Source organism: Channa argus, chromosome 1, assembly GCF_033026475.1.
Source record: "Channa argus isolate prfri chromosome 1, Channa argus male v1.0, whole genome shotgun sequence".
In the NCBI taxonomy this organism is placed as follows: domain Eukaryota; kingdom Metazoa; phylum Chordata; class Actinopteri; order Anabantiformes; family Channidae; genus Channa; species Channa argus.
The window spans coordinates 1557011-1628088 of NC_090197.1; the positions used below are offsets into that span (position 1 = coordinate 1557011).

The 71078-nt window shown below is 41.2% G+C and overlaps 5 protein-coding genes and 1 gene segment (V, D, J or C); 3 read left to right on the forward strand and 3 right to left on the reverse strand.

Moving 5' to 3' along the window:
- Positions 1-5888: 5888 nt before the first annotated feature.
- On the forward strand, positions 5889-13079 carry LOC137101353 (NLR family CARD domain-containing protein 3-like). Its single transcript, XM_067479709.1, has 6 exons — positions 5889-6058; positions 6139-7989; positions 8092-8265; positions 8883-9056; positions 9188-9234; positions 10896-13079. The coding sequence occupies exons 1-6, from the start codon at positions 5889-5891 to the stop codon at positions 11420-11422; spliced, it is 2943 nt and encodes a 980-aa protein (XP_067335810.1). The 3' UTR covers positions 11423-13079.
- A 5919-nt stretch (positions 13080-18998) lies between these two features.
- Positions 18999-23062, reverse strand: LOC137101358 (major histocompatibility complex class I-related gene protein-like). The gene is made up of 5 exons (XM_067479724.1): positions 23051-23062; positions 22604-22774; positions 21575-21578; positions 20927-21205; positions 18999-19568 (listed from the first exon to the last, which is right to left on the reverse strand). The coding sequence occupies exons 1-5, from the start codon at positions 23060-23062 to the stop codon at positions 19474-19476; spliced, it is 561 nt and encodes a 186-aa protein (XP_067335825.1). The 3' UTR covers positions 18999-19473.
- A 2573-nt stretch (positions 23063-25635) lies between these two features.
- LOC137099415 (NLR family CARD domain-containing protein 3-like) lies at positions 25636-47742 on the forward strand. Of its 2 annotated transcripts, XM_067476241.1 has the most exons (12): positions 25636-25776; positions 27487-27698; positions 28064-28174; positions 28735-28845; positions 32821-32899; positions 33046-33259; positions 40853-42650; positions 42753-42926; positions 43023-43196; positions 43820-43993; positions 44135-44181; positions 46038-47742. In XM_067476241.1, the coding sequence occupies exons 2-12, from the start codon at positions 27610-27612 to the stop codon at positions 46565-46567; spliced, it is 3501 nt and encodes a 1166-aa protein (XP_067332342.1). In that variant the 5' UTR covers positions 25636-25776; positions 27487-27609; the 3' UTR covers positions 46568-47742. The 2 variants fall into 2 exon arrangements, with proteins under 2 accessions (XP_067332342.1, XP_067332333.1); XM_067476232.1 differs by lacking the exons at positions 25636-25776; positions 27487-27698; positions 28064-28174; ... (1 more) ...; positions 32821-32899; positions 33046-33259 and adding an exon at positions 35071-40719.
- Positions 47743-49549: 1807 nt separating this feature from the next.
- On the reverse strand, positions 49550-52422 carry LOC137099467 (zinc finger protein 771-like). The gene is made up of 2 exons (XM_067476336.1): positions 51842-52422; positions 49550-51058 (listed from the first exon to the last, which is right to left on the reverse strand). The coding sequence occupies exons 1-2, from the start codon at positions 52011-52013 to the stop codon at positions 50142-50144; spliced, it is 1089 nt and encodes a 362-aa protein (XP_067332437.1). The 5' UTR covers positions 52014-52422; the 3' UTR covers positions 49550-50141.
- A 383-nt stretch (positions 52423-52805) lies between these two features.
- Positions 52806-59794, forward strand: LOC137099446 (oocyte zinc finger protein XlCOF6-like). Its single transcript, XM_067476300.1, has 2 exons — positions 52806-53788; positions 55750-59794. The coding sequence occupies exons 1-2, from the start codon at positions 53608-53610 to the stop codon at positions 56691-56693; spliced, it is 1125 nt and encodes a 374-aa protein (XP_067332401.1). The 5' UTR covers positions 52806-53607; the 3' UTR covers positions 56694-59794.
- A 2562-nt stretch (positions 59795-62356) lies between these two features.
- LOC137102127 (Ig kappa-b4 chain C region-like) lies at positions 62357-63875 on the reverse strand. The segment is given in 3 exon segments: positions 62357-62808; positions 63508-63544; positions 63867-63875. Coding segments are annotated over 3 exon segments (375 nt in total).
- Positions 63876-71078: the final 7203 nt, after the last annotated feature.

Here is a 71078-nt window from a genome sequence, read left to right on the forward strand (position 1 = left end):
GTAGCTCGTTCCACCATCGTGGGATCATTGCGCTAAACAGTTTTGCTTGGTGTCTTCTGTGCGGTGCTGGGACCACCAGATGTTGTTCGTTGGCAGAAAGGATTGTAGACTTGAATGAGTGAGTTGAGGTAAGCGGGAGCTGTCGAGTTAACCACCCTGTGAGCAAGAGACAGAGCTTTGAACCTGATGTGAGTAGCTACATGAAGCCAGTGTAGAGATCTAAAAAGTGGTGTGACATGGTTCTTTTTTGGCTGGTTAAAAATGAGGCGAGTTGCTGCATTTTGGATCATCTGCAAGGGTTTGATTGTGGATATCGTAACCCCATCAACAAAGCGTTGCAGTAATCAAGACGAGATGTGATTAGCGCCTGCACAATGAGTTGGGTTGTATATTCCGTGATGTAGGGTCTGATCTTCCTGATGTTGTAGAGAGCAAATCTGCTAACCTAGAGCTCAGTTGGTCGTCGATGATGACCCCCAGATTTTTGGCAGATTTAGTGGGGACAATCACTGTAGATCCAATGTTGATGCTTATGTTGTGTTGCATCAAAGGTCTGGCTGGGAAGACAAGGACTTCAGTCTTAGAGAGGTTGAGTTGAAGGTGTCTCTCACTCATCCAGGCTGAGATGTCTGAGAGACAGGCAGAAATACGCGATGAGACAGTGGAGTCGTCCGGTGGAAAGGACAGGAAGAGCTGTGTGTCATCAGCGTAGCAGTGATAGGAAAGACCATGTGAGTGAATGATGGCACCTAGGGATGAAGTATAGATAGAAAAGAGGAGAGGACCAAGAACTGAGCCCTGCGGCACACCGGTAGAGAGGCTATGAGAGTTAGAAAGATGCCCCCTCCAAGATACCTTGAAGCTTCGTCCTGATAGGTAAGAACAAAGCCAGTCTAGAGCTGATCCAGAGATGCCCAAGTCAGAGAGTGTGGACAAGAGTATCTGATGGTTCACAGTGTCAAAGGCTGATGATAGATCAAGTAGAATTAAGACATATGATTGACCTGTGGCTTTTGCAGTTCGAAGATATTCCACAACAGTCAGGAGTGTTGTTTCTGTGGAATGACCCCTCTTGAAGCCAGACTGGTTGACATCGAGGAGGTACTTCTTGGAAAGTCTGAGAGTTGGTTGAAGACTGCTCGTTCCATTGTCTTGGCCAGAAAAGGAAGTAGGGAGACAGGTCTGTAGTTCTCCACTACAGAGGGATCAAGAGAAGGCTTCTTGAGCAGTGGGGTAATCAAGGCCTGCTTGAAAGAGGTTGGAAAAGTCCCTGTTTTGAGAGATGTGTTGATGGCTTGTCATTAGTGCAGGTGCAACTGCTTGAAGAAGAGTGGAAGGGATTGGATCCAGAGTGCAGGTGGTCGGATGATTAGATATGAGGAGGGTGGATACGTCATCCTCAGTCAGAATTGCAAATGAGGAGAGCAATGCAGTGTTGGAAGAGATTAGATGGATGTCATCATCTGGAGGAGAGAACTGTGAGCTGATGGCTGCCACCTTGTTGGTAAAAAAGTCGGCAAAGTCATCAGCAGTGAGAGAGGTAGATGGAGGAGGTGACGGTGGGTAGATGAGTGATTTGAAAGTGGAGAACAGCTTTCTGGTGTCCGTGGTGTTGCTGAGCTTCTCCTGGTAGTAATTAATCTTTGCCCTGGTGACACTGTGAGGAAAAAGGTCCAAGCAGATCCTTATACTCAGCAAGGGCAGCTGGAGTCTTGGATTTGTGCCACTTCCTCTCAGCACTCCTGAGCGTGGTGCGTTGTTCACGGATCCCGTCAGTGAGCCACGGATTAGAAGGTGAGAAACGAGCTGGTCTCGTAGACATGGGACAGAGACAATTCAGACATGATGAAAGTGTATTGCAAAGGCTGTCTGTGGCTGCATCTGCATCGTGGATGGAGAGGTCCTGTGTTGGGGGCAGAGTTGCGGAGACCAGCGAGGAGAATCGATCCAGGTTGAGAGATCTGAGGTTGCACCGGAATGTTACAAGTGTGGGGGGAGATTGCGAAGGTCTAGGGATAAAGACTGTGAGTTGAATGAAGAAACTATCCGATACATGCAGAGGAGTGACCAAGATGTTGTCTGTGGTGCAGTTCCGGGTGAGGATGAGGTCGAGGTTGTTGCCAGCTTTGTGGGTCAGAGGAATGGCGACCAGACTCAGGTCAAATGTGTTTAGAAGAGCAAACACATCAGCTGCATGTGGTTTGTCCAGGTGGATGTTCAGGTCTCCCATGACGATGAGAGGAGTGCCATCTTCTGGGAAGTGGGACAGCAACATGTCCAGTTCATCGCAGAAGTTCCCCAGCTGGCCCGGTGGTCGATATATCACAATCACTTGGACTGCAATCGGTGCTGTGATCCTAACGGCATGATATTCCAGAGAAGACAGATTGCTGAGTGGTGCTGTCGAGGAAAACTTCCAGGTGTCATTGATGAGAAGTCCAGTCCCACCCCCCGACCTGATGAGCGAGGAGTGTGAGAGAATGAAAAATTGGTAGAGAGTGCAGCTGGGGTGGCCGTGTTCTGTGGCATGATCCAGGTTTCTGTAAGTGCAAGCAGGTGAACAGCTGAGTGTGTAGCAAAAGCTGGAATGAAGTCGGCCTTGTTCACTGCAGACTGGCAGTTCCACAGGGCAGGAGAAAAAGAGGCTGATGACAAAGTGCCCTGGGTGAGAGTTCGCAGGTGAGAAACATGTCGCCCCTTAGTAGGACGCCATGTCCTACGTCTGCGGAGGAGAACAGGGATCTGCTGAAAACACATAATATAACAAAGAAAAGGCTTTATGGAGTAGAAGGGGTTAATGTGAAGCAAAGTAGAGAAATAGAAGTAGAAGAAGTTTGAAATAAACTACCTAGTGTCCTCGCTTGGTGGGTTCGCGCAGGTAGACTCGCTTGTCTTTACACCGTCGGTCTTTTCGTGCAGGTAGACTCGCTTGTCTTTACACCGTTGGTCTTCACACAAGGAGGGCTGATGCTCCAGCCCAACAGGTGCCTTAAATATGGTCTTAATTGGCTACAGCTGAAACCGCCCCCTCGTTGAAACCAACCTAACTTATGCCTTTGTTAGGTCAAAGGTGTGAACACTCTGTGATTACTAAGCTGAAACTAACACCAACAACAGTCCAAATATCCACTTCACCAGAAGAGCAAAACTTTCTACCTACAGTTCTTAACTATTACAAACAACCAGAGTTAAGAGAAAACTAGGTTCAACAGAACTATGGCTCTTAGTCAGCCTGGATACAGTGCTGAACAGAAACCGGGGGTTGTTCTTGTTTTCTTCTATTAATGATGAATAATATGCTATTATGGCATCACGGAGCTTTTTTGAACAGTTTTTCTAGGCTAAATGAGATTCTTCTAAATTTCTGGAACGCCACTTAACATCACTAAAAGCATCTAACAAATGACTAATTGTAGTTTCCTTTAAAAGGCGACTTCATTTTTCAACTTCCTTTCTATGGCTTTAGTTTAGTAAATGTACATTAATACTTTTTAAACTTCCCTCTGACTTTATATTAACCCTCCTGTCACCTTCAAATTTACTAAAATATTTTATCCTTGGGGTCAATTTGAACCCAGCAATTTAAACCTGCACAAAATAAATATAATTGAAATTGTTATCCAAGTTTATTTGTGAGGTACTTTGTTTGTTGACCACCTTAATATTCCTTTAAATATTAAAAAGAAATAGTTTTTACTATCTCACACAAACATACATTCAGATACAACGTTGACAGAATATGAACTGTATATTATTTTTCCTTCAGGACACCAGCAGGTACATTCCAGGCTTTTGTCTGCACTACTTTAAACATGATGTGCAGAGACTGCATGCATGTTCCTTGCAGACTCGTTTCTATCGTGTGTTGCAGGTCTTGGACTCAAGGCCAACGGGGAATCCAGCATTAGCAGCTGAATGTGGCTGTGACTATGTCCAGGTTATCAACCCTCCCTTTGTCTCATTGTAGTCCAAGACCATTGGTGGTTTTCTGTCTTCTCTGGTGCTTAGGATGTCTTAGTGCTTGGTGCTCATAAGCAGGACATTTTTCCCTTTCTTAGGCCAATAGGTGACAACAGTGGCTCTGTCAGTGAAGGCAAACATTGAAGATGCTACCTTCCTGTTCTTCATCATAAGCACCTTAAGGGAAGCTCCAACTTTTTCTCACTGTACCTAACATAGTGACCTTCTTTTCAGCAGTTCTTCATTCAGAGCGTGCAGAGTTTTCCCCTCCCCCATGTTGTGCAAACTATCAGTGGTTCTTACACTGCTACAGTTGCTGTAATGTTCCTTTAGGGCCCTAAATCTTTATGAAGATCATAAAATTGCATGTTCTAGTGAGCTCAATATCATCCAAAACAACCAAAACCAATGTGTGTAAAATGTTGATATGTCTTATGTTTTATACAGCTGAAACAGCCTGGGGTCAAATTGACCCCAAAGACCCCCTTCATTAAATAAGAAGCAAAAAAAGTGATGTCAATCATATATTTAGAGACGTAAAACATTGAATGGGTTCAAATTGATCCCAAAGGTAATAGGTGGGTTAAAGTATTTCTCTGCTTCGAGCTGAAGAACACCTCCAGATGACATCACCTGCAGAAATTCTTCATTATTAGGCGTTCAGATGATGTTATCTCGGGAAATTCTGGAGAAGCAGGTCGACCGTGATTACAAATTCCATAATTTGACCAACAAAATGACATAATCTGCTCCTCCAAGTGATGTCATCTAGAGGCGCCTTTCAGCTTCAAGTACAGAAATATTGTGATATAGGGAAGTCAGTGGGAAGTTTAATGGCATTTATGTGCATGTTCTACACAAAGTAGAAGCAAAAGAAGCCAGTTCAAAATCAGTGAAGTCGTCCTTTAAAGTTTCTTTTTTCTCTCCAGAGTTCAGCAACAGAGCTCAGAGGTTCACAGTGATCAGCCTGATCTAGTCTGACCAGCTGCTCATCTCCCTTTCTATCACCTTCACAGTTGTTGGTGGCAACACGACTTTAGTCATAATCCTGACAGGACAATGTCCATGTGAGCTTTAGTGAACTGAAGACTTAGACTTTATCCAGTGTCGTGTTTGTGTCACATAACATCTGCAGTTTATTAAGGTTGATTCCAAATACTGTTATCACAGTTCAGACGTTTACAGCACAAACACTTTTTATTGAGTCAGCAACAAACCAAAAACAGGAAAACAGCAAATGAGATTCAGTCAAAAATCATTTTTTAGCTTTCAAATACTTTGTCACTTGTTTATATCAGGATGAAACACAGCTCAGTCTCCATGAAGACTGACAGGTTTAAGATTCATTCTGTTGACTTGAAAGATGAACAAGCTGCTGATGGAAGGTAAGAATTTCAAACTGAATCCTGACATTCAGAAGTTCATGCAACTGACCTGTAAAGCAAACAAGACCTTTTTGTCCTTCAATTACCACCTTCAGGCTTAAAAGACAAGAAACATCTTTTAATATGTGCAGGATATACAGGTTTACACCCTGTCCACATTCAGCCACTGTACTGCAACTTTTACTCAGTGTTTCCCATTTGTCCTGAAGTGAAGGTGTCCACCAAGTGTCCACATGAACACTTACTTTTTACTCACTTTGTTTACGAGTCATTACATTTCCTTAAAGATTCTATTTTCTCCCCAGAGTTGAGCAGCAGAGCTCAGAGGTTCACAGTGATCAGTTTGCCCAGCAGCATCAACCAGACCTGGACTCCATATTTATGGTCTGTACATGTCTAATCACACTTTGACTATGAACTACATAAAACCCAGACTGAATGTTCAACAACCATTCAGGTCCTAACAGAGTCCATGCTGCTGTGTTCAGACCAGCAGGTCTTCAGACTGACAGATGAATCACATGTTGTCTTCTACCAGTTTAAATGAAATTTTCACTTCTCATTCTGTTCCAGCTGCTGGAGAACAACATTGTCACTTTTGTGAAGAACCAGCTGAAGGAGATCCAGAGCGTCCTGAGACCAGATTTCCCAGAATGCTCAGAGAGTCAGAGGGAGGATGAGGAGGATGAAGAGCAGAGGAGGAGCAGCAGAGAGTCATTTGTGAAGATCACAATGAACTTCCTGAGGAGAATGAAGCAGGAGGAGCTGGCTGACTGTCTGCAGAGCAGTAAGAGGATTTGAACAGATTTAACAGATTAGATGAGGTCAGACAGATTGAAACAGCATCCAGGAAACCAGACAGACCAGAAACAACCATCAGACAAGAAGACATCTTTAAAGCCTCACCTGGAAGAGATGAACCAATCAGAAGAGTGATGACAAAGGGAGTGGCTGGCATTGGGAAAACACTCTTAACACAGAAGTTCACTCTGGACTGGGCTGAAGACAAAGCCAACCAGGACATACAGTTCACATTTCCATTGACTTTCAGAGAGCTGAATGTGCTGAAAGAGAAAAAGTTCAGCTTGGTGGAACTTGTTCATCACTTCTTTCCTGAAACCAAAGAAGCAGGAATCAGCAGGTTTGAAGAGTTCCAGGTTGTGTTCATCTTTGACGGTCTGGATGAGTGTCGACTTCCTCTGGACTTCCACAACAATGAGATCCTGACTGATGTTACAGGGTCCACCTCAGTGGATGTGCTGCTGACAAACCTCATCAGGGGGAACCTGCTTCCCTCTGCTCGCCTCTGGATAACCACACGACCTGCAGCAGCCAATCAGATCCCTCCTGAGTGTGTTGACATGGTGACAGAGGTCAGAGGGTTCACTGACCCACAGAAGGAGGAGTACTTCAGGAAGAGATTCAGAGATGAGGAGCAGGCCAGCAGAATCATCTCCCACATCAAGACATCACGAAGCCTCCACATCATGTGCCACATCCCAGTGTTCTGCTGGATCACTGCTACAGTTCTGGAGGATGTGTTGAAAACCAGAGAGGGAGGAGAGCTGCCCAAGACCCTGACTGAGATGTACATCCACTTCCTGGTGGTTCAGTCCAAACTGAAGAACATCAAGTATGATGGAGGAGCTGAAACAGATCCACACTGGAATAAAAAGAGCAGGAAGATGATTAAGTCTCTGGGAAAACTGGCTTTTGAGCAGCTGCAGAGAGGAAACCTGATCTTCTATGAATCAGACCTGACAGAGTGTGGCATCGATATCAGAGCAGCCTCAGTGTACTCAGGAGTGTTCACACAGATCTTTAAAGAGGAGCGAGGACTGTACCAGGACAAGGTGTTCTGCTTCATCCATCTGAGTGTTCAGGAGTTTCTGGCTGCTCTTCATGTCCATCTGAAATTCATCAACTCTGGAGTCAATCTCCTGTCAGAACATCAATCAACATCTCAGTCATGTAAAATATTTAGGGGCAAATCTAAACTAATGCGTCTCTCCCAGACTTCTGTGGACAAGGCCTTACAGAGTCCAAATGTCCGTCAGAAATTCTTTACGTCTGGAGTCAATCTGCTTTCAAATAAAGAATCAACCTCCCAGACATATGAAGCCAATGACTCTGACTATGAATATGACTCAGACTCAGACTATGACTCAGACTATGAATGTTCTCCAGATACTTTCTACCAGACTGCTGTGGACAAGGCCTTACAGAGTCCAAATGGACACCTGGACTTGTTCCTCCGCTTCCTCCTCGGTTTTTCACTGCAGACCAATCAGACTCTCCTACGAGGCCTGCTGACCCAGACAGGAAGTAGATCAAAGACCAATCAGGAAACAGTCCAGTACATCAAGGAGAAGATCAGTGAGAATCTGTCTGCAGAGAAAAGCATCAACCTGTTCCACTGTCTGAATGAACTTAATGATTGTTCTCTAGTGGAGGAGATCCAACAGTCCCTGAGATCAGGAAGTCTCTCCACAGATAAACTGTCTCCTGCTCAGTGGTCAGCTCTGGTCTTCATCTTACTGTCATCAGAAAAAGATCTGGACGTGTTTGACCTGAAGAAATACTCTGCTTCAGAGGAGGCTCTTCTGAGGCTGCTGCCAGTGGTCAAAGCCTCCAACAAAGCTCTGTATGTGCACATAGACTATTTCAGATTAAGTGGATTGTTGTTGACATGACAGAAAACTAATGTTTGTAACTGGTTTATTTTCTTTTATTGGATTATTTTTAGACTGAGTGGCTGTAACCTCTCAGAGAGAAGCTGTGAAGCTCTGTCCTCAGTTCTCAGCTCCCAGTCCTCTAGTCTGAAACAACTAGACCTGGGTAACAATGACCTGCAGGATTCAGGAGTGAAGCTGTTGTCTGCTGGACTGAAGCAACATCACTGCAGACTGGAAACTCTCAGGTCAGGATTCAGATTTTTGTAAACAGTCATTTGACAAGCTATCGTGATGAAGAAGTTTGCTGACTCAGCAGATTGTGAGCTGGGTAATGTTTTTGTTCTAACCACAGAAACTTGACCTGTTTATAAAAACAGAGTAAAGTTGCTCATCTATATTCAGTTGGACTCCAACATGTTTGTTCTGAAGTAAATAATCCCCACAACCAATAAAATATCAATAATTGAAGTGGACACAGATGAACTAATGGAGAGCGTTTACTTCGGACTAACTACAAGGCTCCAATGTCATTGTATTATTGGCAGAAATGAAAGGAACAAATGATGGACATTAGTTACTATAACACACATGAGATTCTGCAGATCATAAGCAGGAAAATATGTTTTCACTTGTGTAGCAAACTCCTCTGACCTCTCCAGTATCCTTGCAAAGGCAAAGAGCAGGTCCACAACCTGACTTGGTTCCATGACCCACCTTAATTCTAGTTTCTACAGTTGGTAAAAAAGGTGGAGCATGAATTTGAATGATGACATTTTATAGCCTAGATTTAGTTTATAGTTATGTCTCTAGCAAATGAATAAAGTCAATGTGTGTGTGTGTGTGTGTGTGTGTGTGTGTTTAGTCTGTCAGGTTGTCTGATCACAGAGGAAGGCTGTGCTTCTCTGGCCTCAGCTCTGAGCTCCAACCCCTCCCATCTGAGAGAGCTGGACCTGAGCTACAATCATCCAGGAGACTCAGGAGTGAAGCTGCTGTCTGCTGTACTGGAGGATCCACACTGGAGACTGGACACTCTCAGGTATGGACAGATGGACAGACAACACACTGTTTCTCTATGTCCCTGACTAACTGAGGAACTTTGGTTCATGTTTAATGGTGGAGATAAGTGAAGGTGGATGAAGCTGATTCTGACTTTGTCTCTTCCTCCAGGGTGGATCATGGTGGACCACAGAGACTGAAACCTGGTGTGAGGAAGTGTGAGTGTGTTTTAAGTTTGAATCCTGAGAACACAGCTGCACATGTTCCACTAGATTTGAAGCTTTTCTTGACTGAAGAACAAAGATGAATTTCTCCAGAGTTTCATTCAGGATTTAGCTTCTGTTTTTTGTCAGTGTGGCTGGAAAGATGTTAGAATTCAATCAATCAATTTCAAATCCACAAACACAACAAAGTGAACACAGTGATCCAACAAAACTAAGAAATACATTTTATTAACAGTGGAGCCAACAGAAAGTGAACTTTGTTTCTTCTGGGTCTTTTGACTGTCACTGTGTCTTTATACAAGAGTTTTGTTACCTTCAGGTGCTGCTCGGTAACTAGTACTTCACAGGTTGGACCAATGGAAGTTGTGTTCAAGGACCCCTCACTTTCTTCTCAATGTGTTTAATGAATCAGTGTTCAGAAACTGAATTTACTGTACAAAACATTCAAATAATGGAAATAGTTTCTTTCTTCATCCAGCTGGAAGCTCGAAGTTAGTCTTAGATTGACAGGTTGGTCCTTCCTAGTTTGGTTGGAAAACTGTGCTCTTAAGCCTGATTGTCTCCCACTCAGGCTCACAGATCACATGTCTTCGAGTCATCTTTTATAGTGACTTGTATCAAACAAAGCTCACTCCCAGGTCTGTCTAGTTTAATGTTCTGCATGATGACATGTCATTTGTACATTTGGCATCTAGTGAGGCTTTGGTGCTCTGACACCCGCGACTCTTCTTTTACCCAACTTGGATGTCTTTGGTCTGGTATGTGTCCTGTTTGTCCACTAATGTAGCAGCTTCACACAGTGAGTGTCTTACAACAGTTAGTCCTAAGACTGATGGCTTGGTTCTTCCCAGTTTGCTTAGAAATGACTACTGCTGTCATGGAAACGGGAAAGCTGGTTTCCAAATCGGGGTCTGGGATTAGGGAAACCTGGTTTCCCAGGTAGATTTCTGTTAGAGAAAGCAGATTTGGCTGCAGAACATGTAACACAGTGTCTCATAGAGGTCAAGTTGCTTCCCACCACAGATTAGTTTTATTCAGATAGTGAAAGAGAGGGGGCAGGGCTGTCAGAGAGAGGAGGGGGAGTGCAGCTGCTACCAGCTTATTGATACTGGAGAACATGGACACTCACTGGCCACTTTATTAGGTACCTGTACAATCCAACACGGCAGCTCGGACACAAATTCCAAACATATATACAACATATACCAGTGTGTGGATATTGAAACTTTTTCAAATATTCAGTATAGACATGTATTGATAAATCAATACTATTGACAACACTAATACAGACACCAGGAAAAAGTTTGCAACAGCTTTAAAACACATTGAAACACCTGTGTTTAAAGATGAAGCTTCACTAAACACCAGGAGGAGAAAAATACACTTCAAGTGGAAAAAAAACACAGGTGTTCCAGAGTTGACTTGTGTCTAATGTGTGTATGATGTGGATTTCATTGATCCATTTCATAAAATGCTCAAGTGGATTGTTGTTCTAACTGGATTGTTGAATTTCACTTGAAATGGAGTCAAACATTCTTCACAGTTGAAGATGAAATGGAAGTTGGAATGATTTACTTTCAGTCATTGTCAGTAAAGTTTCTGATAAATCAACAGATGATAAACTGCAGCTGTTTGTGTCTTGTTCTCTCCATCAGATGCCTGTGAACTGGAACTGGACCCAAACACGGTAAACAGAAACCTACAACTGTCTGACAACAACAGGAAGGTGACACATGTGGAGGAGGATCAGTCCTATCCTGATCATCCAGACAGATTTGACTTCTGGCCTCAGCTGCTGTGTAGAAATGTTCTGACTGGTCGCTGTTACTGGGAGGTCGAGTGGAGAAGAGGAGTTTTTATATCAGTGAGTTACAGAGGAATCAGAAGGAAAAGAAACAGTGATGACTCTTTGTTTGGATGGAACGATCAGTCCTGGAGTCTGTTCTGCTCTGATAAAGGTTTCTCTGTCAGCCACAATAAAAGAAAAACATCCATCTCCTCGTCCTCTGTCTCTAACAGAGTAGCAGTGTATGTGGACTGTCCTGCTGGCTCTCTGTCCTTCTACAGTGTCTCCTCTGACAAACTGATCCACCTCCACACCTTCAACACTACATTCACTGAACCTCTGTATCCTGGGTTCAGGATCTATCGTCGTTCCTCGTTGTCTCTGTGCAGTGTGTAGGTGTGAGAGTGTCTCCTGTGGACAGAAACTCTGCTGACTGAAGATCAGCTGCTGAAATCAAAGTTCCCTCTGTTCACCATCACACACACTCTGCACCATTGATACTTGGACTTAAGAGAAACATTTGGATGGTTCTTTCATTACTGCCAATCATTTAGGTTGGTGTCAGGTTTGTGTTGATGATGAAGAAAATGTGTTCACTCTTGCACCAAGTCATCCATACTGTCCACCCTGAGTGTTTGTGTTTTCCTAATTAGAACTTCAGCACTAACAGCAATGAAAGAGAAAAAGAATGGGCAGGATGCACAGACTGTGATCCTGCCTCCGGTAGAAGTAGGAGAATAATGACCACTCTGATGTGGACGCTCGACTAGCAGAGTTCATGTTTCTGTCTCAAAAACTGTAAATGTCAGATTTGAAATAGTGCTCGAATTGTTTCATTACTTTTTAAAAACATCCTTCCATCATATGAACTGCTTTTCTTGTCACAGGGATGTTGGAGGAAGTGATCTCTTTAATTAAATCAGATAAAAAACAGAAACAGCTGATATTCCTGACAATTTTACTGGAATACACACTGTGTTAATAAACTTTTGACAAACTGTTAACATTGATAACATTTGTAGCAATATGCATTTTATTTTCATAATCTTTGTTCAGTAAATTGTACAAATGCTGTGTTGTTGCTGTGGATGCTGCTCTCAGCTGAATTTGGAAAATACAATGTTAGTAAACTAGTTTCTGCACCAAAACGCAGTTTGAGAACATTTCTAGTGAGAAATACATAATTTATTTTTAGAATATTTGTCCAGTGAATTAATAGGATCAAATTTATTAAATATTAGGAAGGTTTGATAGAAGATTGTGATGGTTCTTCTGCCATCTTGGACAGCTATGTATGACACCACCACATGACAAATCACAGCAGAAATGTCCTGCACCCACATTAAGACACTGTTGCATTGAATATTGCAAGACATATGCATATTATTTATATAATCTTTCTTCAGTGAAAGTAAAGGATCTTTAGTTTATTAGTTATTACACATTTAGCAGAGCATTGTATGAAGGTAACTTAGTCAATCTCTGGTTGACTTTGCTGAATACATCAATAATCCACTGAGAGAGAAATAAAGCATGAATCTCTTTATTGAGTTTATCTCCGTCCAACAGGTTTAATAATTTCTACTTTGTTTTTGGGTGTGGTCTTCCACTGCTTCAGCTCCTCACTGGAGGGGGTTTGGGGGAACAGAGTAAATTTATGCATATATTTAGATAATTAGCAAACAGGCAAATAAGATGTTCTTATTGAAGAGGTCAGAGAGGACAAGAAGTCACAGGTTGTGTCATGTTTAGAGGGCTGCTTAAGATCACAGGAGACACTTTGTTGTTATCAGGCCTGAAAGAATCCAAGTTGGAAGATCCAAGTTCAAACCCTCCCAGACCTCTGGTAGAGGACCAGAGCTTGAATGAATGAAAAAGACCATCCTGAAAATGGATTGTGTGATTTTCTTCAATGCTGTGTTATTGTCCTTGTTTGCTTTGTCTGTTCATCAACTTTTCAAGATTCTGTAAAGCACTTTGAAGTTCATTGCCCTGTACAAAAAGTGCTGTATCAATGAAGTTCAAAATCAATAAATGAACCACTATCACAATGTTTACAGATGTGTATGTCAGTCAAGCCAAATGTGGACAATGCTCTGCAGTTAACTGTTTGGTTGATGTCAAACTCTAGCTGTCTAATAAGACAAACTGTAGAATGTTTGGACATTATCACTTTTTGGAAAAAGTGAAATTCCAGTAATTTGGTTACTACAGTCAATATACAGTAAACACTATGGTTTTTAAGAGGATCTTCAGTCAGTACAGTGAACTGCACTTTCCATTTTTCATTATCTGCTACTTGTTATACATTTCTACATTAGGATGTTTCTATTATTACAGTAATACAAATAGTAATGTTAAATACACAATTATACTAATATAATCATTTTTATGAAAATGTCTCTAATTGTTTTTCCATGGCCATACAACAGAGGGACAATTTCTCCATTTCTGTGACAAACAAAAGTGACCAGTGTTTCTCATCCTGTGCTTTGAGACCCCACCAGGTGCCTTTTGATCCACATAGACAAAGCTGTTGGAATGAACCTGAACACTCACTATTGCTGGGATCATGACGATTGGAGAACTTGAATAAGGTCCAGTGAAAGTCGTTGAACCCTGATTGTTTCATCTCTAACAACAGTAAAAACTCTGCTGGTAAAGATTCTGTAAACACTTCCGTATAAGATCTGGTACGTTCACCAACTCAACAGTGGGTTTATGATTTAGACAATGTTTGCAGCTTCAAATTAAAAGTGACACTTCAAAATGCCAATAATGAATGAATGAATGAATAATGACGTTTATCAAAACTTTTAAGTCACACGGAACAAGGCACCATTTAAATTTTCAACAACCACCATAGAACTAAATGAGGAGCATGGATGTCAATATTAACATGACCATGCACAAGTTTCCTTAAGGCCTTAAATATGGAAACTTCGTTTATGAGCATTAATTTATGTAAAGAGAACACATTTTTATTGCAGTTATACAAAGTTAACAAATATTTTGTGGATCAGAAAAATACTACATACACTATAAAACCATACTTGAGTTAAGTTTGGATTGAATGGATTCAACACAACACACAGCTTTTACAAAAATATGAGAGAGTTATATATTTGTTAGCAAATTAATTGTTTGGAACTGCACGTTAGCTTATAAAGAGGCCATATTCAGCTTTTCTGTGTTTTTCATTGTAACTCAACTCTTACAAATAACTAATGCCAAAAGTTCAAAAATGTGAGCTGAACATATGTAGATACAATCACATAAAAAACAAAACCTTGTTTCTGTCAATTCTGGTGCTAGATTTCAGCTACATCCATCAATAATTAAATAACTCAATGATTTTTTCCTTAAATCATGTTTTATACTTCATTTGTAATGTTTGTTTTCAATGGGAAATACAATTAAGACTTTTGATCAAATGCACAAATTATAGCTTATAACACAAAATAAGCTGTTATTACATTATATATCTAACACAAATGTCCTGCTGTAACTTTTGTTGGTAAGGTTGTTCATCTTGTTCACTGTCATATTCCAGATCTGATTCCAGTTGGAACATGTGGCCAAAATTCAAATGTTGACATTTTGAATAAAAAATGAGTAAAGCTGTGTGAAAATGTAGGGAACATGGGCTGGTACTGCAGAGAGGTCTGTTAGGGGAAAAAGCAGGTTTTGAAATCGTAAATTGTCCAAAACTGTTTCAGCAGAAGTCCAGGAACAAAAACTTTAAGTTGCATTATCCATAATATGGCCACTTTAATTTAGTATTTCTAAGAAAAACAAACCCTTGATTCCACACCATCAGGGACACAACACAGTTATTTAGGTCATTTCTTTTGCTTAAGCTTATTTTACATCTAATTTCATAGTTTCCATCATCAAGTGATTCATAAATTACTGTGTAAAAGATTCCTGTCATCATGAAAGCTTCTTTTTGTTTGTCTCATCCAGTTTCACTTTTGACACCTGTATTTTTAACACTGAAACAGCCTGAGTTCTGTTTGTAGATCTAATAAATTTCATTGTGGTTTGATGCAGCAGGTGAAGTTGCAGTAAACATGCACATTTGTCCAGACTAGTCTTCTAATCAGTTCATGAGTCCAAGTGGATGCTTGTGCCAAATGTGAAGAAATTCCATAAAGACAGAAAATTGAGAAATTGTTGTTGATAAGAATGTGAAGGATGTACAGTTCTGCCACAGACCAATAGGGGCGACTGTGGCGCAGGAAGGTAGAGCAGTTGTTGGTTCAATCCCCGGTTCCTCCTCCATGTCGAAGTGTCCTTGAGCAAGACACTGAACCCCAACTTAGTTGCTCCCCCATCGGTGTATGAATGTGTGTGTGATTGTAAGTGTGAATGGGTAAATAAGAAGCAGTGTAAAGCGCTTTGAGTGCCAACAGGTAGAAAAGCACTATATAAGTGCAGACCATTTACCAATGTCTGAAGATTTACAGCAGATTTGCTCAGTAAAACATTGGTCTTTAATGTTTGATGAGTGATAACTAATCAATATTAACAAACTTTTTTGAAATTCTTTGGGGGCAATTTAGAATAGGAGCAATTACCTACATAAGTAACTTACTGGTTGTCAAGAAGTCTGTTTGGAACCATTTGGATTTAGTCTGTCAGAGCTCTCAGTGCTGCAAAGTCAGTAACACACACACTGCACATTTGGTTTTATACCAACTACAGCAGAACTTCTACAAACTACCACTTATGATGTGCTCAGAGTGTAGGTCAGAACATAAAAGAACTGAATACTCACTCTACAAAGGGCTCCTGCCTGAAATAAAAAGAAAGAAAATAATATTCAGTGCATCACATCTCGAGGCATCTTCTTCTCCAGCTTGATTAAACAGCTCAGAAATGGTAACTTCATTAGCTTTGTATACATCTGGTCATAAAGACAAATTAAAACACTGAACTCTTGATGGTGGTAAATGAAAAGTCAGAGGGTGATTTATTTGGTGAACATGAAGGTCTGAACCATCATTTATTACTATCAGTGAAATCTGCTGGATCCAAAAAGATGAGGTCATCAATAAAAAAAATATTTGATTACATCACTGGCAAAAACTGACTAAATCAAAGTGCAGAGAAGAATAGACAATTGAAAATATTGCACAGTTTTTAAACTTTATCACTTCTTATCTTATTGACTTATCATATGATAAAAGAAAATGCAGCTTGAGGTTTGGATAAGGTGAGTGAAAAGGCAACGAGGCAAAATCTGTTGTTATCTTCATGTCACTTTGAATTATTAACACATGGAGCTGACTGAGGGTTTTACAGATGTGATTGAGACAGTTCATCCACAGACAAGTCGTCCTGCATGTTCTGCTTACGTAGCCTAAAGTTTGGTTATGTTTTGAAGTCTAGATAAGCTCAAGGTGAGTGACTTTATAGCCTGTATTGAACTAATTTTAGCCTATGAATGTGGGTCAGGTTGCAGCACTTTGGTTTAGAGATAATTCTGGTTAACAGGCTGCTTCTAGTGCCAGACTCTACAGCCATGACTCTGAAGCCATGCAGGGATCTGCTTCAGATATTTCTCAAACTAAATGTCACCTTATGGTGCAACAAGAAGAAAAGTCTAAGTGTTACCTTCCATCTAGGACATGTCTCCGAACCGTAGTTGGGAAGCTATCTGGCACTGCTTGACTCGTAGCTGGTAACTAGCTTAATAGTGTGGGCTGATTCCGTGGTGAAGAAGGAAGGAGGGAGACAATGGCAACTGTTCTACTCTTTGTCTTTATTTAGTTTTCACCAACAGGTCAATACACGGACTCTGAACCCGACACTTCAACTTTACTGGGCATTTCTCTGGCCTAAGCTCCAGACCTTTGCATCGCAGCCACACACATAAACAACAACATCACTAGTTATATTCTCAGTGCTCCTCTTTGTTCTTCCTCTAGACCTCCTGCCTGGCAGCTCCAACCTCAGCATCCTTCTACCGATATATTCACAGTTTCTCCTCTGAACATGTCCAAACCACCTCAATCTGGCCTCTCTGACTTTATCTCCAAAACATCTAACATGAGCTGTCCCTCTGATGTACTCATTCCTGATCCTGTCAGTCCTCGTCACTCCCAAAGAGAACCTCAACATCTTAAGCTCTGCTACCTCCAGCTCTGCCTCCTGTCTTTTCTTCAGTGCCACTGTCTCTAAGCCGAACAACATCTCTGGTCTCACCACCGTCTTCAACACCTTTCCTTTCATTCTCGCTGATACTCTTTTATCACACAACACACCTGACACTTTTCTCCACCCGTTCCAACCTGCCTGCACTCGCCTCTTCACCTCTTTTCCACACTCTCCGTTGCTCCGAACCGTTGACCCTAAATACTTAAAGTCCTGCACCTTCTTCACCTCTGCTCCCTGTAACCTCACCGTTCCACCTGGGTCCCTCTCATTGACACACATGTATTCTGTCTTACTGCGGCTAAGCTTCATTCCTCTGTTTTCCAGAGCAGATCTCCACCTCTCTAGATTTTCCTCCACCTGCTCCCTGCTCTCACTACAAATAACAATGTCATCTGCAAACATCATAGTCCATGGAGATTCCTGTCTAACCTCATCTGTCAGTCTGTCCATCACCAGAGCAAACAAGAAGGGGCTCAGAGCCGATCCTTGATGCAGAACCACCTCCACCTTGAACTTCTCTGTCACACCTACAGCACCTCACCACGGTCTTACAGCTCTCATACATGTCCTGCACCACTCTAACATACTTCTCTGCCGCTCCACACGTCCTCATACAATACCACAGCTCCTCTCTCTGCACCCTGTCATACGCTTTCTCTAAATCTACGAAGACACAATGCAACTCCCTCTGACCTTCTCTGTACTTCTCCATCAGCATCATCAAAGCAAATACTGCATCTGTTGGACTCTTTCTAGGCATGAAACCATATTGCTGCTCACAAATGCTCACCTCTGCCCTTAGCCGAGCTTCCACTACTCTTTCCCACAACTTCATTGTTTGGCTCATCAGCTTTATTCTTCTGTAGTTGCCACAGCTCTGCACATCTCCCTTGTTCTTAAAAATTGGCACCAGTACACTTCTCCTCCAGTCCTCAGCATCCTCTCACTCTCCAAGATCTTGTTAAAAAAAAACTAGTCAGAAACTCTACTGCCATCTCTCCTAGACACTTCCATACCTCCACAGGTTTGTCATCAGGACCAACTGCCTTTTCACTCTTTGCAAAGTCTACCACCATCTGTCCTTCTGTGTTCCTGTCCTGAAGACCAAACCTGCCCATCACAGTCTCATCACCTCTGTTCCCTTCACCTACATGTCCATTGAAATCTGCACCAATCACCACTCTCTCACCTCTGGTGATGCTCTGCATCACTTCATCTAACTCACTCCAGAATTTCTCCTTTTCTTCTAACTCACATTCTACCTGTGGGGCATAACCACTCACAACATTGAACATCACGCCTTCAATTTCCAGCTTCAGAATCATCAAACTGTCTGATACTTTTTTCACATCTAGAACATTCCTCACAAACTCCTCTTTCAGGATAACTCCTACTCCATTTCTCTTCCCTACTGTCAGTCCTACACTCTTGGCTTTCCTCTTCTCTCTCTGCTTACAAACACGCTTTCCTCCTCACCTCCTTCGACCAACAGCAGCCTGGTGGTTGTTGTTAACCCGGGCCCCAACCGATCCGGTATGGAAGTCAGAGTCGGTGTAAAAGTCATGATTCGCATGTTTAATTTGGCATGTGTTTTACGTCAGATGCCCTTCCTGCCACAACCCTCTGCATTTATCCAGATTTGGGACTGGCACAAGAAGACACTGGCTTGTGCCCCCTTTTGGTTGCATTAAAATTATATATTATATTATATTATTATTATTTATATTATTATTTATTTAATATTATATATTAAGTTCAGAATTTCCGCTTTTATTTGATGGTATTTACACCTCAGTGTGGTAAACTACACAGAAAATAAGATATTTTGTGTCAGATCAATCACAATTTAGGTGAAATACAATCTTAGAACAGGTAGTTTTAAATCAAGTAAATAAAAACATGTTCAGTTGGATTGAGATCTGGTGTTTGACAGCATGTTTTCATTTTACACTTTGGTTTTTGTAGAAATCATATAAAATAAATAAGATACAGAATAACACACATTATTTGAGGCTATGCAAACAGAAAGGGATCAGTTTAACATCAAAGTACATTTAAAAACATATTCTGTTACTTACACAGTTATTCTTGATCAATGCTGGGTCCAATTTAGTAACAATGTCGTCCTCAACAACGGAGAGCTGGAAAACACATCTATACCTGGAACAGCCGTCAGATTTCACCAGCGAAAGATCCAAATCCACACTCATCTTGAAAGTCCCGTCATGGTTGTGGAGCATCTCACCTTGGTTCCCGTCCTCATGAAGCTCTTCTTTATCTCTGTTTCAAAACATTGAGGCTCTGTTGGCATAGAAGCCAGTGGCGTGGCAGCTCACCGGAGAAGAGGGGTTTTTTTCTGCAGAAGGGACACAGGTGGAAACTCTGGAGAGAGAGAACGTGGACGAGAAAGGAAAACAGAAAATGTAATGTGAAATTTATAGAAGATCTGCAGGATGACAAATTGATGACTAACAGCTCTGTTTTTTACACAGGCATCAACATTAACCTGATCTGCAATTTATGCTATTTACTGAATAAGCAAAGTTTTTAGTTAATAGTTGTAAATGTTCTGCTAAATAAATGAAAATGGAGGGGGGCAGCAGCAGCTCAGTTGGTAGACTGGCTGCTGAACTTACTGGATAAGCCGAAAGGAAAAAACTGAATAGACAATGGAGGTCAATGCTTCAGATTTTGACCTGTTGATATTAGCTGTATCATATATTTTTAGGAATGTTTGTGACTCTTCTTGCTGTAATCTCATCTGACACAATCCTTTGCCAACTAAGTACAGCAATTGCTTTCATCAGGATGTTAACACATTGGTTAAAACATTTTAAATCTCACCAGATTTGATCAAGAGATTCAAAAAGATCTGGATTCGATAAACGTGATATTGGATTTAGATTTGATCCACTATTAGAGGTGGGAATTCAAGTCAGTCACAGTTCGGAGCACGTGTGTACCGTCCATTTAAAAGAGGTTGAAACATGCACCCAAAGAAAAAATCTAATTTACTGTGGAGAAAGCCTTGCATGGATAAATCAGCAACTGTACTGTTTGCAAACGCTATGCAACACGGCTTAAATTCAATGAAGCAGTTAAGAAGACATAATACCTGTGTTTGTTGATAGAACAAGGAGGAAAGAACAATTCCTCATCCCTGCAGCATTTGAAAAGCCTCTTCATGTTCAGTTAAGTGAAAAAGTTTGGATTACACTCAAATGGCAAAGAGAATATCCATCCATCCATGATATGAACCACTTATCCTGATCAGGGTTGTAGGGGCCTGGAGTCTATTCCAGCTGTCAATGGGTGAGAGGCAGAGTCCACCTTGGACAGATCTCCAGTCTTTCTCAGAGAGACATACACACTCACATTCATCTACATCTACAGGCAACTTAGAGTCACCAATGAACCTAACATGCATGTCTTTGGACTGAAGGGAGAAACCAGCAGAAACCCACACAAGCAGGGGAGAAGAAGCAAACTCCACACAGAAAGGCTGCATTCGAACCCACAACCATCTGCTCCACCACCGTGCTGCTTAGAGTAAAACAAAGTCCTTAAAGGCAACTGGAATAAAAGTCCACGTCTCCACAGTCAAGCGTAGTCTGGGTTGTGTGGGAGAAAAGCACACAGGAATACACTGCTTACTTTTAGATATAAGGCAGCAAGCTTGGAGTCTGCTAAGGTGCATGTGAACAAACCAAGAGAACTTTACACTGTGTCAACCCAAACCTGTTTTCTGCAGAGAGCTCCTCCCATACTTCAGTGCGCTCTTCAGCCTCTCGGGACAATCTTCAGTCAAACAGTGCTCCATGAATTCCAGCCACCATTTGTCATTATTCCACTTATGTTGGGATTTAAGAAGCTCTGGCTTTGGAAGCATCCATCTTTGTACCTTCATGTCCAATATTAAGATGTCATCACCATCATAACTAATCGAACCAAAACCAGTAATGTCCCCACTATCTTCATCCCATTCCCAGCCATTCAGCACCTGGATAACATGGATGCCTGAGAGAGTGGAAACACAGCAAATCAGTCATAAAAAGGTTTGGTGGACAGTCCGGGGCCATAACAGAGATAAGAGTCATAGCCTAGTAAAACATCACAGAAAAATGAATATGAAGAAATAAAATTCAAGAATACAAAGGAAAATACATCTATGTATGAAAGGTGGCATATATAAAATAAAACAACTTAAAAGCAATATAATAACTGGATAACTGGAAATAATAACTGGAAAAAAGAGTAGGGCAGTGAGGCATGAGGACCACGGTTGAAAACCCCTGGTCTAATGTACAAATACAATATGTAAGACATGTCCAGCAACCCTGATCTGTGCTGGGTGTGTGTGAGAGGGCAGCAGCATGTTCCACTGACCAATCTGAAGCCAGAAAGAAGCTTGAAGTGTAACTTGAGGAACCAGGTTGAATTATATTTTGTCAAAACACTCCGAGTTTAGTAGCATGAGTTAGTTCTAGTGTTTGGATTCGTACCATTTATGGTACTTCTGTACAACAGTGTACAGGTAAAGCTTTTGAAATGACTAGATTTAGATTTATATATATGTGCTGAATAACAGCCCCCAACCTAACGAGACTGTAGAGGAGAGTTAATTTACACTCTGAATCCGTCCTCCCTCTCCCTGCTCTCATACACCTTTACTTTACTAGCAACACTCCAGGATGCTCTGCACAGTCTTTCAGGTAGTTGTAGTTATCAAATTACAATAAATAGTTAACTAATAAACTTGCTACTTAAGCAGAAATTGTTGCTCTTCTCTGATTGGTCAGCAGGATGAGCCTCACTCAAAACCTTTACAAGTGAATATCTCTGCACTGCTGTGTCACAAGAGGCTTTAACAGCACCTCTTGACATTAACACGTGTTGGAACATATTTCTATTTTTTAAAGTGTTAAAAAACATTGCACACTAACTTTTCATGCTATTTAGCTTTTTACATCATGTTACATTTAGTGAATTCTAGCAACTTTTAAAGCAGCTTTTAGCTCTTTTAAACTGAAAACAGCTGTGAACAATGTTTCCACAATCCACAATGTTAGTTTAGCATCATGGTATCATTCTTACATTTGCTGCAACTAAGGGTTGTTGGGAATGTCATTAGATTAACTGGTATTTGATACAAAATCTAGGCTCTGGACAAATGAAAATTTGAGCTGATGGTGCAAGATGATAAGTTAGAGTATTGTCATAGCTAATTAACATGAATGTCTGAACTACATTCATCAGAATCCATCCACTTGTTGCTGCAGTAAGAAGTAAAATATTCAATTAGCAAACCTCCAGTCTGGTTAAAGCCGCTGTCTCAGTGTAAACTGTTCCATATTGTGCTTGAGCTTCCCAGTACAAAGTTTGTTTCTTCCAGTACTCAGGATCATCTGCTCTGACTTGGTCCATCCAGACCTGTGTGGGTACAGTTATCTTGATGTTGCTGTCGTAGTGATCAACAAACACCACAGCCACAAAGTCGAGAAAGTTTGGAACCTCAGAAGATGCAGTGTACACGAGTTTCAGGAAATGCATCACTGTGAGCAAAAGCAGTAGCAGTAAGATTTCAGCCTTTCAACTGGACAGTTTTGGTGCGGTTTCTTTGTAAAGTACAGTTGGGTACTTTTGCATCAATTGTGCCAAAAAGAGTAAAACATTATATTTAACATTAACATAATATTTATTGCACATTTAACAGGTATAAATGTTCATTTGTTAAAAATGTAAGTTCATTTTTAATTCATGTAATTTTTATTTAATTTAAAATGTAATTGATTTATCAAGGGCGTAGCAAACCTTTGTCCTAATTTAATTATTTTGCTATAACTTTTTCATACACAGCTGTACATTGAGGAACATAATCACTCGCTGAATGAGGAAACTTACCCTTAACCTGAACACACACCCACATATATAGATATCGATCTACACATTTTTGTACTCATACTTGTATTGTTTTTTTTTTGTTGTTTTGTTTTTTCCCCTTTCAAACAAACTCAGTTGGTAAGGGCAGTCGTCCATGGACCACAGGGTCAGTGGTTCGATCCCTGGCCCTGGCTATATGTCAAAGTGTCTCTGGGCAAGACACTGAACCCCTAACAGCCCATTCCCCTCCCCAGCTGTGCAGTGCCGGTCCAAGCCCAGTAGAAATTGGGGAGGGTTGCATCAGGAAGGGCATCCAGTGTTAAAACTGAGCCAAATCAACATGCAGACAATGATCTGCTGTGCCGACCCTGAACTCTTGGGATAAGCTGTTTTTTCAAACAGTTGTAAATGGATCACAAACACACAGGGTTTCCTCTGGTCTTTGTTTATGTTGTGTATTGTAAGGTTAATTGGATTAAGAAGTATAGAAGTATAAGAAGTATTTAAGTATAATAGCAAATTGCAAAATAAAAGTAAAGTCAGATTTTTATTTACTTAGTAATGTTTGTCCTTAATCACCTTTGTCAATTTCAAGTTATTTCAGAGAAAATTGGAGATTCTTCTTCTGATGCATCACATGAAATAATTTCTGTGTTGAACTTGCAGGCAAACAATTAGTTTGACTCTAAACAGCATGTTTGGAAAAATTTGGATTTTTAGGAACCAGGAAAATAGTTTCAGACTGTTTTTAAAGTTTAAAAACTTTAAACTGCACATCCTTTACTTTTTCATTAGCTGCTACTTGTTATACAATATTTAAAATATAAAAATGTCGAAATACTTGAATAAAGATTTACCACAGGTATATACACTGTGTGTCACCACGACTGATGCTCATAATGATTTCATACACTCAAAGAAATGATTTGATTCAGTTTTTTTATTTAATGACTTGGAGAAACTGCAAGATTGTTGCAAATATTGTTTGTAGAAGGTCAAACATCTATTCCCAACAGTAACAGCTGTAAGAAACTGAGGAAAGGTCGCTGTGTATAGTTACTTAGATTTCCCTTAACTTTCCTCTTAACTGTGAATCACATTCCAACAACAGGGTCATAATGACAGGACAGATTGGACACAGGTGGATAATTACACCTGTGAAAACGTCTTGTGATCACATATTCTGACCATGAAAAAAGGCTTCTAGCTTGTGCTGTCAGATCATCTTTATTTGGTTGGTTTTAAGTTTTCTTACAGGCACTGACAGCTTGTGACTCCATGCACTGTAATGCTTTTCCATGAAGCAACACTCAAAGTCCAAGAAACACCTTTAACACATAACACCTGGAATGTGATCTCACCTGGAGATGCAAGATGAAGTGTCAACAGCAGAAAAAACAGTTCCATGGCTGCAGTCTGACTAGTTTTAAACATGGAAAAAAGAAAGAAAAAGCAGCAAAGCATCAGCTGGAGCTCGTCACAAGTTGATTTTTAGTCCCAGGGTCTGTTTCATTAGTTAGTGTGAACAGTAACAATCTAAACATTAGGCCTCAGCCAGTACAACAACTGTATGTGACCTCTGTCATTCAGCCTGTTAATAGTGAGTTTCATCAACACTGAGCCCAAAAACTGCCCAGATATCAGAGTTACCATCACGATTCAGCCACTAGACGGAGTCCAAACCAAGAGACTGCTTCATGAATCTGTGTCTGAAATCTTCTTATTTCAGTGAGAGAAGTGAGCTGGTGGTTGGAAGGTCCCTGCTTCAGTCACCAGCCCCAGCAGGATGGGTGGGTAAGTGAAAAAGACCCCTCATCCTCCCCCATCAGCAACACTGTGGTGTCCTCGAGCAAGACCCTTAATCCCAACTGCTCCAGTCCAGAACAGAGTGTAGATCATCCATGTTTCAGAAACACTAAGCCCAGTAATCTGTTTCTATCTCCCACCTTCCAACCCCCAACAGAAGAGGGAGAAAACACAAAGATTACAACAATCATCAATCATTTCACTATATTAACAAACTATATACAAGCTATATGTAAGAGGATTTGTCTGCAATGTTGTTCTGTGATGTTTTGTTGTGTGATGTAATCAACTGCACCAAGTTAATTTTCCATTAGTGTCCGAAGTGACTGAAAACAGAGCTCTTTCGCATCTTCCAATGCACCTAAATTTATTAAAAAAAACTTTGGTTTTGCTCTTTCTTGCACCTCATCAAATATAAACACTTCTTGATTTTTCTCTCATTGATTTAGATTTTTGCCTCACTTCTAAGTCGCTTTGCATGAAAGCATCTGCTAAATGACTAAACGAACGTGTGTTCTGTCAGACAAAAAGACCATATAGTCCACTAAATATTTAATATCCTATATAGTAGGCAGGAAATAGTAAATAGTCGGTTATTTGCTCCGGACAAGCTTCCTGGTTACTTCCTGTTTCCTGTAGTTAGTTCTTACTTTCACTTTGTCCGTGTTGTGGCGCAGATCTTTTCTCCGTGTGAGTCTTTGGTCAGTGACAATTTTAGTGTGTAAAAGATTCTCATCTGCAGTTTGATGGACTGTAAAAAGCACAAGTTGAAGGTTTGTCTGTGTGAAAAGCTGCTGTCAGCTAACAGTTCGCCACCGTGTTCAGGTGAGGAGCCAGTAGCAGAAAGTTGTCAGGAAGTCTGCGGACTCGAACCAGCGGCGTATTGGTGTCTGCAGAAGCAGGTAAACTGTACATTTTTCCCCCGGATTTGATTGAAGTGGCCGTGCAGCAAAGGGAAGAACGAAGCCACATGTAACACTACTCTTCTATATTTAGCACTAGAGTCTAGTGTGAACGAAGGTCGACATTAGCTGCTTAGCTATGTGAGGGTTGTTTAGCTGGGTGAGCTACGGTGAGGCGTCCTCGCACTTTTGGGTTTCTACCAAAGGACTGTTTACTGATTAATTGCAGCTTTTATTGGATTTAAATAACTGATTTTCTCCACACAACAATTAATACTTGAGTCGTGACATACGCTTCTTATTACACAAGCACCTGCTCTTGTAAAACATAACCAGCTAACATGAACTAATTCCACATTTTACCTATATTAGCTTTGTTAGCTTAACATTTATCCGTTAGCAATGGCTTCTCTGTCTCCCTCTGTTTCTCCTTCTCTCACTTGCTCGGTGTGTCTCATGTTCAGTTTTTCCTCTGCCTCCTTTATGGATAATGGTTTATGTAATAAGTGTAAGGTTTTTGCAGCTTTGGAGACGAGGCTCACGGAATTGGAAGCGCGGCTCTGCACCATGGAAAACAACTCAGCTAGTCAGGCCCCGGTAGCTGGTGCGGGCCGACCTAGCGTAGCCCCTGCTAGCTGTCCCCCGGCAGTTCCCGAGCAACCGGAAAGCCAGTCCAGCTGGGTGACGGTTCGTAAGAGATCTAAAGCTAAACAGACGCCCGAGGTTCACCACCAATCGGTTGACGTTTCTAATCGATTTTCCCCACTCAGCGACAAACCCGCTGAGAAACCAACTCTGGTAATTGGCAGCTCTATAGTCAGAAACGTGAAGTTAGAGACTCCAGCGGCCGTAGTCAAATGTCTTCCTGGGGCCAGAGCGGGCGACGTTGAATCATATTTGAAACAGCACATAAAATACAGCACATAAAATAATGCATCCACATTCTCTCTGTAGGTAACATGGTCTTAAACTCAGGCTCAGCAATTCAGTGTCCGGGCTGCACAGTGTCTCTCTTACCGTATGTTGTCAGCACTCCACCTCCTCTAACTTTGCCTGAGTCATCTGTCCGGTCCAAACGAATCAGGGAGAAGCCTTCTACCTCACAAATCTGGAAAAGACTGATTAAGATACATTTCTGTGAAAACCATGATACAAGAATCACAGTATTCATAGCAGAACCTGGCCAGGGTTCAGAGTTCATCCACTTTCCTCTTCAGGAAGTGTATGTGTCTAAGCAAAGTAGAAGGCATCAGTGGTTTATTTCCTCTTCTGAGATGATGTGTAATTCCCCCTCTCTTTCCCCTCCACCAGTTTCTCTGACTCCTCATTGCCTGCTCTCCTCTAACCAAACCTAACCAAAGGCTGGTACATCACTGGTTGGACTGAGCAGGACATCACAGCTGTAGGTCAGCAGCTGGCTCCTGCTGCTAGAAGTTGTCCAAGTTATCGGGAACTGTTCGAGAATAATCAGTTCCAGAAACACACTTGATTAGACCTGCCATTCCCAAAGTGCATACTCAGAAACAAAACTATTAAAAACAATTAAAACAATCAGTCAGTCAGACTAAAATAGATTAGCACAATTAGCAGAAATAACAGGAAAATAGTCCACAAGCCTTGATGAATAATAACAAGGTCTAATTTGCAGTGAAGGATGTTCAATAAAACTTTACATGTTTCATTTCTCTCTGCTCTTCTCTGTGTTTCCAGCTGAAGCTCCAAAGTCTCTGTGACTGGATGTGAATTCAGCAGCTGAGCAGCTTCAAGGGAACATTGTCAGTGTTGTTGCTGTAAAGACTGAGCTCAGCTCTCCCAGCAGGTGTGGACTCTGCTATGAATCAGTGTGAGGACAGAGAGGAGGGAGTCCCTCCCTCTAAAACCACTCTGTGTGGGGGACATGAGAGCCAGACCAAAGACCAGAGGTGAGATGAGGATCTCTAACTGTCCATGACTCTTGTCCATGTCAAATCAGTCCACCATCATTATTCCCACTCACTGTCACATCTGCCACTCAGCTCCTCAATAACAGCTTAGAAGAACTAATCATCAACTACTAACTGTCTTAGTTAACAAAGAGCCAACCACTGATTAGTCAACTAAGCAACTAAGATGAGACAGCGTCTTTCATCAGATTCCATGTTGATGAACAGGAGAACGTTCCTCATCCACTGTCTTCTTACTGACTTTCTATCTGCTTCTAACATTTCAGCTGCTGACAGTCTGCTTACAATTCATCTGCTTTCAGCTTCAAACTACTTTTCATTTGTCTCTTGTTTGTTTGGATCAGGATGAAGAAGCAGAGACCAGACTCTACTGAACCCATCTGTACCTCTATGAAGAGTGACTGGTCTGCAGGTCGCTTTATTGACTTTAAAGTTGCACAACCTGCTCATGGAAGGTAAGAAATAAAAAATGAGCTTTATTTTCTGATTTGCCTGATAAGAGGAATCATTTCTTAGTCCAGAGCTTCACAGTCTGAGTAAGACTGAACTTCTTGCTTTGGGAGCTGCTGATCTCTGTCACTATCAACTCCACAGTTGATGGTGGTAACCTGAGTTTGGACATAACCCTGACAGAACAATGTACATGTTTGCTTCAGTGAACTGAAGATTTACATTTCATACAGTGTCTTTTTCATGCTACATATTTGCAGTGCGTGAAGGTTGAAGAAATTATTAGAATTATTAATAATGACAGTTTAGAATCTAAAATTGCCCGTAGGTGTAAATGTTAGTGCAAATGGTGTGACTGTCTGTGTATGTCTCACTTTGTGGCCCTGAGATAGAATGGAGACCTGGCCAGGGTCTACGTCCCCTCTCCCCCGATGACAGCTGGGATAGGCTCCAGCCCCCCTGCAACCCAAATAAAAAACATTACAAACCAGCAAAACTTAAAATAAGATGAATTCATCTGGTTTCACTGCTACTTTTCTTTAGTCTCTTTATTTGTTTGGATCAGGATGAAGAAGCAGAGACCAGACTCTGCTGACCCCAGCTGGGTCTCTATGAAGAGTGACTGGTCTGCAGGTCGCATTATTGACTTTAAAGATGAACAACCTGCTCATGGAAGGTAAGAAATGTTTTAGTTATTGTCAGACTCAAGACTCTAAGATTAGAAGACTTCTCTTGGTCCTGAGCTTCATAGTTTTTGTTACATTTTGTTAAATAAAGCAGCACATGAAACAGCACATTCTGCTTTTGCCAACCTGAGTCCAAGTCAAAGTCAATACAAGAACACAGGAAATCTGAGAGACATGCAAGCAAAATATCATAAACAGAACCTGTGACATATAAGATAATGAAATAGAAATCTTCTGCTGAGCTAAGGGCGACTGTGGCACAGGAGGTAGAGCAGTTGTCCAACAATCCCAGGGTTGTTGGTTTGATTCCCAGCTCCTCCTGTCACATGTTGAAGTGTCCTTGACACTTAGTTGCTCCTGGTGAGTTCAGGTCAGCTGCATAGCAGCTCCCCCATCAGTGTGTGATTATGAGTGTGAATGGGTGAATAAGCAGCAGTGTAAAGTGCTTTGGGTCCCAGTAGATAGAGAAGCTCTATATAAGTGCAGAGCATCTAATTCACTTTCATTAACTAAAATCAGGATGGAATCAATTGCCAATAGAATCACATCTTTGTGATCTTTGGGACTATTTGCTACAAATAATATTAATGTAACTCAAAAGGAAAGATATGATCAACAAGGACGCTTCCATCACTTTTTCTAAGTTCTCATCAGTGGTCACCTGCCACCTGCACTCGTTTCAAAGACCTTTCCTCACTACTGCATAACCAGCGTACTGGCACAGCCAAATGGAGAGCACCAAGTAAAGCTACACCACTGAGCTGGTAATGAGTTGCTGAATAACTGACTGAGCAGCAGTGTCCATGTCAGTGGTTTGTCTAAGACCCTAATCAGACACAACGGATTTTAGCAGTTGTGTTTCTTTTCAATGAGTGAATCGCTGCTTTTGCACCTCTTGTTTCTCTGCTCTACAGGCCTCGTGATTTTTGCAGGAATGCAAGAATGTGTCCAGCTGAAAAAAGAGTTTTATAGAGCACAAACATATACAGACCAACAGTCATAGATATAGATAATAATGCTATTTTTGACACAAATAATATAATTATGTCAGTATAATGAAGTGAAAATGGAAAACGTAAAATGGAAAAGATCATTGTTGCCGACTTCAGTTTATCCCTGTTTCCCCAGCTTCACTTCCTGTTTCCTTCCTGTTTCCTGTTTTTAACTTAAACCCGACTTTCCCCACAGTTCCCTGCCAGTTGGTCTTTTTATGCTCCTCATGCTCCTGGACATTTTGTCTTCCTGTTTGGACTCCTGACTTCCCTGTTTTGCTGAACTTCTGTCTTTGGACACTGTTTAGCCTATTTTTGGTCTGAGGTTTGATTATTTACTTGTCCGTCAGCGTCGGTTTAACGCTTTGTTTGTTTGTTCCTCCCTGTGCATTTACCTTAGCGCTAGTGCAGGGGTCTCCAACACACCGCTCACCAAAAGCTGAATGAAAGCTACATACATTTAAAAACTTAGTCAGATTTGATTGGTCACTTGTCAAACCAACTCTCATGTATATCAATCAAATTCATAAATGTCCCGCCCCCCTTCTTACCCAAAAGGATTATTTGACAATTAGTTGTCAATCAAATGCTGCTGTCAAGCTTGATGAGCCAGTGATGATCACTGTTGCCAACTTAGTGACTTTGTCACTACATTTACTGAGTTTTCAGACCTTTCTAGCGACTCTTAAAAAAAGAAGTGACTAGCGCCTTTTTTCTGGTTTTACTGGAGACTTTTGGAGACTCTGACATGAAAACCCATATCGTTCTGCCTCTTCTCAACAAGAAGTGGTTGCTGCTGTAGACCCCTCCCACGTCCCAAAGCCCAGGCCCAGTCAGTGAACCGAAGACTTACACATTATCCAGTACTTTCTTTATATTTAGGAGTGGGGAAATGCGTCATAATCGATTACAAAAATACATAGATTTATGAAACATGCATCGACATGTCACATGTTGAGCTACACATTAATGCTACACACAGATTCGGTACCTGGGACTATAAAGAAATGACCTCACAGATTTAGTTGTTAAAGGTGAACTGTGTTCTGAAATCACCGGGTATGAATTCTTCAAGACACCACTGAGATTAGTGAATAAGAAAATAAACTTGTGGAGCAGCTTCTTCTCTCTGAGTCTGAGTGAGGACGGAGCTCAGCCAAGTGTCCCTGTCTGCAGCAGAGAGGGACACAGCTCAGGTAAAGTCAAAGTTACTCCTTAACTCGACTGGACAACATCAGTGCTCGTTTGAGTCTCAGCGTAAAAACGTTCCTTAAATGAACAATCTATAAGAGGAAATGATCAAAACACACATTAAACGATCATAAATGTGCAGAAAAGTGATGATTTCAGCTGTGACCACAGTTCATCATCCACTGTCATGTGTTCACCACAACAAGCTTGTTGGTTAATCACTAACTGCTACAAACACGTTAGTTTCCATCCACTTAAAGCTGGAAGTCATCAAAAGCTGGATGTGCTGCACTTAATGCACTAACTGTTCAACCTAATGTGCCACAGGTTCTGGTGGACACTGAGACAGTCACAGTCCCAAAGCAGACAGGACCCTGTAGCTGTCAGCAGCAGACAGAGGAGGACAGGGATCAGTGATAGGGACTGATTTCATGTTCATTCTTCTATTCTGTTACAGTAACTGAACTGTTTACTGAGGAAATGGAGATGCACCACATTCCTTTAACTTGAATGGAACAAACTCCTGCTTTACGTCCAACTCTTGGCCTATTTTTGGGGGAAGGAATAATGTCCTGCAGTGCATACTTTGAATTATTCTATTGAAATATAAATGATTGATCAATTAAGATGTTTATTTTTAGTAAATTAATTGTTATGTTATATATTAATTGAAAATTTAAAGAGAGCTTAATGGGAAAATAATCAATAGATTAATCGATTAAAAAAATAATCTATACATTGACCAAAGAAAATTATCGTTAGCTGCAGCCCTATTAATGGTACATACGTGCATATGTGTAAATTAATTATTATTAATTAATTTACATTATTTTAATTAATTAAGAAATTTAATTATGATTAAATATTATCATCATGATCATCACAGTTCACAAGTTCCCAGAGTATGTATTGAGTCAGTAACATACAAAACAACAACAACTACAAATTAGATGATAACTGTGGTTTTATGTGACTATACTGAGAATCCCCAAGTTGTCTTTGATGTCTTACTTATTTTTATTGGGGTCTACTGTGCTCTGCCAATGAACAGCGTCTGCTGGTCCCATCACTACACAAAAGATCCCAAGCAGTCGCTTTGGATAAAAGCATCTAACAAATTACTAATTGTAGTTTCTCTTACCGGACGACTTCAATTTTAAATCTGCTCTCTATGGCTTTAAATAGTAAATGTTCTTCACTTATAAAGCACGTTCCTACCCATTAGCACTCAAAGCACTTTACACTGTTACTTATTCACCCATTCATACTTACAATCACACCGATGGGGGAGCTGCTATGCAGCTGTCCAACACTCACCTGGAGCAACTAAGTTGGGGTTCAGTGTTTTGCTCAAGGACACATATGATACTTTGTCACTTGTTTATATCAGGATGATACACAGCTCGGTCTCCATGAAGACTGACAGGTTTAAGATTCATTCTATTGACTTTAAAGATGAACAAGCTGCTGATGGAAGGTAAGAATTTCAAACTGAATCCTGACATTCAGAGGTTCATGCAACTGACCTGTAAAGCAAACAAGACCTTTTTGTCCTTCAACTACCACCTTCAGGCTTAAAAAACAAGAAACATCTTTTAATATGTGCAGGATATACAGGTATACACCCTGTCCACATTCAGCCACTGTACTGCCACTTTTACTCAGTGTTTCCCATTTGTCCTGAAGTGAAGGTGTCCACCAGGTGTCCACATGAACACTTACTTTTTACTCACTTTGTTTATGAGTCATTACATTTCCTTAAAGTGTCTCTTTCCTCCCCAGAGTTGAGCAGCAGAGCTCAGAGGTTCACAGTGATCAGTTTGCCCAGCAGCATCAACCAGACCTGGACTCCATATTTATGGTCTGTACATGTCCAATCACACTTGACTATGAACTACATAAAACCCAGACTGAATGTTCAACAACCATTCAGGTCCTAACAGAGTCCATGCTGCTGTGTTCAGACCAGCAGTTTCAATGAAATGTTCACTTCTCATTCTGTTCCAGCTGCTGGAGGACAACATTGTCACTTTTGTGAAGAACCAGCTGAAGGAGATCCAGAGGGTCCTGAGACCAGATTACCCAGAATGCTCAGAGAGTCAGAGGGAGGATAAGGAGGATGAAGAGCAGAGGAGGAGCAACAGAGAGTCATTTGTGAAGATCACAGTGAACTTCCTGAGGAGAATGAAGCAGGAGGAGCTGGCTGACTGTCTGCAGAGCAGTAAGAGGATTTGAACAGATTTAACATGATGGAAAGAGGAAATGGAAACAGCGGGAGAGAGGTTTCCATTTCCAAACTCTGCTGTAAATATGCTGCACACATCTGTATCAGATCAGAGGCTGTTTGTCCTCCACTGATGATAAAACTGATGGAGGAAGAAAAACTCTACAGACACTTAAATGTTTAGATTCTTTGATTTTCTGAAGGTTCCACTTGTCGTGGCAAAAACTGTAAGGCAAGTTAGGAGGCAAAAAGGCAACTTACAAGTGAATGATAACGGTGAATTTAATCAGCAAATAGAGAAACATGCAGAGCAGAACAGAGCTACACTCTAGAGTGGGCCAATCTGATTGACCAAGATGTGTAGGTTGTTCAGCCTTTTATACATACAACTCAACAGCTGGGTTCACACAAAGAACAAAGGGATGAGTCAATGCAAATCAACCTTCATACAATGTGGTCAGGAGTCTTAATTAACAAGTTCATGTTACTTTTTCCTTTTGTCTTCATAGTCTTTTAAGTTCTTGAGATCGATGATTTGTGCTGGTTCCCGTGGGCTCCCTTCTGGGAAGCAAATGTTCAGGTGTAGGTAGTTTTATAGTTGATATCTACCTAATCACTTCTTTGTGTGGCCAGAGACAGGATGTCTTGCTGGGGAGCAAAAGGTGAGGAGGCACTGGTGTAAGCAGGTTTGATAGTGGGTCTGTGAGAAGTGTGAAAACAGTGAAACAGTGTTACCTAAATTTTGAAATTTCCCTCACACATCCCCCCTTTTATCATTTTATGATAATTACATGATCAGGATTTAATAAGGCTAAGCAACAGTAGGGACAGTTCATCGGAAATGTTAATTCACAAAGATTTTCAAAACATTTCATCATTATGTTCCCAGATTAGGCCAAATCAATTTAACTCAATGCTATCAGTTTCATTATATGGAGGTTCCCAGTTGGGGATGTGGAAGGACTCAAGGGTAGCACTGTCTCTAAGTAAAGGCATACTTTGTATAGTCATTTGGTGTGAGATGGAATGATCAATTGCACGCATTATTAGCCCACGTGCACACGGAATAAGGCAACATCCACACAGGGTTAGGGCAGTGATGCCTATAACGACACCTGTGAAAAGTGACAAGATGAAGGCCTTCCATTTTCCAAACATGACATCAAACCAGCCCCAGGGGCTGGTGTCATCATGGCCAGATTTCTCCATCGTTGGGCACCAGATGTCGCCTTTGTCACCTTCCTGTATTCACCCTTCTTGACGTTTGTTGGAGCTTGAAGTGCGGGCTGAGCCCGATCTGCACTTCTCCCCCCTCACCGGGGTGAACAATTCAGGGGACAAATTTGACTGTCTGTACCTTGCTGGTCGTCTTCCACGGCGGTTGTTTCCTTGTCTAGTCGGTGTTCTCCTGGGTGTAGTTCCTTTTCTGGTTCAGGTGTGAGGATCTTCTTGCAGTGGCTGGCGTGGACCCACGTGGCGCGTCCCTCTACTTTCACTGCTGTACTGGAAGTCAGCAGTACTTGATGTGGTCCTGTGAAACGTCTCTGCCTCCAGTGTTTCCTCCGGTAGTCCTTGATGAGCACCCAGTCACCTGGTTTGAGATCATGCAGGGTGGTGTCTGCGGGGGTGGACAGGGCTGCTTTCACCTGGGGACGAAGAACTGAGAGAGAGGCAGAAAGTTTTGCACAGTAATCCAGCATCATGTCTTCATGACGCCCAGTCATCAGACTTTGTTTGATGGGATTAAGCCCTATACTAGGAGGTTTTCCAAATATGATTTCAAATGGACTTAACCCATGTGTTGTTCTTGCTCTCGTACGCATATAGAACAGTACCAATGGTAATGCTTCAACCCATGTCAAACCTGTTTCTTCACAGCATTTTGTTAGTTTTGTCTTGAGGATGCCATTTTGTCGCTCTATTGCACCTGCACTCTGAGGGTGATAAGAACAGTGATATTTGAATTCAAACCCAAAATAATTTGACAAATTCTTCAACACTTTGTTGGCAAACCCAGGACCATTGTCGCTACTGATCTTTTTTTGGAATACCCCAGCGAACAATGATGTCTTTTATTAGGGCTTTTACCACTGTGGATGCATCCTGTTTGGAAGAAGGGAAAACCTCTACCCACTTGCTAAACATGCAAACCATGGTCAAGCAATATCTTTTGTTTTGGCATGGTGATAATTCAATGAAGTCAATCATCCAATGTTCAAAAGGCCCATCAGGTGGGGGGTGACCTTGCAATGGCATTTTGATGGCACCAGAGGGATTGTTTGCGGCACAGATTAAACATTTTCTACAGTATTCAGCTGCATATGTTGAAAAACCCCTGGTGTACCAGTGAGTGTTGACATATGCACACATCCCCCCCTTGCAAGCATGATCTTTACCATGAGCTAATTTTGCATACAAATGGAAAAAAGCCTTAGGTAAGCAAGGTTTATCATCTGGGCCAAGCCAAACCCCATTTTGTAGTGTTGCACCTGATTTTCTCCATAGAGTTTTTTCAGATATGCTTGCCAATGACTGCATGGTTGACAGGTCAGCCTGTGGGTTGAGTTCCTGTGAAAGAGAAAGCAGAGTTAGGTTAAACATTTGTCCCGTCCTGGCTGCTGCTTTTGCTGCGGCATCTGCTGCTGAATTTCCTGTAGAAATGGGATCTGTTTTGTTAGTATGAGCATCACATTTTATTACTGATATTTGTTTAGGTAACAGGATTGCATTTAAGAGTGCTGCAACCAGAGTGTGGTGTGCAATGGGTGTTCCGGCTGATGTCATAAAACCCCTTTGTCTCCAGAGACAACCAAAATCATGGACGACACCAAATGCATAACGTGAGTCAGTGTAAATATTGACAGTTTTTCCTTCAGCCAATTTACAAGCTTCCGTAAGGGCTATCAGCTCTGCTGCCTGAGCAGACAGGTGAGAGGGTAGTGTACCACTGGAAATGACATTATGTTTGGTGACAACAGCAAATCCAACTAGGTTTCTACCCGTTTTGACATCTCGGGAAGCAGACCCATCAACAAATAACTCTAAGTCAGCATTCAAGATTGGTGTGTCTGTGAGATCAGGTCTGGGAGTACATATGGTTTCCAGAACCTCTGTGCAGTTATGAGGATCTCCATCCTCCACTGTAGGAAGAAGAGTAGCAGGATTCAACACATTACATCTTTTCACAGTGATGTTAGGCATTTCCAGCAATACAGTGTGGTATCTCAACCAACGCTGAGTTGACAGATGTGCAGTTTTCTGTGTGTGTAATATGTGTGTAACGGCGTGCGGAACCATAAGTATCAAATCAGAATAGCCAACCAAATCACGTGACGCCAAAACAGCTTTTTCTGCTGCAGCAACTGCTCTCAGACAGAGGGGAAGACCTGCTGCTACTGGATCCAGTTTTGATGAAAAATAAGCAACAGGCCGCAGTTTACCCCCGTGAGATTGGCATAACACAGAGGTCATGTAACTGTCCTTTTGATCAACAAATTGAGTAAAAGGCATGTTAGGATTGGGCAGACCCAAAGTGGGAGCTGCAGTGAGTGCTGCCTTAAGATCACTAAACGCTTTTTCTCCTTCAATAGTCCATTTAATTTTATCACGCGCTGAAAGTTGTTTACCATGCACCATAGCAGACAGGGAAGCGTCGCGCAAAGAGTAATTTGGGATCCACTGTCTGCAGAATGATGTCATGCCAAGGAAACTCATCATCTGTTTTTTTGTAACAGGCTTAGGAATATTTTGAATTGCAAGAATTCGTTTTGGTGACAGTGTTTTGCCCTCTGGGGTGATCACATGGCCCAGATATGTCACCTTTTGCTGCACAAATTGCATTTTTGTGAGACTTATTTTATGGCCATTATCTGCAAGATGTTTTAAAAGGTGCACCGTATCAATTTTGCATGCGTCTTCAGTTGGACTACAAATCAGCAGATCATCTACGTACTGTAAGATCGCTGAGCCGGCCGGCAAATTAAGATCTTGGAGGTTTCTGTTGAGAGCTTGATGAAAGTAACCTGGACTTTCAGAATAGCCCTGAGGACAACGGGTCCAAGTATAAACCTTCCCTTCAAATGAAAAAGCAAACCAGTACTGGCTGTCCTTGTGTACAGGGACAGAGAAGAAGGCATTGGCCAGATCTACTACTGAGAAGTAAGTTGAATTTGGTGGTACCAGAGACAAAATGGTTTGGGGATTACTTACTTCTGGCGCCCGGGGGTGAACGGCTGCGTTCACCGCCTGCAAATCTTGCACAAAGCGCCACTCAGTTGGTTGACCTTGGTCTCTAATTTGTTTAACAGGGAATATGGGAGTGCGCACTTGGGAATTGTTACATCGAATTATTACACCTGCTTTTAGCAGAGAATTGAACACAGGCCTTATGCCATCGATGGCTTCCTGCTTTAAAGGATATTGCTTCTGACATGGCCTGTACTCTGATTTTGGATGTACTGTCAGAGGTTCTGCATCTCTCATAAGACCTACATCATATTTATGGGCTGCCCAGAGAGATTTTGGAATTTGCTCGAGCTCTGGTGGTAAACTAGTTTCTGTGATGGTATAGGCTGCAGCCTGTGCGGTGTCATGGCCATCAATGAGCTCAACTGTTCTAAAAGCTTGCACAATTGATTTAAATTGTGTACGATGTACATCACCCTTCCTACTGTATTCCGTCCTAGGATCTGATGCTGTTTGTTGGAAATCCTCGAGGAGCAGCCGGCTCTGCAACCATGGGCCCAGTTCTTGCCAACTCCAGTCAGAAGGTTTAGCCAATGGGATATGTGGAGTGTCCCCCTTAAATAGTACTTCCTGTTTAGAGGAGAGTGAGACAGAGGCAACCGCAGCAGTCCTTGTCCAATACACATTTGTCAAACATATCACTTCCGATTCCCCATTTTCAACATACCACTGACTTTCATATTCAACATACCACTGACTTTCATATTCACTTTCTGGTCCTTCATTTACGTGTGCTGTGCAGTGTAGTGTCTTATGATGTTGGAATGTTTCTGCTTATGTGCTGTGTGTGTGTGCAAAATCTGTAAGCTGCTGTACAACAGGCGTGTTGTCAACAAGTTGCCATTTATATGCATATTGTGAATGGATGTTAATCATCTGATTGAGCTGTGATGGATATTCTTCATCTCCCTGTTTTAAGACTTTGATTCCATCAAGCGTTGAACAAAGTACTATTCCAAATTGACACATCAAATCTCTCCCTAATAGATTAACTGGACAGTTTTGTGACACTATGAATGAGTGTTTGATGGTCTGTTTCCCCAAACTGCATTTGAGAGGAACAGAGCAATTTTCTAAAACAGGTTTTCCACTAGCACCTATTGTAAGGCATGATCTACCACTCTACCACTTTCGTCCTGTTTAGAAAAGCATCCTTAAGATGGGCCTCATAGGAACTCATGGGGTTCCTTCCCAGTCCATCTTCTGGTGGAACATGACCACTGTGTATGTCATATGCCTCAGTTAGCCGTGCGAGAAATGCTCCCACAGACTCGTTTGGCTCCTGCTGTATGGCACTGATCACACTCATGTCTTGCTTAAGCGGAAACTTTGCTTGCACACCCTGCACCAGTAGTGTTACAGGGTTCCTGTATAAAGCATTGTCCTCATGTTCCCAGTCTTGCTGCTTCAGACGAAGCCTGAGATTGGAGTTGGTAAACAAGTGTCTGACCTTGTGAAAATCACATCCCAGCTGTCGCTTCAACAGGCGTTCCGGTTCCTGAAATGTTGGTTTGTAGTCCTGCACCATGTTCTGGAAGTCCTCTCCCCACTTGTTTGCATTTCTTTTTGGGTGAGTGACTTTCTCATTTGCTTCCTTAATGTCCAATTCTGTCCAGGGGCGGAAAACAAGTTGGGGGCCATGAACTCCTCCCACCTCAATCATAGGAAAAGTCAGAACATGCATGCCATCTCCTATTTGTTCTTCAAGATTGCGGGGAAAGTTATGTCCTTTTGATCTGGTGTGCATGGAGTGTCCTTTCACACTTCCAGGGTTGGGCTCCAGGAGTGATTCCTCAGAGGTGTTGCCCCTTTGTGCTCTTTGTGTGGCTGCTGCATTTTCTGATGGGGGAGGGCTGGCTTGGATTCCCCCCTGCTGTGCTGCTTGGCTCTGGTATGGTGGGGGAGGCAGTGGAGGAGCAGAGTCCAGATCTGGATCCACCTTGTGAAACTCAGACAATACAGGATACAGAGGTTCAGTGTCAGAACAATATTTTGGTCTATAAACTACATTTTCTGGTTCTTTCTGTTTTGGCCTCTCATGTTCATTTGCATTCTGTCGTCTAAACATTCTACTCTCCCTCACATGACATTCATCTTTCCACATACTAAATGCCTTCCAGTCAGGTTGGAACACCTTATGCTTTCTTTTACTTCGTTTGGACAAGGACTTGTGATTCTCTGCGCTCTCCTTTTCTCTCTTTTCCAGTTTATCTTTTAACTGAGCTAACTGTCTGCTACTCAGACTACCCTCCTTAGGAAACCCCAATTCCCACCATTCAGTCAATTGATTACAACTACCCTTGTATTTTTTTGACATTTCTTCACATAATGGTGACAAATCAGTTGGCAGACTGTGCCCAGGCCAGGCGCTCATTTCTCTAGTACCCAGTACTAGACCCATTCCTCTAGTTGCCGTTCCCTAGCGTTACCTTTCCTCGTGCGACTCAGAGTTTACTGCGCTGCATACAACAGTAGTCAATAGCACAACGGTTCAACTAAGACAACGTCTTGTCAACTACCCAACCAGTAGTGAGTTTTATAGAGCTCTCTTACCAAGTTCTGGTCTGCTCGCGTCTTTCTCCGTTGCTGTTTCACCGCCGTATTACGGTCCGTATCGCTTCTGGATTGGATCGGCGGGTGGGCTCCTCAGGAGAAGAGCTTCTCAACCATAGGGAGGAATCAGCTGTTACTTGTGCACTGCTACTGTTCATCCATCAGAGTCCAGACCACGCGTCCAATCCCACTTTTCTGACACCAATTCTGTCGTGGCAAAAACTGTAAGGCAAGTTAGGAGGCAAAAAGGCAACTTACAAGTGAATGATAACGTTGAATTTAATCAGCAAATAGAGAAACATGCAGAGCAGAACAGAGCTACACTCTAGAGTGGGCCAATCTGATTGACCAAGATGTGTAGGTTGTTCAGCCTTTTATACATACAACTCAACAGCTGGGTTCACACAAAGAACAAAGGGATGAGTCAATGCAAATCAACCTTCATACAATGTGGTCAGGAGTCTTAATTAACAAGTTCATGTTACTTTTTCCTTTTGTCTTCATAGTCTTTTAAGTTCTTGAGATCGATGATTTGTGCTGGTTCCCGTGGGCTCCCTTCTGGGAAGCAAATGTTCAGGTGTAGGTAGTTTTATAGTCGATATCTACCTAATCACTTCTTTGTGTGGCCAGAGACAGGATGTCTTGCTGGGGAGCAAAAGGTGAGGAGGCACTGGTGTAAGCAGGTTTGATAGTGGGTCTGTGAGAAGTGTGAAAACAGTGAAACAGTGTTACCTAAATTTTGAAATTTCACTCACACCACTCACTGATTTCATTTCTTCTTTGTTCATTCAGGAATTGATGCTGCAGTGTGTCGACGTAAACTCAAGTCTAACCTGAAGAAGAAGTTCCAGTGTGTGTTTGAGGGGATCGCTAAAGCAGGAAACCCAACCCTTCTGAATCAGATCTACACAGAGCTCTACATCACAGAGGGAGGGACTGGAGAGGTCAATGATGAACATGAGGTCAGACAGATTGAAACAGCATCCAGGAAACCAGACAGACCAGAAACAACCATCAGACAAGAAGACATCTTTAAATCCTCACCTGGAAGAGATGAACCAATCAGAAGAGTGATGACAAAGGGAGTGGCTGGCATTGGGAAAACAGTCTTAACACAGAAGTTCACTCTGGACTGGGCTGAAGACAAAGCCAACCAGGACATACAGTTCACATTTCCACTGACTTTCAGAGAGATGAATGTGCTGAAAGAGAAAAAGTTCAGCTTGGTGGAACTTGTTCATCACTTCTTTCCTGAAACCAAAGAAGCAGGAATCAACAGGTTTGAAGAGTTCCAGGTTGTGTTCATCTTTGATGGTCTGGATGAGTGTCGACTTCCTCTGGACTTCCACAACAATGAGATCCTGACTGATGTTACAGAGTCCACCTCAGTGGATGTGCTGCTGACAAACCTCATCAGGGGGAACCTGCTTCCCTCTGCTCGCCTCTGGATAACCACACGACCTGCAGCAGCCAATCAGATCCCTCCTGAGTGTGTTGACATGGTGACAGAGGTCAGAGGGTTCACTGACCCACAGAAGGAGGAGTACTTCAGGAAGAGATTCAGAGATGAGGAGCAGGCCAGCAGAATCATCTCCAACATCAAGACATCACGAAGCCTCCACATCATGTGCCACATCCCAGTGTTCTGCTGGATCACTGCTACAGTTCTGGAGGATGTGTTGGAAACCAGAGAGGGAGGAGAGCTGCCCAAGACCCTGACTGAGATGTACATCCACTTCCTGGTGGTTCAGTCCAAACTGAAGAACATCAAGTATGATGGAGGAGCTGAGACAGATCCACACTGGAGTCCAGAGAGCAGGAAGATGATTGAGTCTCTGGGAAAACTGGCTTTTGAGCAGCTGCAGAAAGGAAACCTGATCTTCTATGAATCAGACCTGACAGAGTGTGGCATCGATATCAGAGCAGCCTCAGTGTACTCAGGAGTGTTCACACAGATCTTTAAAGAGGAGAGAGGACTGTACCAGGACAAGGTGTTCTGCTTCGTCCATCTAAGTGTTCAGGAGTTTCTGGCTGCTCTTCATGTCCATCTGACATTTATCAACTCTGGAAACAATCTGCTGTCAGAACAACAATCAACATCTGAGTCGTCTAAACTGTTTAGACCTGATCTAAAACTTCTCTACCAGAGTGCTGTGGACGAGGCCTTACAGAGTCCAAATGGACACCTGGACTTGTTCCTCCGATTCCTCCTCGGTCTTTCCCTGCAGACCAATCAGAATCTCCTACGAGGCCTGCTGACCCAGACAGGAAGTAGATTACAGACCAATCAGGAAACAGTCCAGTACATCAAGGAGAAGATCAGTGAGAATCTGTCTGCAGAGAAAAGCATCAACCTGTTCCACTGTCTGAATGAACTGAATGATGGTTCTCTAGTGGAGGAGATCCAACAGTCTTTGAGATCAGGACGTCTCTCCACAGATAAACTGTCTCCTGCTCAGTGGTCAGCTCTGGTCTTCATCTTACTGTCATCAGAAAAAGATCTGGACGTGTTTGACCTGAAGAAATACTCTGCTTCAGAGGAGGCTCTTCTGAGGCTGCTGCCAGTGGTCAAAGCCTCCAACAAAGCTCTGTATGTGCACATAGACTATTTCAGATTAAGTGGATTGTTGTTGGCATGACAGAAAACTAATGTTTGTAACTGGTTTCATTTGTTTTACTGGATTATTTTCAGACTGAGTAACTGTAACCTCTCAGAGAGAAGCTGTGAAGCTCTGTCCTCAGTTCTCAGCTCCCAGTCCTCTAGTCTGAGAGAACTGGTCCTGAGTAACAATGACCTGCAGGATTCAGGAGTGAAGCTGCTGTTTGCTGGACTGAAGCAACATCACTGCAGACTGGAAACTCTCAGGTCAGTTTATAACTATTTTTTACAAGTTTCCCCATTAAATTAGAATAGTGTTTCTATATCTGAACTTTGTTTTAACTGAGTAAAAATCTACTTCAGGCTGAGTTGCTGTAACCTCTCAGAGAGAAGCTGTGAAGCTCTGTCCTCAGTTCTCAGCTCCCAGTCCTCTAATCTGAGAGAACTGGACCTGAGTAACAATGACCTGCAGAATTCAGGAGTGAAGCTGCTGTGTGCTGGACTGAAGCAACATCACTGCAGACTGGAAACTCTCAGGTCAGGATCCAGATTTTTGTAAACAGTCATTTGACAAGCTATCGTGATGAAGAGGTTTGCTGAATCAGCAGATTGTCAGCTGGATAATGTTTTTGTTCTAACCACAGAAACTTGACTTGTTTATAAAGTAAAGGTGCTCAACTATATTGAGTTGGACTCCAACATGTTTGGTCTGAAGAGAAAAATCCCCACAAACAATAAAATATCAATAATTGAAGTGGACACAGATGAACTAATGGAGAGCGTTTACTTCGGACTAACTACAAGGCTCCAATGTCATTGTATTATTGCCAGAAATGAGAGGAACAAACAATGGACATTAGTTACTATAACACACATGAGATTCTGCAGATCATAAGCAGGAAAATATGTTTTCACTTGTGTAGCAAACTCCTCTGACCTCTCCAGTATCCTTGCAAAGGCAAAGAGCAGGTCCACAACCTGACTTAGTTCCATGACCCACCTTAATTCTAGTTTCTACAGTTGGCTGTTTAGTTGGTAAAAAAGTAAAAATTGGTAAATTTTATAGCCTAGATTTAGTTTGTGGTTATGTCTCCAGCAAATGAATAAAGTCAATGTCTCTCTGTGTGTGTGTGTGTGTGTGTGTGTGTGTGTGTGTTTAGTCTGTCAGGTTGTCTGATCACACAGGAAGGCTGTGCTTCTCTGGCCTCAGCTCTGAGCTCCAACCCCTCCCATCTGAGAGAGCTGGACCTGAGCTACAATCATCCAGGAGACTCAGGAGTGAAGCTGCTGTCTGCTGGACTGGAGGATCCACACTGGAGACTGGACACTCTCAGGTATGGACAGATGGACAGAAAACAGCAGCTGTCACACTGTTTCTCTGTGTCTCTGACTAACTGAGGAACTCTGGTTCATGTTTAATGGTGGAGATGAGTGAAGGTGGATGAAGCTGATTCTGACTTTGTCTCTTCCTCCAGGCTGGATCATGGTGGACTTTGGTGGATGAAACCTGGTCTGAGGAAGTGTGAGTGTGTTTTAAGTTTAATTCCTGAGAACACAGCTGTACATGTTCCACTAGATTTGAAGCTTTTCTTGACTGAAGAACAAAGATGATTTTCTCCAGAGTTTCATTCAGGATTTAGCTTTTGTTTTTTGTCAGTGAGGCTGGAAAGATGTTAGAATTCAATCAATCAATTTAAAAAAATCCACAAATGCAACAAAGTGAACACAGTGATCCAACAAAACTAAGAAATACATTTTATTAACAGTGGAGCCAACAGAAAGTGAACTTTGTTTCTTCTGGGTCTTTTGACTGTCACTGTGTCTTTATACAAGAGTTTTGTTACCTTCAGGTGCTGCTCGGTAACTAGTACTTCACAGGTTTGACCAATGGAAGTTGTGTTCAAGGACCCCTCACTTTCTTCTCAGTGTGTTTAATAAATCAGAGCTAAGGTGGCTTGTAGCAGAGTATGTGGACAGAATCCTCATTAGCCACATTCAGACCAAGTTGATTCAGTCAAAGACTGAAGAGGTGAGTTTTTGGTTGCAGTTCATTTGGTCTATAAAGGAAGGAGGTTTAACTTCAGGCTCTGTGAGGAGGACACATGAATGTTTGGGTCGTCTGTGTGAGAGCACTGGCGCTGACCTGTCATGAAGAGCATTATAAATATGTGATGTGTAGGTGATATATCAGTGTTTTACTAATTGAGGTTTTGTACTTTGACTGAATCTTAGAGCCGATGTTTTGTGAAAGTAACACAAAAGTAACTTCAAAGTAATGATATTGTCTTAGGAGGTAATATTGTAAGTTAATGAACAGTTGGAACTAACGTGTAATATGACTTTGGAGCAGTAAGTGTCTGTGACTCAGTGCTTATTGTTGCCCTGGAACAGTACAAGAATACAGGTGAGCCCTCAAATGAAAGTGGTCTATTCAAAAGTGCCTAAAGTTCATCAGAACAGGTTTGTGTTTAGGCTGAGGTGAAGGAATTCATCCAGCTATTCACTACCTTCATCCCAATGTTTCCCCTGCTGCCTCTTCACCAGCACCTGCATAGGCCTGAAGCTACAGATAGTAATGGAGCCAGTGGTTAACGGGAGCTTCCTCCTTATAGTAACAGTTGTTGTGGTTGCTGGAAATGATTGAAGTTGGAAATACAGCTTTACTGCTTAGGACACATTCATTTCAGGGACATTTCGTCACTTAGGTGTGATGTCACTTTATTAGGTACCTGTACAATCCAACACGGCAGCTCGGCCAGAAATTCGACTTTGACAATGTTAGAATTTCTTCGTTTTTAAGTGGAAACTGTCAGAAAGGGGATAATTCTACTCTGTGTTTCTTATTGAGGTCAAACTGGGTGGTGGAGTCGTACTGCAGTGCATTATAAGAAGAGGTGGTTCTAATGTTTTGTCCCCTCATTCATTTTAAATAGGGTGGTCAAAACATATATACAACATACATCAGTGTGTGGATATTGAAACTTTTCAATACTATTGACAACACTAATACAGACACCAGGAAAAAGTTTGCAACAGCTTTAAAACACATTGAAACACCTGTGTTTAAAGATGAAGCTTCACTAAACACCAGGAGGAGAAAAATACACTTCAAGTGGAAAAAAAACACAGGTGTTCCAGAGTTGACTTGTGTCTAATGTGTGTATGATGTGGATTTCATTGATCCATTTCATAAAATGCTCAAGTGGATTGTTGTTCTAACTGGATTGTTGAATTTCACTTGAAATGGAGTCAAACATTCTTCACAGTTGAAGATGAAATGGAAGTTGGAATGATTTACTTTCAGTCATTGTCAGTAAAGTTGCTGATAAATCAACAGATGATAAACTGCAGCTGTTTGTGTCTTGTTCTCTCCATCAGATGCCTGTGAACTGGAACTGGACCCAAACACAGTAAACAGAAACCTACAACTGTCTGACAACAACAGGAAGGTGACACATGTGGAGGAGGATCAGTCCTATCCTGATCATCCAGACAGATTTGAATACTGGTCTCAGCTGCTGTGTAGAAATGTTCTGACTGGTCGCTGTTACTGGGAGGTCGAGTGGAGAGAAAGAGTTTATATATCAGTGAGTTACAGAGGAATCAGAAGGAGAAGAGTCAGTAATGACTGTGTGTTTGGATGGAACAATCAGTCCTGGAGTCTGATCTGCTGTGATAATGGTTACTATGTCAGCCACAGCAACAGACTAATGTCAGTCTCTTCCACGTCCTCTGTCTCTAACAGAGTAGCAGTGTATGTGGACTGTCCTGCTGGCTCTATGTCCTTCTACAGTGTCTCCTCTGACAAACTGATCCACCTCCACACCTTCAACACCACATTCACTGAACCTCTGTATCCTGGGTTCTGGTTCTGTCCTGGTTCCTCGTTGTCTCTGTGCAGTGTGTAGGTGTGAGAGTGTCTCCTGTGGACAGAAACTCTGCTGACTGAAGATCAGCAGCTGAAATCAAAGTTCCCTCTGTTCACCATCACACACACTCTGCACCATTGATACTTGGACTTAAGAGAAACATTTGGATGGTTCTTTCATTACTGCCAATCATTTAGGTTGGTGTCAGGTTTGTGTTGATGATGAAGAAAATGTGTTCACTCTTGCACCAAGTCATCCATACTGTCCACCCTGAGTGTTTGTGTTTTCCTAATTAGAACATGACCATCAGTGGAGTTCAGACTGAAGATGCAGCAGTTCACTACTGTCAGAGTCTTCACTGGTTGAACAGTCAGTATCTGCTCACACAGTGAAAAAGCATCGTACAAAAACCTCCCTCAGTCAGTCTGAACAGAAACTGAAGTAATGCTGCAGCTGGAAGCTACTGCAGAGACTGATACAGTTCACTGAGGGGACACACACGCACACACTCCAACCCTGTCTCCTAAGAATTATGATCCTATAAAACTAAACTGTAAACATAATTAGATTTTCCAGAGAAATGTATTGACAAGCAGTGAACATAATGTTACGCTGTATTTTAGTCCAACAGAATATCTGAACTAGCAGTGAAATATCATTTTATGGTTGTGTTTAAACATTTCCAGCATCTTAGGGTCAGAGGAAGATCGAGGGAAATATCGAGTGAGCTGCTGTAACAGAAGAACATTTAACAGCCATTTCACACAAAATGTGTTTCATTGCTTTTAAACACATTCACAATCTTTCTATAACCCAAACATCAGTGGTTGTTCTTGCCTGAACCAAACCAGACACAGGACTCTGGAATCCATCTCAGGTCTGTCACTTTGTACATCTTCCACCCTCTTCAACCACCTCCTTGCAGCTCCCTTTCCCTAAAATAAAGCAGTGTTTCACTCATCTACAAAATATGTTGCATCTGAACATAATGAACTCATTACAAAATTAATTGTGTTTGCAGTTTAATTGTATAGGAACATCATTTTTAGGAGACAGGGTTGGAAGATCAGAACCCTGAAGCTCCATATCTGCAACTTAACTCATGTTTCTGTGTCATAAACACGGACATTGTCCCAAATGTCCTGATTGGTCACAAAGACATTCACTTAGTTTTTAGCTCTTTACATTAGAAGAGCTTGAAACTATACAAACATTTTATTTTATGTTTGCTCTCACAATGAAACAGCAGCCAACCTCGACACTTTACTACTGACTTCTCCCATTACTTGTTTTAACTCCTTGATATTTTTCACTGTGTGGAGCTCTGATCTTTGTTATAGTCTGAACAAGCCTAATTTGTTAGTTAAGATCTCACTTTTGCTTGAAATAAAAAAAAAAACAGGGTGGAAACATTTTCTGTCTTAGTTTTCTTTTTCTATAATATATAAATGTAGACATATAAAAATATAAATGATGCCACCATGATGAGGGCTAGAGTTGAATTGTTTGGAGATTAAAAATGGGTTGAAGTGGAAGGAAGAAGCATAATAACAACAACAACAATAATAATAATGTAGATTTTTGATTTGTGTAAAATGTTAAAGCAGCCCTGTCATGTGACCTATGACTAAGCTGAGTTAGTTTTGTTAAAGCACGTTCTGCAAACGTTCTGCACCCAGAGAACAGCTGCTCACTGGATATTTTCTCTGTTTTTAGACTGTTCTCTGTGAATCCCAGAAATGGTTGAGTGTGAAAATCCCCTTGAATCAACAGTTTCTGAAATACTCTTAATACACTTCAAACACCTTTCCTCCCTGTTTGATGCTCACTTTGAACTTTAGCATGAATGCATTGAGTTGCTGGCCTTTGATCGGCTCATTAAACATTGAGGAGCAGTTGAACAGCACCTCACTGCATGAGGCCTGGAAACAGTAATTAAAAACTTTAATAACATCAAAAACAAAGTCATATCAAATCATATGTCAAATTATGAGTAATATGAGTCTTTATGTAGTGTTTGTTAAACTGACGATCAATTAGTTCCCCACAGGTCAATTAGGAATTTCTGGTAAATCTCAATATGATTTTATTATTATAATAGTGTACAACTGTGTCCTCGACTTCTCTGAAACCCTAAAGGACAAATGTACAGAGGTCATCCTGCATGGAGCTGGAGGCTCAGAACTAGCTGACCACTAGTGAGTTTTACTTGAACCTGTGTTTATGTGTCTTTTCATTGCTTGTTTAGTTCTTTGTTTGGCACTGAACTTTTAATGTATGGAATGTGCAATTCTTCTGCACAGCAAGTTATAGATAGAGTATCTGTCCAGCCTGTGGACACGTCAATGTAAATGTTCCGTACATGCCTACACAGGCGTCGAAATCTGATTTACGCATAATAAGTCAATTTACGTAAATTAATTTACGTAGTTTTCAATGAGCTCAACAAAATTACTAATTTACACATTTATTAAAAAGCATGTATAGGATTTATTCAACGGGACTCAAAAACAAAACTCAACAGTGGAAGACTTTTCTCCTAAACATTTTGAAACAACTTTATATAAAGAAAACACTTCACTGGTAAATGTAAAAATCAAACATATGATCTCTGACAATGTATGTGTTTGGAAAATGCATGGATTTTATTATGCAAGTCTCTGAACATTGATTCCTCATATGTGAAGCCTGGATAAGAAAAGGTCTAACTTGATGAAAACTTTTGATACAGTCATGAGTCTTTTTAGTCACTAGCTGAACTCAAACTTGTATATTCTGGCTGTGCATGAAGATTAACACATGTAGAGTGAGATAATGCAAAATACATAGAACAAGTTTATGAAATAAAAAATGTGCTGTGTCTGTCCATCTTTACCTACTTCATACACCCATGTGTATACCCAAAGTACAGTTATGTTTAAGTTCTAGGCTCTGTCAATACACCTTAAAATGAATTCCACACCCTGGGCTAATGTTCACCTAGCGTCCCTAAGAAGAAACCACAGGGAAGATCCTAACGTCTCCAGTGTGGCTTTTCACAATCCTAACAGGCCAAAATTTCTGAATGACATAATTTTGCTGCTACCTTTAGGAGTTGGATTAGGAGCAATTTATCAACAATACTAACTTAGGAAATCACTCATATCCCCACCCAAATGTGGAACAGCTGCCAGGAGATGACATGCTGGTTCTGTGGGTGGAGAGCTGTTCCTGCTGTAACACGTGACTTGCACACTTGACGCTGAGCTCATTAAAAGGCAGTTTGGACAAAAATTTAATTGTTTTTTGTCACAGAGCTGGTGCAGGATGTCACTGCTCCATCAAAATGAACATGTATATCACCAAAGCCATGGTCACACTTTTTTCACAGGCAGGATAAAGCTGATCTGTCAACAACTGCAAAGTTTGGTCACACCAGCAACCAGTGTTTGCAGAACATGTAGCTGCATTCCCTTTGCAGTAAGCGAACTTCGACCACAAAATCTAAATCCAGGCTCCTAGAGCCAAAACCCAGGTTAACTTTGTGAGCTCTTGGAAAAAGGCTCCTGAAATGGCTCCTGTGGTGGAGAAGCAGCTCCACCAGAGTGTGGCTTTCCTCATGATTGAGATGTTCTTATGTGACCCTGGTTCTGTGGTCAACGAGACATTTGTGGTTTTTAATCTGTGAGTGCCAAGTGAACCTTCTGTCACAGAAGCTGCATTTGAACGGCTTCTCCGCATTGTGCAGGGCCATGTGTGTGGTCAAATTGGCCTTTTTAGAAAACCTTTTACTACAAACAGAGCAGCTGAACGGTTTCTCTCCAGTATGGACCCTCATGTGATTCACCAATGTGCATCGTAGACTGAAACTTGTGTTACAAACAGGGCAGGTGAACGGCTTCTCTCCTGTATGAACTCGTAAGTGCGTGGTCAAATTTGAGTTCTTTGTGAATTTCTTACCACAAAATGGACACGCAGATGTTTTTTCTCCAGTGTGGCTTTTCATGTGGCTCTGCAAGTGGGCCTCACTGCTAAAACTTTTACCACACCCAGAGCAGCTGAAGGACTGATTAGCTGCTCTACATCTGTTAACACTCACAGGAACATCTTTGTTTTTCAGAGCACTAAACCCTGATTGTGGTTCCCTGCTGCCATCCTCACTGTCTTCTGTCTCAGAGGACGTCTTATTAGCGGCTGGATCAAATTTCCTGGCTGGTGCTTCTCCCACATGGACTTTGCCATTAGCTTCTGTTTTTAAATGCTGTGCGTCTCTCTCCTCCACAGTTTGCCTCTGATGAAGCTGCAAAGCCTGAGGTTTCTCCTCCTCATCTTGCTCTTCCCTCTTCACAGGGACAGAAGTAAACAGGAACTTTATGTCAGCTTTTTCCAGGTCTTTAAGCTGCTCTCCCTCCTTACCGGTGCATGGTTCCTCCTGTTCCTCTTTAATTGGTGGTGGCTTTGGGTCCTCCTGCTCCACACTGCTGCTACGCTGCTGCTGATACGGTGGAACTTCTTTAATCACTGTAAACGTCTTGACATATGCGGGAAGCACTGTAAAATAAAAACACATTATCTAAATCTACCTCACACAAATGTTTATTTGATATTCTAAGTTGATACTGACTCTCAATTATTGGTTGATTCATCAGCACTTGAAGAAACCAATGAGTGATAGTAGTGGGCCGGTTCTTACTTACTTAGAAAGCTGAAGCTAAACCGTCTGGGTTCTGTTCAAGAAGTATTTTTTTTTTTTTATTGAATCATTTTAATTTATCGTGTAAAAAGAACAGTCTGTTTTCTAAGGGATGTGTTTATTTAACTAAAGAGACACTTATAAACCAGTAAGACTAAATAATTGAGACTAGATACGCATCCTTTATGTGAACTGTCACACTGACTGGGATGTTTAAGCAGGATGTAAAGGGCCAGGATATAATGATTCCTCATTAGAAGGCTGGACTGTTGTTGCCAACATTTGTTCTTGGTTCTGCAGGATAATTTTTCTAGATATACATGAAGTTTGCAACTTTGCTGTTAAGTAACATATTTCAGACTGTGCAGTATGAAAATGTCATAATGCATCATAAAATTGTTACAACTTTTTGTTTGCACTTTTTCAAGTCAGTCAAGGTTATCGTCTCATATTGTCTGTGACCATGTAACTGTTTTTGTGAAGCCCAGGATCGTTTTCTTCAAACGTCTTCATTCTCGTCTTAATGTAAATAATTAAATAATAATTAAAAACATCTTCTTATAACATACCTATTGGTCATGAGCAGAAACACGTTGCAGTACGGTATCGCCCCCTGCAGACTGATCACCATATGATCTCACCTGTTTTATCCGTGTGGGTCTCAGTCCTCCCAGAGTCCTGCAGCAGTCTGCGCTGGCGGTCAATCTCCACTTCGTACTCCGCTATAGTTCTTTCAAACAACCCGAAAATCTCCTCAGCGGCCGCAGTTAGTCTCTGGTTGACAAAAGCTCTCATGCTTTGGACTTTAGACATCTCCACACAAACATCTACGCCAGCGTTTTCTACAGACGAGCCCCGTTAAAACCGCTGTTTGGTATCTGGTAGATGTGTTGCTAAGTAACGTCGATGCCAACGAGCCAAGCTAACGTCCTTCACTGACGGTTTGTTGGCTGTCTGAGATAATTCCGAGGTAAAACAAATAGAAAAACGTCAGCACGCTACAAAGCTTATCCACGCAATTCATGTGTCTTTCAATCGTCTGCTAATGTTTTTAGAGGGACAACATTTGCTCATGACACACAGCTTCTTCCACAGATAGACGCCATATTGTTTATATTGAAACAAGTTGGCACGGTAGCCAAAAGTCCTTCCGGTTAACCTTCAAATTAAAGGTTACGTAGGATTTTTTTTTTTTTTTTGAACATGAACGTTTGCCCGTTTTCTAGTGTTTTCTAATGGCATCTAGGATGCGACTTAAACTCTGGGTTGTTTTCAATGATGACAAAAATCTATTAATGCTAATTTATTGATCTATTAATTTAGCCTTTAGGAAATGATGACGGCCTGTTAATACAGCAAACCATCAGTTCATGATTAAACAGAATAACCAACATCTTTATAATGATGACACTTACAATGTTTCTGGGGTGAAATAATAATACTGCCTTGTGTTGCCTCATGTTTTCTGTATGTTAAGTACTTTATGCACAAGACAGATATTGAAGCAATTTGACAAATCACTTTACTTCGCTTTAACACAAATAACTAAATAAACTAAGATGCTTAGAGTCCCTGTACCAAACCGTGACCACGAGGAGAATTTGCAAGGATCTTGTGGCAAATTGTGGATTTTTTTTTAACCCTTAGCGCTCTTGTAATGTCCGGAAACCGTGTGGAAAACAAATAAATAAATAACGTAATGTCTGTTGCGTTTTCACAGAACATGTGCTAAATATAAAAAGTTGAAATTATTGACAGATTAGTTCGCTAGATCAGTTGGTAAAGGCAGTTGTCCACGGACCACAAGGTGAGTGGTTCGATCCCCAGCCCTGGCTATATGTCGAAGTGTCTCTGGGCAAGACACTGAACCCCTAACAGCCCATTCCCCTCCCCAGCTGTGCAGAGCTGGTCCAAGCCCAGTAGAAATTGGGGAGGTTGTGTCAGGAAGGGCATCCGGCGTAAAAACTGTGCCAAATCAACATGCGGACAATGATCCGCTGTGGCGACACTGAACTCACGGGATAAACTGAAAGGCCAAAAAAAAAAAAAAGGTTTCTAGAGCCTCGTGAGCTTTTATTTTGAAGTTCAAGGACGACGCTACACCGGAAAGTCGCCTATTAAATCACCTTTCTCAAACACAGGTTCGGGTCCTTTTGTGTATCGAGGGGCAGTGAGAAGAACCTCTGGCGAGAAATGAAACTAATGGAACAGAGACACTAGCTACAGCAAGACAGACGATGCTTGAAGGTTCGTTCGTTTCCTATTTGCGTCATCTGGAACTTCAGGTAAACTACGGAGCACCTTGACTGACTGAAGCGGTGGATTCAGCGCTTGTGTGACTGGCTGATGCAGCTGAGACCACGACGTCTGTTTGTCCGGAGCTAGTCTGAAGACAAAGTTGGTGAAAATGTCCAAAGTCCAAATGCTGAGAGCGTTTGTCAACCAGCGACTGTCGGCGGCTGCCGAGGAGATATTCGAGCTGTTTGAGCGGACGATAGCTGAGTACGAGCAGCACCTTTATCGTTCACAGGGGGACAGAGAGCGACTACGTGAGCACCTGGACTCCGCTGTGGACCTTCACGGAGCAGGTTTGTCAAAGTTCGTGTACCGCTGTGTTTACGGCGCTCAAAAGACCACAAACAGCCGTGCGCTCATATTTGCATATTTACGGTAACGTGTTTTCTCTCTCTCTCTATTTAAAACGTCAGTGCAAACAAGCGTTTCAAGTAAGAATTAATACTCTGAGACATGACTGCTTCTTTGGGAGGCGTAGATATCATAACTGTATTTAAAATACATAAACAATAATGAAAATTAAATGTAAAGAAATTAAATGTCTAAATAAATATAAATACTATACTATAATACACTATAATACTAGATACACTATAATAGGGACTTATTGTCAACATGGCTTAGAGAATTTTGTTAAGTTCGTTTTGTTTAAGGCTTCAAAAACTGGAGATTTTAAAAATACACATTTGTATAAAAAATATTTTGCTATTAACAATGAACTTTTTACTCTCGCATGTTTGATTCCTAAAGTAATGTTGCTATCCGGAGATCGTTGTATGACGAATATTGAACATTTATTGTATTTGCTTCTCATCTTAACTGATGACGGACCCCAAACCTTTGCTATGCATTGTTCTCTTGACCCTGTACACAATCTTAAAAGGTAAACTATAAAGGCAACTATCAAAAGCAACAATGAAAGGCAACTATCAAAGGCTTATGATGTCACGAATAACATCATTCGTACTCAATACACAAAGTACACAATACACAACAGAAACAGAGGAAACCCTGATTGTTTTTTTTAACTTTAGTCATCTATGTACATGAGAATCTGCATCTATAGAAGGAAACAGAACAGGCTTTAGTGCACCCAGGATCATTTCAGAGACATGAACTTTTTTGTTAGGGCGCATATCTGACCTCTGTCAGTTCTTTTAATAACCTGAAGGAGGATTTGCTTGATGCGGTTTTCTTACTTTTTTCCAACCCTGTGGACAATATCTAATCCATTTCACATGCCAGACCCAGTGCAATTTTGGACAACAGATCAATTACGATAGCTGTCGTGTTGTCCCTGGCTTCTCTTTCATACCTTTATCCTTACATTCCACCTTTGTTTATTGCTGTTGTGAATGTTCCTTCACTCTTTCTTGCAGATCCTCAACAGATTTTTTCAGGACTAGTAACTCACTTTGATGGGTTTCAGCTTTGGCTTTAAAGTTTTCCATATCTGTTTTTCATCCAGTCAACGACAGCTCCTTTATCTGCCATTTTGTTTGTGAGAGTTTCAAATTGATTTTTTTTCCATCTGTTCGACATAGCTCCGCTTTTTTTGTTCCATGGGTTTAGCATCCATTTCAAGCTTAACTTTGGAGCTTGGAGATTCTATAGAGAGATAGATTTTTTAGGTGTAACAAAAATACATTTTCTGAATAGCCTTATAGTTAGTTTGCTTAGGACTCAGATGGATTTAAATTAAGATACAGAATAAATTTTATTACAGTGTGTTGGAGTAATACAAGGGAGTGGAGAAAAACAAAATGGTTTCACACTAAGTCTTTAAAAATCACATTCTGAATATTTAAATTAATAAATTAGAGGAGCTTAATAATTATCACACAATAAACGTGTAATAGCCTATGTTGCACCATTCTGCAGATATTTATAACCAGGGTCCATTTTCTCACTTTTAAAATCAAAACAATAACAACAAGTAACAAATTAGTTTGAATTTGCATCACTAAGTGCATTTTGTTGTAGCTAATTGTACACAAACCAGTCTCGGCTGAACCACTGACCCATTGGTGTGTTTTCCTAAGAAAAATGTCATGAGATGTGACAAAAAGAACAAGCAAAACTGTTCATTTGTCTACACCAAAAAAAGGGGGTAAAACGTATGCATAATCATAATAATGAACAGTTGGCACATAGAAGAAAACAGCAAAAATAAAACAAAAAAACACAATTGCCTTTGTTTTCTAAACAAAAAATGGTGATATAGTTAGTATTAATTAGTTGTTGTTTCTTGCAGACACCCAGCAGATGTTGGTAGGTGAAGCAGAGGTTTTCTCTCAGCAGCATGACTGGAACACCAACCTGGAACATGTGGACCAACCAGAGATGTCACACATTAAAGAGGAGCAGAAGGAACCGTGGAGCAGTCAGGAAGAAGAACGATCACAAAAGCTGAGAGAAACAACAGGCATCACAGAGTTTTCTTTCTTTCCTGCTACTGTGAAGAGTGAAAATGATGAGAAATCTCAGTCCTCAGAGCTTCATCAATGTCTAACTGCAAAGAAGAGCGAGGCAGAGCTTCCAGAAGCAGGATCTAATGGAGACAGCCACAGAGGATCAGAACTAGCCAAAAACCTGCTTCCATATAGACATTTAGAACCTAATAGAGATCATGACATTTCCCATTATAGTGAACATGTGTCTGCAGAGACTAATGACTGCGCAGAGACCAGGGGATCTTATCTTGCTTCATATTTAAATGTTCTGAGAAATTCTGATGTCAATGTAAGTGACTCAATAAGTAATAGTGTGAAAAAGTCCTTTAGCTGCGCTGATTGTGGTAAAACATTCGCCAGCAAAGGAAATCTTAAGACCCACATGACATGTCATACCGGGGAGAAACCGTTTGTTTGCCCCATGTGTGGGAAAAGATTCAGGCAGAATTCAAATATGGTGACACATGTGAGAATCCACACAGCAGAGAGACCTTTCACCTGCACCATCTGCAAGGCCAGCTTTACTCAGCGAGGGACGTTGCACCAACACATGCGAATTCACACCGGAGAGAAACCGTATAGTTGCTCCATGTGCGGAAAAAGATTTACACAGAAAGGCTCTGTGACTCAACACATGACCGTCCACACAGGCGAGAAACCGTTCAACTGCAGCGTTTGTGGTAAACGATTCGACAGGCCGTCTCTGATCAGGAACCATAGGTGCGTTTATGCCACAGATGCTTAGGATCCACAGAGCCTGCGAGTGCTTGGTCTGTGGTGTGGCGACTGTGTTGGATTGAGATAACGAGTAGAAGGATGCCAGCAGCTACTAAACAACACTTTCACTGCCTTTTCAACATGGACATATGGATTAAATATGAAAAGAGCAGGTAGAGCAGCATCGTTCTTAACATGTGATTCTTCTCAGCACAGCTTGGTTGTTAATATGATCGACTGAAAACTATTTCACTGTTTAAAGTTTTAATTTATTTTATTGTGATGCTAATTGTTTAAGAACTTTAAGAACTCAAAGTCTGGGATTTCTGATTTAAAAAACAATACAGTTTTCTAAATGTTTTCAAATATCCCTAAATGTATTTTGGCCTTGCTGGCAGTGCTGTGGTTATTTATAACTGCAACTGAAGCCAACACCTAATATTGGACTGTTGTATAGACTAAATCCCACTCTCATAGCAGCCTACTGTATAATGCCTGAATTACAAACCACTCAAAGAAGGAAACTGTTCAGATATTAATGCATTTGTTGTTCATGACTACCTTCTTTCATAAATTGCAAATTTATCAGAAATTGGCACCACTGAACAACAGTAAGAGTAATGGACTAATGGACTAATTCATATTTGAGAGGGATCATAGTGTTTCCAAATGTTGGTTGAAACAATTCAAACGATTACATCATCATTAAAAGAACAGCTAATTCAGCTTGTCAGCCAATCACTGTGATTCTAGAATACTGGTTGGTTTTTGCATGTCTGGAAAAATGACTGACATCAACGTGTGCTTACTTCTGATGCCACAGGATGATCCTATGATCATAACTGTACAATCTGTCATCCGATACAGCAGCTCTACCATCTACTTTTGCAAGTTTATAATTCCTCAGTTTTAGGTTGAAACTGTCATAGTGGGTGGTGGAGTTGTGCTGCAGTGCATTTTATAAAGAGCTGGTTCTAAGGGTCAAGGAAACCAACTGCCTCTAAAACTCTGAAGCAGTTAAAATGTTTGAGGCCATGTTCTCTGTTGTATTCAAGCATAGGACAATTGAAGTGTGATTCTAATCTTCATTGGATCTAGAATGTTTTGCATGTTAAATCAGACATGTCTTGGTATGAATTTTGCACCAGCTGACTGTTGTAAGAAACACTACAATGTGACCACCTCCTTTGATTGTTTGGTGAGAACAAAGACATTTCAACTCCACTGGAACCAGATGACACCTGATACTTGGTTACACAGTTACAGGAACTTGATCAAAGTGGTAAAAGTGCTTTGGAATATGAGCACAGTGTCCACAAACTACATCCACATCTTTTCATGCTTGTGCTGTGTTCAGTCTCAAGGGAATAGCAGCAGGACAAACCACAAACACTGACGTATGTCTGTGTTGTTATCATTTTACAAATGAAATATGGAGACTATTATATGATCTATGCATTAGAATTGGAAAATGTTCAAAATACAGTGAAAAACAAGTCACTCTAAAAAGTTCTAGTTATTATATAAAGAAATAAAATGTGTATATGTAAACACATTTTCCGTCTGAACATGTACATGTACATACATATAGAAACACAACTGAAGCAGTTTCTGCCACAGGAAATGTAATCAGCTGTCTGGACATTAGTTTGTGCAAAATGTGTAATTTTCATTGTGCAAATGAAATTAGACTGTTGCTGGGAGTTAAAGAAATAACTGACACTGTGAAGCTTATTTATAACTCACAAGTTTCTTCTCTATCTCTCCTCAGTGAATTCAGAGGAACGTTTTTCCTCACAGATAAAGTTCCTAATATCAAAATATGCACTGTTGGTCTGCTTTTACCGTTCCCTGGGATCTGCCAACCTGTGGGACATGTATAATGCTTCTAGGCTGTCTCCTCTGGATGTTAATGGAATGGAGTTCAGCCTGGATATAATAGGCATGAAGTTTTTGTTTTTTAAACCTTATTTTATACACTTGTGATTTGAATGCAGCACATACATTCAATAGGTTTGAAAGTTTGTCGTTACTTCAACCTCATCCCAGACTGCTGATGATCAATTTCAGAAGTTTTGAATGTGTCTATCCCCTGCATGCAGCCACCTGTAGTGTTTCACTGCACTACGCTGTGTTAAAACACAGTCTGTACAAAGTCTTACTCTCCCACTGCTGAACAGTTCAGCAATGCCTCTATCGGCACTGTCCCGACCTTATCTGTGGCTCCCTCTTCTGGTCAGAAGACAAAACATGCTCAGAGTGTTTAGTGCAAGGTAACATCATCTACAGTCTTTTAAAGAGCACTGTTCACAGTTCAAGCTCAAATATGTGATTATTTTTGTGATATGTGAATATTTTTACGGGGCTTTGGAGTCAGATCAGAAGCTTGTGTTGGGATTTTGGATATTAGTCTGACGACCTAGAGATATCATCCATTCACTCCAATCAAAGTTGCTGACTCTGCTCAAACTGCACAAACGTTTTTCTATGTTGTTCGACTGCTGGTTTGTAAATCCGTTGCACATGTTCATGTTCTCATTCCCAAGTCATCATACAGTAAATGGCCACTTTGTCCAGTTCATTAGCATGAAATATTGATGGAATAGGTACGTGGAGCTTTCAGTCCGAAAGTAGTAATCAGACCAATTTTGTAAATGTTTCCACAAGTGTAACAGAGCATCTTGGGACAAGAGGATGATTAAATGTCACTGCTGTCTCCTTTTCTATTTGGTCCTCAAACTGCACTGAACTCAAGCATCACAGAATCTAAAATATCCAGTAAAAGCAAGAAACAAGCAGGCAGGTCTCCCCCATATGTAATAAGAAATGTGTTTATAGAATAAAAATGATCCCAGTCACAATCAGAAGACACAGCATTCCCACAGACACTGTAAAAACTCTGAAGTGGTTTGTGTTGGCAGCTGGAAGCTTCTGTGATCTTCGTTTTTGAATTACTGCCTGTTTTTCCTTTAGTTGCCTGTGAAACAAATGGCAAAAGTTGTTTAAATGAACATTACTACAATTAATGTGCTTAACTTCACCTTTCTGTGTTGCATATTGATTGACTCTTACAGCTTGTTGTCAGCCAGCATCACCGTTACGCTCTCCATCCTCTAACATCTCCACCTCCACGTTCTCTCCCTCACATACTCCTGTTGTCTCATATGTTTGAAAATCCAAAACAAGTTAACTGTAGCTATGGGTTCATATGAGAGAATTACGTGTTCATTACACAGTGTAGAAATGTGTGTTTAGGCTTTAGGGTATTGGCATTAAACATACAAAAGCAGATCAAATCATCAAAACAACAGTATGTGGTGAGGATTCCTAAGTCACCCAAAGCGCAGAGTATTCTGACAGTATAATGACATATTTCAGAAACTGGATTTAGATTTTCCCTCACAACCATCTCTAGGGTTCACAGAAAGGTCCAAAAAAAAAAAAAAAAGGAATTATCCAGTGAGCAGCAGTTCTCTGGTTGACAATGTCAAGTTGATGTCAGAGGTCAGAGGTCAGAGGAGAATGGCTGGACTGCTTCAAGATGAAAGTAAGTCAACTGCTAGTTCTAACTGAGGTGGACAGAAGAGCATCAGTGAAAACAACATGTCAGCTGTTACATTCACATGGTTGGTCACAATTGGGCATGACCAACATGAAAGCATGGATCCATCTTGCCTTGCATCAACAGTCCAGGCTGCCAGTGGTTAAATGGGGTTTGGGATGTTTTCTTGGCTCACTGGGACACTTTGTACCTACTGAGCATCATTTAAATGCCACCGCATACAGGACCTGTGTTTTGCTGTGATCACGTCCATCCCTTCATGACCACAGTGGAGGCAACATCTGATCAGTTGAGCAGTGTCAACATGGACTTCACAGTAAACACTGAACCCACATTTTTCATTCATTTTATACAAACAAAACATGTTTGGTGTCAAAGAGTTGGGCTGTGTGCTTATTGTGAATGTATTTGTAGTATCAGGACAGTATAGGGAAAAGTTTGGAAGACGTCTGGAAGATGGAAACGCTCTGAGCTGCCTGGCTGCTAACTACTAGTATAAATTCTCTCCTACAAGGACGACAAACTGCCACTATTTTGGGGCGTGAACACCATACAAACACAGAAACATAAACCAGGGCTATAGGAACTAAGTATCTCTAGGTGAACTGAACTTAAAACCAACCAGGATGAGGCTAATTAACCAAGGAGAAAATGAGGGAGCTAGCGACAACTAAGACAACAACACCGGGAAAGAAACACTGAGAGCTAAACATGAAGGTAACACACTAGACAAACCCACATTGAAAAACATAATACTCATAAGTATAAGGAGAACACACAGGAAACGACTGAGACACAGAATGACCATCAAATCAAACCTCAGACCAAAGAAACAGGTAACAGAGACAGGAGTCCAAAAAACCATGAGACAGAGGAGCCAGGAGACATTGCATGGATAACCAGTGTGAAACAAAGACGATGATCTGACAAGGAACAGAAGGGAGAGCTGGGTTTAAAACGGCAGGGGAACGGGTGAAAACAATTGTGAACATTGATGAGTGGTAAAGCTGGGGAAATGAACTGGAGACAGGAAGTGAAGGAACGGGATAAAAAATAAAAGTCCAGAACAGGAAGTGGGCCAGATCATGACATAACTAAGGTTGGAAATCGTTTTCTGAATGTCTATAGAAAACAAAATCACCTTAACTTGTGTTCCATCCATTTATCCATCGCCAGCCTGCTTCTCTCGTCTCTGGCTGCAGGTTGCTGTAGCTAATCCCAGCCGTCATTATTGAAAACGCAGGATACGCTCACAGGACTGATGCATGCACACATACAGAGACACACAGCCATTCAATACTGTATGTTTCTGACTCATATTAATCATTCTTAAATATTAAGTCATCAACTCAACGCAATGACCCTCCTCCCTCATTATTATGCTCATTCACCAGCTTCTCTCCAGATGACAGGGAACCACGCTTAAGGTGGACTTGACCCACTGCAGAAAAACAGATTAATACTGTTCATGTTCCTGTTCATGTGAAGTAAACTAAACTCCTTCTCTCATAACTGCAGCACAGGAGGCTGCTGGTTCTGCCGGTTTTCAGATTTTATGAAACTGGCTTTAGAAGTTTCACTTCCATATATGAGCTCAGTAACCATAGAAACAGAAAGACATCACTGCTCATTCATAACAGACAGGTTTTAGAAAAGATAGAGTTTTAAAGTTCATTTATATATTAACAACATAAAAGGTCATTTTACAAAGAAACATTTTTTGCTTTAAAGTTAAGTATAATATAAAAATGATACTTTGAGACGGCTACTGTAAAACAGAAGACTGCATGATTATTTGCTAATTATTATGAAAAATTCATATTCATAAATATAGAACTAGTTAAAAGAAACCATATCAATTATATATAATATGTATAAATACATTCTATCAGTACCTACACACAGTGGATACTGATAGAATGCTCTTAATTATATTCTAATTTATATTTCTCATGTAATAAATTCTTCGCATTTGCAGATTTACGGTTTATTAAAACCAAAATAGTTTCTACCAACAGCAGAGTTTGTTAATAACACACATGCAGTTACCAATTCTCCTACGATGTTCCAACAACAACGTTTCTTGAAACATGAGTCTATTTTCCATCACCAGACATGAAAACTACAGACTGGATCAGCAGGTTTTTATTGGACTGAATCAAAGTTACAACAAGCAACAAAAATAAGAGACAAAGACAGATATAGAGAGAGGGAGCAGAGTGACATCAGTAGCAGAGTCCCTGGAACACATGTCAGGACTGGGGACACTGGTCTCTCCTCAGTGTCTCTATGACTGGAGACTGGGAGCCCTGTTTGGCCTCACAGGTCACAGAGCCTGCATTCGTCCACTCATTTGCAGGGATCCTCAGGGTGCTGCTCCAGCTGTAGCGTCCGTCCGTCTCTAGCACCCCGGGACTCCTGGTCTCCTCCCAGCTGCTGCCGCTGCTACTGCCGTCCACCTTCCAGGACAGAGTCCAGTCTGAGGGGAAGCCCTTGTTGGCCAGACACATGAGCGTGACTTTGTCCTTCCCCAGTTCCTCACTGGAGGGGGGCAGCACAGTCAGGGTAGGACGGACATCACCTACAGTAGGACACACCAGTCAGTTAGAGGACAGAGACCACACAGTTGGACACCTTTACTGTGTGAGAGTGGATTTTGTCCTTGAAGGAGTTTCTGTCAGATGGTTGTTCTGCTCCAACAGTCACTGACTCACACATTGTTTCACTACCCTTTAAGAAACCTCTCATGCAGATCAAGACAGAGACAAACATCAGACAGTTTGACCTGAAATATATCCCATAAAACAGTTTGATCCAAATTTTAACTCTACATTAGTTTCAAATATGTAGTGGAAACATCGAGATAGAAAAACACCATGTGACAACAATCAAATGTTCTTCATGTGGATTTCAGTCCCAATCAAACACATCAAATGATTTCAAATCTACAGCAACAAATAACAAGAAATCCAATAAAGTCAGGAGAGATTTTTCCCAATTTTCAAATATCACAATTTATCGTTACTCTGTTAGAATTTAGTGGAAACAAGTCACATTTAAAAATCAGAAGGCAGTTTTCAATGTGGTGGATTAAAGTAGTTGAACTTTGACCCTGACAGGAACATGGAAAGATACGTTTAGTAAAACTGCTCTGAGTTCACCTCCATGATGAAGGTGGGGAATAAAAACAAATACTGAAGCTGTTCCAAAGAAAACCAGATCATTTCACCTGCTGCAACTAGTTAAAACACGACTTCACAAGATTTGATCAGAAACTTACTTCCAACATCCAGTCTGGTTCCTCCACCAAAAGTCCACTACAGTGATACAAAGCGACTGAGGCGTCGTACAAAAACCTCTGACTGTACAGAGACATGACTCTCTGACTTTGTCCAACTGAACTAAAACTGCAACATCTCAACATGTAACTTTAACATTAAAGTCACATTTAATGGTTTAATATTTGATATTTATCACAACCAGTTTTTAGATTCCAGTTGCTAAAACAGCGTTGTCTCTTTGTATAAAATATTTCTTTACATATTGTAAAGTAACATGAAAACAACAATTTGACCTAGAAAACTGAAGAACAAGGAAAAAAGCTCCTGAAATATAAGAGTTTTTAAACATTTGACTTACTTCCAACATCCAGTCTGGTTCCTCCACCGAACGTGTACCACAGTGATACAAAGTGACTGAGGCGTCGTACAAAAACCTCTGACTGTACAGAGACACAACTCTCTGACTTTGGAACAAACAAACTCAACAAAAGCAGTTGTTGGTTTTAAACATGTCTCAGCTGATATGAAAAGTTAAAATAACCTCAAAATGTGTTTGATTATACATCAATAATTAACAATATAGGAAATTTCTAATTAATTGCTTTACTACATATGATAATTTTCAAATAAATACACAATTGAATTTTTGATAATTTAAATAATAAAATTATGTTTTGACAAAAGTCCAAAACAATAAATAGATAATAAATAGCGAAAACAATAATAATAAACTGATTGATCAGTTTATAATCAGCCTGATCAGATTGATCCAAGTCCCTGTTGGAGTCAGTCCCATCATTTCCATAGAGCCACTTTGCATCAGCAGCACCATGCTCCAGTGCTCTGGGAGAGTTTATAGTCCTGAGAGTTGAACACTGGATGACTGACAGCTGTCCTTCATGACAACAGAAGACACAGAAATCCTCCTCATCAAAAACATGACTCTGATCTCCGTCCTCATCTGGACTCTCCTCTGCTGCTGCTTCACAGGTAAAGTCCAGAGAATCCAACTCCTCTCCTCTATCAACATCCGTCCCTCTGAAATGAAGCCCACAAAACCATGATGCTGCTTTCTGTTTTTGTCTCTGTGTCCTCAGAGTCCAGAGGTCAGGTCACAGTGACTCAGCCTGGAGCACTGAGATCTGCTGTTGGGGAGACTGTCTCCATCAGTTGTAAAACCAGTCAAGATGTGCTTGCTGGGATCCTTTTATCCTGGTACCAACAGAAAGATGGAGAACGTCCTAAGCTACTTATTTATGCTGCCACCACTCGAGACTCAGGGATTCCAGATCGTTTTTCAGGCAGTGGATCAGACTCTGACTTCACTCTGACCATCAGTGGAGTCCAGACTGAAGATGCAGCAGTTTATTACTGTCAGAGTGGCCACAGCATCAACAGTGAGCTTGTGTTCACACAGTGAAAACTCGTCGTACAAAAACCTCCCTCAGTCAGACTGAACAGAAACTGAACTGATGCTGCAGCTGGAAGCTACTGCAGAGACTGATACAGTTCACTGAGGACACACAAACACACACACACACACACACACACACACACACACACACACACACACACACACACACACACACACACACACACACACACACACACACACACACGCACACACACACACACACACACACTTAACATATAAACTAAATTCAGAATCAGTTTGGATTATAAAAAGTCAAAGATCAGTGATTTCATTTGTACATTTAAATAACAAAAAATCACCATAACAAACTGTACAATCACACATTTTCTCTCGCATCAACACAGTCTCCTAAAAACTTCATATACAACTAAAGGGGCGGCTGTAGCTCAGTTGGTAAGGCAGTTGACCATGGACCACGGGGTCAGTGGTACAATCCCTGCTCCTGGCTACAAGACGAAGTGTCCTTGGGCAAGACACTGAACCCCAAGTTGCTTCCGGTGGGTCAGGTGAGCACTTTGCATGGCAGCCACCGCCATCGGTATGTGAGTGTGTGTGTGAATGGGTGAATGGGAAGCAACATTGTAAAGTGCTTTGGATAAAATCGCTATATTATAAACTGGTCCATGCATTTGTTACTTCTAGGTTGGACTACTGTAATTCCCTACTTTCAGGATGCCCCAGTAACTAAAGAGCCTGCAATTAATCCAAAATGCTGCAGCAAGAGTGCTGACTGGAACTAGCAAGAGAGATCATATTTCACCTTCACTAGCTTCTCTTCATTGGCTTCCCATTAAATGTAGAATAGAATTTAAAACCCTGCTTCTTACATATAAAGCTCTGAATGGTCAGGCTCCATCATATATAGAAGACCTCATAGCACCATATCATCCCAGTAGACCACTTCGCTCTCAGAATGCAGGCCTACTTGTGGTTCCCAGAATTTCCAAAAGTAGAATGGGAGGTAGAGCCTTTAGCTATCAAGCTCCTCTCTTGTGGAACCAGCTCCCAGTTCAGATTCGGGAAGCAGACACCCTCTCTACTTTTAAGTCTAGGCTTAAAACCTTCCTTTTTAATAAAGCATATAGTTAGTTATAGTTATGCTGCCATAGGCTTAGACTGCTGGGGGACCCACCCCCCAATGCACTGAGCTCCTTTCCTCCTCTTGACCATCTCTCCTCTCCTCTCATCCCGCAATTGTCACCACTGTATGTCATTAACTCTGTGTCATTAACTCTGGGGTTTGAAGCTGTGTGTCTTCCAGCGTGAAGCTACTGGTCCTACCAATCTGCCCGATGTTTTGTTGTTGCTTTTTCTTGCTCTGTTCTTTTCTCTCTCCCCTTTCCACTCACCCCAACCGGTTGAGGCAGATGGCCGTCCACCCTGAGCCTGGTTCTGCTGGAGGTTTCTTCCGTTAAAGGGAGTTTTTCCTCTCCACTGTTGCCTATGGCTTGTTCAAGGGGGAATTGTTGGGTTCTCTTTATACATCTTTATAATCTTGACTTTATTCTGTAAAGTGCCCTGAGATGACTTTGTTGTGAATTGGCGCTATATAAATAAAGTTGAATTGAATTGAATTGAATATATAAGCGACTATTTACCATTTACCATTTAAAGTGCTAATGCGATTACGTTTTTCTAGTGAATGTAATGACTTAATCAATACATTGTGATGCAACATACTGTATGTCTTAAATGAATGGAGCAGTACTTTATTTAAGGGAGAGGGAGCTGCCAGGAGGTTGTTGGGGAGGATGGTGGGTGTATAAAATACCAGACTGTCAGAAACTGAACTTGGGTCTTTGGCCTAAGTCCTGTGTCTAGTTTAGTTAAGGAAACCACTGATGATAGTGTTAGAGTAAGATCATAGATGTGTTTAAAACCCAGGGTCTGAGAGTTATTGGCCCCGCCCACCACTTACCTGTACCTGTACCTGTATGAGGAGAAACAAGGAACAACAGTAGAGGCCAGAGGCTGAACAGAAGCTTTCATGGTGTCAATCAGTAGATGGAGTCACCAGTTGTCATTCAACTGTTCAGAGTCCACGTCCTCTGACTTGTTGTGCACAGTGGCCCCAACATTAAGAAGTTCCATGAGGACAGGTCAAACTGTGCTGATGAGAATCATGTGTCCGTGTCTCCAGATCAGCTGCTGAATGGACCGTGTGTTGAAGATGAAGCAGACGTTGTTTAAGTGCAGGATGAAACCATCTCTGTTCTACTTACAGATGTTACCACTTGGACATGAGACAAAGAAATCTGTCCAACTGTAACTGTTGATGACTTCCATGTTTTCTGTCTCTGCCCACATCCAAAACTTCTGATGGAGTTTGTTGTAGCTGAGACCCTCACATTTGGTATTTGTATCTTTACTTCACAAATATTGACTTAAAAACTACACAAGATTCAAATGTCCACATCAGTGCATCAGTCTACTACCAAATGTTTTTATATACTATGTATTTAAACATGTAAATATTTAAAACAATGTTGGACTGATGGGAAGCCCCCTGATCCGCTGAGGACACTTCCAGCTGAGTGACTGTGTGTGTTTGCATACGTGTCCTGCCTCTGTCTCCCAGCTGTTAAGAGACCAGTGTTGATCAGGGTCTGTCCAGGCCTTTCAGAGCCACTGACACGCCGGCAGCACAATGATGATGTCTCTGAGTCTACTGCTGTCCACTGCATCTGACCACAAGTTCTCATCAACATCACATTTTATTCTCCTCTCCTTTGTCCTCCACACATCCTCCTTCTCTCTGTCACTCTTCTTTTCTGTTCTACTTGATCCATGTTTCCACACAAAATTATTCTAAAGCTTTTTACTAAACACTGTTAATGAGAGCAAACACAGGACACCTGGACAGTCTTTCAGTTGAAGTTTGGACAAATTATTTCATTTTATGGTAAATACTGTGATGTTCTGTATATTTCATTATTATTAATGTAGAAATGCATAAAATGCTTTAAATCAGTTTTATTGTGTTTTCACCACATGAGTTTTTTGTTGTGGAGTCTCTCTGTCCTCTGTGGTTAAAGCTTGTTTGCTCCTCACTTGCAGGTACAGTTAGTTGGTGGTATTTGTGAAAACCTGCTCAAATGACCAACGCAAATAAAGGCAGAGAAACAACATGCACACTTATTAGATTAATTCAGGTATTTAACAAATCTAAATTAAATGAGAAAGAGATGTGGAAGTCTGTAAAGTCAGCTGTGGAAGTAGTGAGAAAAAAATGTAGAGTTGTGTAAAACTCTCTCCAGGCTTTAAGTCGTACCAACATTCACCTGAGTTTACAAATCAGAAATGGAAGCAAATTGTACAAATGACACAATGTACATTCATGAAACTATGCACCTTAGTGGAGGAGTTTATGCAGTGGTGATCCAAGAGTCTGTTGGGGTCCAAACCAAAATGTATGCATCATAAAACCATTATGCTGAAAATGCACAGTCTGTGACTGTTAGCGTCATTACAAACTTTGCACACAGTCAGTGCTGTACATAGTTTAAGTTGGGGCCCCCAAAGGCCTGGGACCCCAAGCAATTGCCTGCTGGCACAGAGCTCCTCTGAGTTTATGGCCTGAGAGTTAAATGTTACTTTAACAAGGAGTTGACCGTGAGGCTCCAGCTCCACTTGTGAAGCAAATAGCTATCGTGCAGAATACGAGTTGTGTTAAATCACTTAGGCAGCATGACAGCACTGTCAAGAAATCTGCAGAAATGTGTTGTAAGATCACGATGAAGAGCCAATTATACACTTTTCCATGTACCAAGTGATGAGGGGGTATTTGAGGCCGAGCTTCACATCCCCCAGATTATGACACTGATAGATGAGATGCACATTCCAATCCTTGCTCCTTCAGAGGGTAAACTGAAAAGATCAAACTGCCAGCAACACTTCCAGATCAAAACAATTCACTAATGCACTTTATAAAAACTAAACTGTGAAGAGAAATAAGTTTTAACCAAAAGTGCGAAAACATTCTTCTTACAGTGCAGTACATGTCTAAGCTGCTGCTGCTGCTGTCCACCATCCAGGACAGACTCCAGTCTGAAGGGAAGCACATGTTTGCCAGACTCATGAGTGTGACCTCCCCCTGCTGCAGCTTCTCACTGGAGGGGGGCAGCACAGTCAGGGTGGGGACGAGTCGACCCACTGCAGAGAAAGAGAAACCAAGTGTAGAGACACTGGGAGTTTAGATGAAAATGGTTTTCAGTGCTTTACTTCCTCTTCAAACATAGTAACCATGGCAACAGAGAGGCATCACTGATGAACCATGAAAACAGATGGTTTCAGGACTAAAGATAAAAAGTAAAACTAGTTCCAGAGTATTAAGTTGGAAAGAACATTTTCAGAAACCTAATATTTATAAATTGCTGAAATTAAAATGTCAGTGTAACAATAGTTTGAACTTAACAATACATTTAAATGTCTGTGTGAGGAAATAAACAGTTTCTGCAATGGTATTAGCAACTAAATCAGCTACAATGATGCAGTAATGTCTACAATTATAATATGAAATAAAACAGTATAAGGAGGACTTAGCTTAAGTTGACAAAAGTACAGTTGACAGCAGTCTGCATGTTTCCAGCATTGAATTTTGGATTAAAACCTCAGACTATAGAGAGACATGACTCAAACTAACTTAACACTTCTGGAAAGTCATTGTCACATTTTGTCAGCTGATGTGAAAATGACCATAAACATAATGTCACATATTTTCTGAAGGTTTAGATTTTATATTTGAAAATAATCTATGTTGTCTTTAAGTCTTTATTAAAATTATGTTAATTTGAATGAAAAAGATAAGAAACTAATCAGTACTTTAATAAACTGAATGATCCATAAATAAACAGCCTGATCAGATTGATCCAAGTCCCTGTTGGAGTCAGTCCCATCATTTCCATAGAGCCACTTTGCATCAGCAGCACCATGCTCCAGTGATCTGGGAGAGTTTATAGTCCTGAGAGTTGAACACTGGATGACTGACAGCTGTCCTTTATGACAACAGAAGACACAGAAATCCTCCTCATCAAAAACATGACTCTGATCTCCGTCCTCATCTGGACTCTCCTCTGCTGCTGCTTCACAGGTAAAGTCCAAAGAATCCAACTCCTCTCCTCTATCAACATCCGTCCCTCTGAAATGAAGCCCACAAAACCATGATTCTGCTTTCTGTTTTTGTCTCTGTGTCCTCAGAGTCCAGAGGTCAGGTCACAGTGACTCAGCCTGGAGCAGTGAGCTCTGCTCTGGGAGGAACCACAACCATCACATGTAAAACCAGTCAGGATGTGCATATTGAGAACCCTTATCATTGTTTAGCCTGGTACCAACAGAAAGATGGAGAAACACCTAAACGCCTCATATACTTTGTTAGTCTGCAAGACTCAGGGATTCCAGATCGTTTTTCAGGCAGTGGATCAGACTCTGACTTCACTCTGACCATCAGTGGAGTCCAGACTGAAGATGCAGCAGTTTATTACTGTCAGAGTGGCCACAGCATCAACAGTCAGTGGGTGTTCACACAGTGAAAAAGCATCGTACAAAAACCTCCCTCAGTCAGACTGAACAGAAACTGAACTGATGCTGCAGCTGGAAGCTACTGCAGAGACTGATACAGTTCACTGAATGTGCACAAACACCAGTTAATGGTTTAAGTCTCTACACATCATTCACTGTGTCTCCAAAGAGAATCATAAGTATAAAGCAAACATTCATTTGTTTCTCCACTATGTACATGTTTAATATGAAGTTCAAGAGCAGATTGGGGCTCAGCATCCAAGAATATTTTAAGGTCAACAGGAGGACAAACCACAATGTCCTTTTTTTCTTTATCTGATCAAAAGTTAAATTAAATTTTCTTAATACTTCCTCCATTTTGAATATTCAGAAAATCTTAACCAGTGTTCGACTCCACAAAAACAGTTTAAGTAACAAAACTAATAGTACAAAGTTCTTTCCTCTTATTTTTTCCATTTAAACAATAAGTTAAACTCTTATCAAAGTTATCCTCACTCAACACTTAAAGTTCAAACAGAGACTGGACAAGATTTTATTCAGTCACGATAAAGAGCTAAGAGATGGTTCCAACTACACAGCTCAGTCTATGAAACGGTCTTTCATGTTCTTTTTCAACAG

Bases quoted from the DNA above. Each gene is read 5' to 3' on its own strand.
- LOC137101353 (XM_067479709.1), top strand. From the start codon at position 5,889: ATGAAATTTTCACTTCTCATTCTGTTCCAGCTGCTGGAGAACAACATT. The intron at 6,059-6,138 runs GTCATTTGTGAA...AGAGCAGTAAGA, and splicing joins CAGAGGAGGAGCAGCAGAGA to GGATTTGAACAGATTTAACA. The intron at 8,266-8,882 runs GTCAGGATTCAG...GTGTGTGTTTAG, and splicing joins TGCAGACTGGAAACTCTCAG to TCTGTCAGGTTGTCTGATCA.
- LOC137101358 (XM_067479724.1), bottom strand. The intron at 19,569-20,926 runs GTTTGGGTTGAC...CTCTCTCCAGAG, and splicing joins GAGCTCTCTGCAGAAAACAG to TTTCCACCTGTGTCCCTTCT.
- LOC137099415 (XM_067476241.1), top strand. From the start codon at position 27,610: ATGAATCAGTGTGAGGACAGAGAGGAGGGAGTCCCTCCCTCTAAAACC. The intron at 27,699-28,063 runs GTGAGATGAGGA...TGTTTGGATCAG, and splicing joins AGCCAGACCAAAGACCAGAG to GATGAAGAAGCAGAGACCAG. The intron at 33,260-40,852 runs GTAAGAGGATTT...TTGTTCATTCAG, and splicing joins GGCTGACTGTCTGCAGAGCA to GAATTGATGCTGCAGTGTGT.
- LOC137099467 (XM_067476336.1), bottom strand. From the start codon at position 52,013: ATGTCTAAAGTCCAAAGCATGAGAGCTTTTGTCAACCAGAGACTAACT. The intron at 51,059-51,841 runs GTGAGATCATAT...TTTATTTTACAG, and splicing joins GACCCACACGGATAAAACAG to TGCTTCCCGCATATGTCAAG.
- LOC137099446 (XM_067476300.1), top strand. From the start codon at position 53,608: ATGTCCAAAGTCCAAATGCTGAGAGCGTTTGTCAACCAGCGACTGTCG. The intron at 53,789-55,749 runs GTTTGTCAAAGT...TGTTTCTTGCAG, and splicing joins TGTGGACCTTCACGGAGCAG to ACACCCAGCAGATGTTGGTA.